Source organism: Ornithodoros turicata, chromosome 3, assembly GCF_037126465.1.
Source record: "Ornithodoros turicata isolate Travis chromosome 3, ASM3712646v1, whole genome shotgun sequence".
Classification (NCBI taxonomy): domain Eukaryota; kingdom Metazoa; phylum Arthropoda; class Arachnida; order Ixodida; family Argasidae; genus Ornithodoros; species Ornithodoros turicata.
In genome coordinates this window covers 76,253,802-76,325,890 of record NC_088203.1, presented here as the reverse complement: position 1 = coordinate 76,325,890, position 72,089 = coordinate 76,253,802, and the positions used below count along the sequence as shown (strand labels likewise).

The following is a 72,089-nucleotide window of genomic DNA, read 5'->3' as shown; positions in this document are numbered from 1 at the left end:
CGTACTGAGAAGAAGGTGGCACCCAAGAGGAAAGAGGCCAGGTTTAAGTGTCGAACCCAACCAGCGCGTGTCACGCATGTTAGATGTGGACTCTATGACGCGAGGTGAGCTAAGAACGGAAATCGGGAACGACGTCCAAAGATCCAGACGACGGCAAGCTGAGGCAAATGTTGCGTCACAGCTTGAGTAACGTGGTTTGAAGTGCCCCCGATTATTTCGGCTTCAACGTTAAAAGGAGGACATTGTGATCGCATATGCAACCATGCGAAGTTTTTCCCAACATGAAGACGTCACTAACTCTTATGTGTAAATCAAACGTTCAGCGTGCTCCATTCATATTTATTCAACTCATACGTACAAGCAATCGATGCTACACAACTGACTTTTACGTGGTGCACGCAGTTGCTTATCAACCGGTCAATAAACTTTTCTTCACACCTACAGAAACAAGGAAGATCGAATGAAAAAAGACGCGATAGCGAACAACAGAGTCCCAAGCAGTCTGCTGAAAGCGCGAGCATGTACGTCTGGATCAAGATTGTAAATCTTCAGAACAACTACGCTGATAAGACAGCACACCTGCTAGAACCCTCTCCACTGACGAAAAGAAAAGCAAGGAGTACGGCTGTCGAAAAGCACGCGGCATTAGGCTGTAGTAGGGATACATTTGAGCCACTACGGGTTTGGCTGTATTAAGTATGGAAAATAAAAGGCAGGAAAGCAGAACGATATATTTTCTTTACTTTGCTATTTTTTTTTCGCTGTCTGAAATTGTGCTTATTTTGGCATACTTTGATAGATAGAACAGAAACTCGCCACAAAATCGCAAATTAAACTCAAACAACAGAAGTCGTGACTTCTTAACGTTTTTTGCAGTTTCGAGGTGAACGACATATCTACAGTATCTAAAAAATGCAGATGACATTCACAAGGCAACGAGCATTATTGTGATCAAAAGAGAGCAGAGTAATGTGTTATAATACAAACGGAACACGTGACCGCCTTTTACAATTGCGCTTTCCTCCCTAGAGAGAGGCTCCTGCGTTCGCGAGGAAGCCTGACATCCTATAGCTGTATCATAAATTGTCTTCAGGTATTAATAAGCCCCCCCCCCTCCCCACACACAAAAAAAAGAAAAGAAAAGGGGAAAAGGAGAGAGCGAGAAAGAAGAAACCAAACCGGCAGTCTATACAAACGGTGTGTTCAGCCACTCGGAGTTTCGGAATATATAGATCGGTTTTATAGTTCAGCGTCATGCGTGTGCGTGCATGGTTGTCCTACTTCCCTCATCTTACATGCGTATCCGTAGGTTCTCTGCACTGCCGAGCCTTCAAGCCTCCAGCATTTTTTTCGTCTAGACGACACCATCTACGTCACCGCGACATATCCACGCCAACATTCACTCAACCTATAGACCTATGTGCCTAAGAATACCTTGTTTCTACAATCAAACTGAATGTTGGTTAGTTAGTCAATTTTAGTCAGATGTTTTATTTGTGTATGTCTCAAATTTTGCAACCATGTCATTTTTTTAGTTTCCTTTTTTTGTGCGCTATATCATAAATACGATTGTACATTCGGTCTACTCGGAGAAGCCTCGAATTCTTCCGGGAGTCAGTATGGAAACACATGAGGATATACAGGTTGTCCTTTGTTAGGTGCCACAGTTGTTATTAAAAATTTATGAGAGCCCCGGACGTGCCGTTTGGGCGCCTAACATGCCTGGCCTCTCGGATACCTTTCCTAGCCCGTCTCATCAGTGTTCGATGGCTAACTAAAATGGTATACAGTCAAACTCCTTTATAGCGAACACCTTTTTAACGAAAATACCACTACAGCAAATTTTTTTCCGGTCCCCCTGGAGCCCTATAGGTCCAATAATGGACATCCTTTTTAACGAAAATACCTTTACTGCGAATTTTTTTGCTGTCCCCTGACTTTCGTTGTAAAGGAGTTTGACTGTACTTAATTAGCTTCACCAATTTTCAAAGATAAGAGATTGACCGAATGACAACATTGAATCCCTTGGAGTCATTGACATTCTCTATGACCGACACATTGGTGTCTATAATTATGAACCTATCCTCGATAAACTTGGTTTGACAACCCTAGCACATTGTAGAACCTCAGATATCACATTTTCCTGTGCAAAGTAGTACATGTCGTCTTAAGCTGTCGTTGGTCCATTTTCTGCTGTCCATTTTAGTTCTTTCTTGTGTTTTCATCCTTCCTTCATCATGTTCACATAATGCTCCACGTGTAGTGGGGTAGGGTGCGCACCTCCGCGGTGAAACACTCCATCTCATTGTCATCATTTATTGTTGTTTTTGTTGTGCCGTTCACTCCGACCACACCTTTATTTTATGTTTTGTTTGATTTCTCACAGTTTAGCAGATACCAACAGACTTCGTAACAGCCATAATGTACACACGTTTGCTCAACGATGTTAGTTCTCCTAACAGCTGTCAAGTTTTTAGCTTTTTATATCCTATACCCTTACGACGTGAAGTAACACACAAATCTTTGCTCCTCCTATTGTTATTTCTTGTTTGTCTTCTTTATCTGTTGTAGTCTCTTCTGCAGCGAGCCATTTCAAAAACCTGTGGTTGCGCGTGGCCCTGAACGTAGGCTTCGCCGCTACGCGTTCTTGCGGCGATTGAAGGCTCCTTTACATGTTCAAAATTTGGAACTCGAATGGAACCTTGAAGATGCCACTATTGATGCCAAAAAAAATTCTCAAAAGTTTCGTCTTGGCAGAGGCAAAATGCCATTAGAGAACGAATGCAAAGCGCTGCCAGCAGAATATGTAGCACGCGCTTTTCGTTCCAGAATACACAGGCTCTATGGGAGCCGTTTTAGGTGAAGCCTGCTTTACGTTTTGTCCCTAATTCTTGGGCATGTACACTTAAAGCTCATGTTGTTGCCTCCATTTCTTGCATCAGTCTCTGGTAAGGTCATTGGTTGTCATGCACTATCGTTCCAAATAATACGTGAAACACATCTGCTTACAGACTGACTAGTTTGGCTTTGTTGAAATCTGAACACTTAATTCGGAGCTATATTGACTTGTTAATGTGTCTCACATCATGTATGTAACTCAACTGACTAGTTTGATTGTATTGAAATCTATGCTAAATACATAAAGTACACATAAGCTATATTCACTTGTACATGTATCTGATCTGACATGTCTATCATGTATCTGACTCAGCTGAGTCAGAAACTAACGGGCTTAGAGCGAACACATTTTAGTGTAGAGAGCCTATGCTCACAGTACAAAAACATTTCTGCTACCTTCGTAATAGAAAAAGCTGGCCCTCAGTGCCCTTTAAAAGAGTACAGAGGGCCATCCAAAAAATTTCAGATTGAGACGTCTGATGAAAATGTGTGTGTCATTTTACCGAATAGCGGCAAAGGTCCTGATGTGTGCAATTTGTTTCCGAGAAAAAAACTCACATAAATATGGCTGATGCCACGTCACCGATGACGTTACAAGGACAACTCATTCTGGTTCGCCAGTCAGTGGGGGTCAGCGCCTTATCCTCTTGCCGCCGCAAACCAGTTTTGCCAGTTCTCCCGGAGAATAGACTTTTTGAGAAAAGCCAGCGCCACCTGTGGCGCCCGAGGTATCATGGGAAGTTGGAGCGCGTGTTTCCTGTTTGCTGCTGCCGGCGCTTGCGCAGACGCTATGCAGATTGCAGACGCTCTGGTTGCATCTCCCTGTGAAAGTGATCGTTCGATTGCGTTATGTTTTAGAATGTGTCGGTTGTAACGGACGCGGAAGAGGTAGTGAGTGCTCTCAAGAGCAAGCCATGCGCGTTTTTGTATGCCTTAAACACTCAAAGGAGGTTAACAGTACGCGACATTCATTGCTCACAAAGTAAAAGCGTCGCTAAACATCCCACGTGGTCTCGCAGGAAAAAGCAGACGACAGAGCAGTGTCTCAAACATCCCAAAACGCCTTGCGCCGCTCACTTGGGGGCGCGGCCGCATTTCTCGAAAGGTCTATTAGGGATAGAAGGAGCGGCCGAATCATGACCGAGCTAGAGGCAGGGCTTTTTCAGATTACCGAACAGCAGAGCAGCAGACGACAGTGGAGAGCAGACAACATTTCTCTGGACCAATCAGCGAGCGTTCTCCTTGTAGCGTCAGCGCGAGGTTCCAGGCAGATCACAGGCTGGTACAGCTTGGGACAAAAGTTTACGGAACACCGGGGTGGCGCATTTCTCCATTGCAGCGACGCCCAAGCAGCAAACAGGAGCGGACAGACATACTGAGTTGGATAGCATAGCCTCTCACTCGTTTCTTATTCGACATCTCCCTGATAGCTAACAGGAGGCCGCTCCGATGAAGAAATTCAGGTTCAGCTCTTGAGTAAAAAAAAAGCCAGTGCCGTGTTCCGTAAACTTTTGTCCCAAGCTGTACTGCTCTCCACCGCCGTCGCTCACGGTCGCTTTTTGCTGCGTACTTTAAATTCAATTTCTGCGATAATTATGACTCGATCTGTGGTGTGAATTACTTCGCATGGTGCATCTTGCTGGCCTACTTAATAAAGGGACGGTCTCGTACAGCCGGGCGATTCCGAAACTTATCCAAAACTAGTTTCACGAGTACTGTACACATACAACCGTCAAAGTTTCATTCGGAATAACCAAGTCGTTTTCGAGGAATTTGTGGAAACGTGCCGCAAGAGCAGACGACGAAAGCTGGGCTTCTCTCACGTATGACGTCGGCCTGCGGGTGCGTCGTCGTTGTCATGGTAATTGTAACTTGCAGAAGCACCTTGGGTTGAGTAACCCCTTTGCTCTCGAAATGGGGACACTCAGGCATATACCTCCGCGAGCGGAGAATGTAGTCCAAGCATTGACTGTGGGGTCTCCCATAATGTGGCGCACAATCGGATACGTGGAAGCTAAGTCACGTCTTTTCTTTCCGCGAGTATTTAATGCGGTTTTTAAATAAACAGGTACTCCTTCTCCATGTACGTCGTCAGCGACACTTCATTTCGAAACATGATCAGTGTACAACGGGGAGTGTAATGGAAGCGCGCGTAATATATTTTCGGTCAGAGCTGTAACGCGACCGCACTCGCCGATGGCCAGCGACTTCAGATTTGTGATTGTGGGTGGGGTTATTCTGCGACTTTTAACTTGTATTTGAGGATTAACATAGTTGTTCTGAACTATCATGCTTGCCACTACTTAGAATGGGCTCTTTTCACCTGAGAACTGAAAGAAAATGTACGAGAGTTGCCGCGGTGCCCAGTAACTTCTGAAAGTCGTCTGCTCACGCCGATGTACTAGCGCGTACAAAAGCAGACGATTTCTGTATCCTATCACGGACTTACCCGCAGGGCGACGTGGCCGTTCTTATTGTTGCCAACACAGATCGCGGCATGCTCTGCAATCTTTATCAATTTAATTCGGTTATTTAATAACTGTGGCGTGTTTTGTCGGGTAAATTAGCAGTATTCCATTTTCAACAAAGGGCAATCGAATGGTACACTTTATGAAAGGGGCAGGGGTACGAGACCGTCCCTTTAACAGTTTTATAGGAAGAAAACAGGGTGTTAAAAATGACTTCTGTGTTACTTGAAAATAGCCGCTCCACATCTCCTCAACCTCCTTCTAAAAAATTTTTGTCACTTCACCTCACCTCAACCTCATTCTCAAAATTTTTTCTCACCTCGCCTCGCCTCACCTCAACCTCCCTCGCAAAACATTTCCCTCACCCACCTCAATCTCTCTTTTGAGAACTTTTCCTCACCTCACCTCAATTTCCCTTTTTGAAATATTTTCTCACCTCAATGTGCGTGAGGTGAGGGTGATGTGAGGGTGGGGGCACCTTCACCCTCATTAGCCCTCGTGAGGATGCCCACCTCTGTGCTTAACTCTTCGTTTCTTCGCTGTTTAGCGTGATTTTTGCTCATTTCTTCTCCACTTTTGGTTTGCGTTACCATTCTGCAACGCGTCAGTAGTATATGATCACCTCAACTTGCCCACAACTCACACAGTGGCCTGGACGCCATTAATGAGCAATTACAGCAATTTGGGACCCCCCACGGTAATTAGGATCGTTCAGTGAGCCATTACACTAATTGGGGAGCATCTAAGACGTGTCCAGACCACTGTGTGAGTTGTGGGCTAGTGGAGCTGATAAAAAATCAAAAAATAGGTAGAAAATAAAATAAAAAGATAGAAATAGAGTGGAGAGAAGAAGTTTAGTTGAAGATCAACAACGCCATCTTGAAGAAAGCGGTCCGGAACGGTCGCTGACCATCGCTGGGTAACGGAGCACAGAGGCAGGCTGCAAAGCATCACAGCTGTGACCACAAGTCCCGGACATCCTGTGACGTCAGTATGGCATGTCTGGGCAAGTTAGGACAGCTCTGGACATGCAAGGAGAAAAACACTCGTAATACAGAGACTGGGAAAGCAAGAGTATGCAAACCATCAACAGCTAACAAGAAAATAGAATTAGTTACACAACAAATGATCCCACCACAACAGGAGCGCAGTACGATGCGACTGCTCTATCCGACAGCCAGGCAGAGAACTGACTCGTAATGTTTTTTTTCTCCTGTATAAAGCCCCGCAGCTGCACCTCCTAGCGGTTACCTTCCCAACTAATTTCACAACAAAATTATTAAGAATCACACCAGCGTTACTCCCGTTCCCAAGGCAGAAGAAGATAGAAAATCGCGGGGATGCCCCGACAACAGCAACCAGCACCCGACGTGCACTGGCACGAAAATCGCAAACAAAGCGGGAAGAAAGTTGGCAAAAGCATTAGTTACACGACAAATCAGCTCACCACAGCAGGAGCGCAGACCGATGCGACTGCTCTCTGTGACAGCCAGCGAGAAACTGACTGGGACGCCGCTCCGCGGCCGCTATGCTTGCGCGCTCCTAGCGCCCTCTGGGGCGACCACCTCCGAGAGGCTAAGAGAGAAGAGCATTCCTGCGCCCCCTGCTGGCCGTTCTCATTGGTCGTGACGTCATCCTATTGTCTCAGGGCTACCCTGTTTTTTTTCACTAATGCTCCTTCGGGACAACACTTCGGGACAACAGCAACCAGCACCCGACGTGCACTGGCACGACAATCGCAAACAAAGCGGGAAGAAAGTTGGCGAAAGCATTAGTTACACAACAAATCAGCTCACCACAGCAGGAGCGCAGCCCGATGCGACTGCTCTCCGCGACAGCCAGCCAGAAACTGACTGGGACGCCGCTGCGCGGCCGCTACGCATGCGCGCTCCTAGCGCCCTCTAGGGCGACCACCTCCGAGAGGCTAAGAGAGAAGAGCATTCCTGCGCCCCCTGCTGGCCGTTCTCATTGGTCGTGACGTCATCCTATTGTCTCAGGGCTACCCTGTTTTTTTCCACTAATGCTCCTCTAGACAAGGTCAATCTGCAATGAAGCCACGGTATGACCTCATCATGCACCTGCGTGGCTCAAGAACGCGTGTGCTCTAGACAGGGGAGCTATTATTTATTGAATCACTATCCCAAGATTATTTCCTTTATTCTTCTATAACGATTGAATAGGAAACTATTGCAGAAGAGCACCATGCATGAAAGCTGATCGTAGGAATTCCAAAGTCTTACTAAATGAGACTTGCAAAAGAACAAAATATCCTAACACGTAACTCCATCAAGGGCAAATAAGAGGACTAGGCACTCAACATATCAACACAGAGTACGGGTAACCAGGAGCGCAGAACTCAGGGCAGCACTATCGTCAAGACAACAATGTTCCTTGTCAAAAAAGAAAAAATACAAAGCGTCAACAAAGGAAAGCATGCATATCGGGACATGTCAGAACACATCAGGACAAATTGCACGACTGCTGGGCAACAGAGGAAAACAAACACTTGAACAGAGTGAAAAGACACTCACCATCATTTTTCACATTCACAGCATTCCCCCATTGGAAATCCGCTCGTCACAAAATCCACCTGCATCGTCGAACACCATTCACCAGTGACGAACCACACATCCGCACCCCATCAGAGGCAGACAGAACCCCAGCGAAACTAAGCTCTTCCACTGACGGCCAACGCAATTGCTAGGATCATAATTAACGTGTCCAGAACCGCCAGTGTCCAAGAGAGAAGTGAATCCTTGCGCCCCCTGCAGGCCGTTCTCACTGGTCGTGACGTCACCCTATTATCTCACGGCTACACTGTTTTTTTCCACTAATGCTCCTCTAGACAAGGTCAACCTGAAACAGTAGTGTTGTGGTATGACGTCATCATGCAGGTGCGTGGCTCAAGGCCGCTTACGCTGTAGACAGGGGACCTGTTATTTATTGAATCACTATCCCTAGATTATTTCCTTTATTCTACTATAATGATTGCATAGGGAACTATTGCAGAAAAACACCATAGACAAGAGGAGATTGTAGCATTTCATTCCCAAAGTCTTACTGTACAGGAAAAAACAAAATAGTGGTTCAGCAAGACATGTCCATCTCAGCCAAGAGCCATGCACCTAACTGAATAATGACGCTTTGTTCCTCCTGAATAAAGTCACACACCTGTCCCCCTCGCGGTTACTCTCTGAACTAAATGAATCGCAAAATTATTAAGAATAGCTCTACTCCCATTCAAGGAAGCACTATCGTCATCGTCAAGAATATTCCTTGTACAAAAAGAAAAAAAAAACTACATGTAGAAGGAAAGCATGTCAGAACAGGTCAGAGCATGTCAGCGCATGTTTGTCAGACAACAAGGGGGAAAAAAGCGAAAAGAAACAAAGAAGAAAACCAGCATCAAACTATTTCTAAGCACACGCACTCCTCTTATTCAAAAACAGTGCTCATCATAAATCCGTCCAGGACAATACACACCATTTTTCTATTGCTACACTTTTTTCCAGTAATGGTCAATGCATTGCTACAGACTGCGTGACATCATCACATCCTGTCTGAAGAACACAGCGGCAAAGACAAAGACTCCTATTATTTATTGAATTGCAAGATTATTTCCTTTGTCCTACTCTTAATGACATTCATTCTCTCATTAAAATTCAACAAGAAAGCACCGTGCATATTAACGATTTTCACCTCAAAGGCTCATCATGGTTATTAGAATTACAGTACACTACTGCTCTTTAAAATAATAAGTGAGTCCACTCAACATCACCTCCAGGCTTATGTAATACATGACCCTTTCTATGCTCATACATTAGTTGTCTGAGGTTACACCTGCGAGCAAAAAGGCGCGAAAGCCGGGGCAAAGTTCCATTTGCGCATTGCGAGCAAAAAGGCGCGAAAGCCGGGAGCAAAGTTCCATTCGCGCACGCCAAAGCACAAGACAGAACGCCTTTACGGGAACACGATGGCATTCCTATACTATATTACTGATTATTGCATTGCAGTTTAGAAAAACTACTACTAAACTATAATTTTAGGAGCCCATTAAAATTCTACTTTCTATGGAAACTATAATTGCCCTATTACTTGGATCGCTATTAATGAAGCGCTCCAATTTTTTCTCTCTTCCCATTTCAGCCTTGTCATGCAGTGAAGCAGACTCACATCCAAAATAATTAATTTACACTGAGGGTGCCGTGCTTCAGGAATTCCTATCCTGCGCTCAGATGCAAGCATTTCTTCACGGATACCTTTAACAGCTGACTTCCTCAACATACTTAGCTCCTAACAACATCTAACAAACAATCAGAGAAACCCTCTTCTCAGCTGTACCATGCGACTTTCTTCTGCGTAAAATCGGTGATTTGAGGAAGAGAGCAGCGAAAAATTGCGCGCACTTGTGCTTGACTTAAAAAACCTGAAGCATATGCTAATAAACTAAGAAAAAGACACTCATACCTGGTATCTGATAGTGCCACATACACAGACACATTGCCCTTGCGTAAAGAAAGCACAGGACAGGGATACACAAATTTCCTTAGGGGAGCAGGGAAAAGGCTTAAGACCTCAGGTCACCACACTTCGCCACGCGGCTAGCACAAAATGACACCAACAAGATACTAGCAGCGGGAAGAACTGCAACACTGTTAAACAAGTCCAGACATGCCATGATGACGTCACAAATCAGGAAAAAAGCACACGCATGCACGCACAGAGGACAACACATTAAACACACGGAGCACTCAGGAATAATCGTAGCGTTACCGCACATCGCTACGAAGCTCGACGTCTAACACAAGACGTCAGCAACAAGATATTAGCGAAGGGTAAAAATTGCAACACTACTGAACAAGTCCAGACATGCGACATCGCATACAAAAACACTGCTCATCTGGGAAAAGGCCTAAGCCTGCGGCGGATCATCATAGAGCATACACAACTTCATTTTTCTATCTCGCGTAAACTAAACGCGGTCTGCTTGGAAAACGACGTACAAATTTTCTTAGGAAGCAGAGAAATATAGAAATTTCTACTCCGTGCTCAGATACCAGCATTTCTGCTCAAAAACCTGCAAAATTAAGCACTGCTTACTTCGTCAAGATATCAACACTCAACAAAATCAAACAAACAACCCCACTTCCACTGATAGAACACTATTCAGCTTTTACGCAGGAGGCTTTCTTCTACATAAAAGTAGAGAAAATAAGAAAAGAGCAGCGAAAAATTACACGCACTTTTGCTCGCATAGCTACAAGAGAAAAAATAAAACAAAATAACGACGCACACGCTAATAAACTGTGACAAAGACACCCATTTCTGCTATCAGATAATTATTGCATAATGCTAAATACTCATTTGCATTGTCCCTGCGTGAAGAAAGCACAGGACAGGGATACACAATTTACCTTAAGCGAGCAGGGAAAGTCACTTCTACTAGAACAGCTTAATACCATAAAGTCTGAATTTTTGCAAAGAAAATAAAGCTTGAACTGCGCTACGAACGTGACAGACACATACTAACAAACAAACAAACACTTCTATTCATTTCTATTGATAAAGGCGTAAACCACACTACAAGAACAAAGCACACTGCTTCAGGAAAGCGTATCAAATGCAACGCAACAGGACCGGCTCTCATAAAATAGCCTGCCCAAAACAAAGACTTCACCAGGTTCGCGAGGCAATTCCATTAAAAACGCTCTCGGTCTATCCTACAGATAGCAATGCGAGCGCTGCTACCCTTAGTTTTTTAAAGCACAGCACACCCTTATTTTTTTATTCCAGCGCCAGCAGAATGCATTCAGAAAAGGCTTCGGGTGTGTAAGGTCAGCCCAAGGCGTGTTGATGGGAGCGCACTGCTCTGTTGGGTCTCCATAGTATTCTTGCAAAATATATGGGTGCAAGAAAATAAAAGGAAAACGAAGAAGACAATTCACTCCTGTATGATGATCGCTGCGTAGAAGCACGGCACGGTTTCGTTTTCTTCGTAGAGGTATAGCAAACGTGCATTCCTGTCTTTCTTTTTTGGTTCACGTTGGAGTGGCGATATATTATTACATCCGGAACGAGGACCTATCGCTTTGCGATCGCATACAAGAGTGAGCCATCTTTTGACGATGGTGGGATAATTATTGACCTGAGGAATAATATGGATTTATGTGGTTGTGAGAATAGACTTTGTGTTTGTGAGTGTGAAAATGTGAGTGTGAGTCTGTGTGTGCGCGCGGGCGCTTTTCTGAACCAGGGATCCCACTTGACAAGTAAGTTCTTTGTGTGTGCCTTTTCATGTGACACGAGTGATACATTTATGTACTATTGCGTGGAATAGTGGTTTAAAACAATAAGGGTAGCAGCGCTTGCATTGCTATCTGTAGGATAGACCGAGAGCGTTTTTAGTGGAATTGCCTCGCGAACCTGGTGAAGTCTTTGTTTTGGGCAGGCTATTTTATGAGAGCCGGTCCTGTTGCTTTTCCTGAAGCAGTGTGCTTTGTTCTTGTAGTGTGGTTTACGCCTTTATCAATAGAAATGAATAGAAGTGTTTGTTTGTTTGTTAGTATGTGTCTGTCACGTTCGTAGCGCTGTTCAAGCTTTATTTTCTTTGCAAAAATTCAGACTTTATGGTATTAAGCTGTTCGAGTGGAAATGACTTTCCCTGCTCGCTTAAGGTAAATTGTGTATCCCTGTCCTGTGCTTTCTTCACGCAGGGACAATGCAAATGAGTATTTAGCATTATGCAATAATTATCTGATAGCAGAAATGGGTGTCTTTGTCACAGTTCATTAGCGTGTGCGTCGTTATTTTATTTTTTATTTTTTTTCTCTTATAGCTATGCGAGCAAAAGTGCGTGTAAGTTTTCGCTGCTCTTTTCTTATTTTCTCTACTTTTATGTAGAAGAAAGCCTCCTGCGTAAAAGCTGAACAGTGTTCTATCAGTGGAAGTGGGGTTGTTTGTTTGATTTTGTTGGGTGTTCGATATCTTGACGAAGTAAGCAGTGCTTAATTTTGCAGGTTTTTGAGTAGAAATGCTGGTATCTGAGCACGGAGTAGAAATTTCTATATTTCTCTGCTCCCTAAGAAAATTTGTACGTCGTTTTCCAAGCAGACCGCGTTTAGTTTACGCGAGATAGAAAAATGAAGTTGTGTATGCTCTATGATGATCCGCCGCAGGCTTAGGCCTTTTCCCCGATGAGCAGTGTTTTTGTATGCGATGTCGCATGTCAGGACTTGTTCAGTAGTGTTGCAATTTTTACCCTTCGCTAATATCTTGTTGCTGTTAGACGTTGAGCTTCGTAGCGATGTGCGGTAACGCTACGATTATTCCTGAGCGCTCCGTGTGTTTAATGCGTTTTCCTCTGTGCGTGCGTGCATGCGTGTGCTTTTTTTCCTGATTTGTGACGTCATCATGGCATGCCTGGACTTGTTTAGCAGTGTTGCAGTTCTTCCCGCCGCTAGTATCTTGTTGGTGTCATGTTGTGCAGGCCGCGTGGCGAAGTGTGGTGACCTGAGGTCTTAAGCCTTTTCCCTGCTCCCCTAAGGAAATTTGTGTATCCCTGTCCTGTGCTTTCTTTACGCAAGGGCAATGTGTCTGTGTATGTGGCACTATCAGATACCAGGTATGAGTGTCTTTTTCTTAGTTTATTAGCATATGCTTCAGGTTTTTTAAGTCAAGCACAAGTGCGCGCAATTTTTCGCTGCTCTCTTCCTCAAATCACCGATTTTACGCAGAAGAAAGTCGCATGGTACAGCTGAGAAGAGGGTTTCTCTGATTGTTTGTTAGATGTTGTTAGGAGCTAAGTATGTTGAGGAAGTCAGCTGTTAAAGGTATCCGTGAAGAAATGCTTGCATCTGAGCGCAGGATAGGAATTCCTGAAGCACGGCACCCTCAGTGTAAATTAATAATTTTGGATGTGAGTCTGCTTCACTGCATGACAAGGCTGAAATGGGAAGAGAGAAAAAATTGGAGCGCTTCATTAATAGCGATCCAAGTAATAGGGCAATTATAGTTTCCATAGAAAGTAGAATTTTAATGGGCTCCTAAAATTATAGTTTAGTAGTAGTTTTTCTAGACTGCAATGCAATAATCATTAATATAGTATAGGAATGCCATCGTGTTCCCGTAAAGGCGTTCTGTCTTGTGCTTTGGCGTGCGCGAATGGAACTTTGCTCCCGGCTTTCGCGCCTTTTTGCTCGCAATGCGCAAATGGAACTTTGCCCCCGGCTTTCGCGCCTTTTTGCTCGCAGGTGTAACCTCAGACAACTAATGTATGAGCATAGAAAGGGTCATGTATTACATAAGCCTGGAGGTGATGTTGAGTGGACTCACTTATTATTTTAAAGAGCAGTGGTAGTTTACTGTAATTCTAATAACCATGATGAGCCTTTGAGGTGAAAATCGTTAATATGCACGGTGCTTTTTTGTTGAATTTTAATGAGAGAATGAATGTCATTAAGAGTAGGACAAAGGAAATAATCTTGCGATTTAATAAATAATAGGAGTCTTTGTCTTTGCCGCTGTGTTCTTCAGACAGGATGTGATGACGTCACGCAGTCTGTAGCAATGCATTGACCATTACTGGAAAAAAGTGTAGCAATAGAAAAATGGTGTGTATTGTCCTGGACGGATTTATGATGAGCACTGTTTTTGAATAAGAGGAGTGCGTGTGCTTAGAAATAGTTTGATGCTGGTTTTCTTCTTTGTTTCTTTTTACTTTTTTCCCCCTTGTTGTCTGACAAACATGCGCTGACATGCTCTGACCTGTTCTGACATGCTTTCCTTCTACATGTAGTTTTTTTTTTTCTTTTTGTACAAGGAATATTCTTGACGATGACGATAGTGCTTCCTTGAATGGGAGTAGAGCTATTCTTAATAATTTTGCGATTCATTTAGTTCAGAGAGTAACCGCGAGGGGGACAGGTGTGTGACTTTATTCAGGAGGAACAAAGCGTCATTATTCAGTTAGGTGCATGGCTCTTGGCTGGGATGGACATGTCTTGCTGAACCATTATTTTGTTTTTTCCTGTACAGTAAGACTTTGGGAATGAAATGCTACAATCTCCTCTTGTCTATGGTGTTTTTCTGCAATAGTTCCCTATGCAATCATTATAGTAGAATAAAGGAAATAATCTAGGGATAGTGATTCAATAAATAACAGGTCCCCTGTCTACAGCGTAAGCGTCCTTGAGCCACGCACCTGCATGATGACGTCATACCGCAACACTATTGTTTCAGGTTGACCTTGTCTAGAGGAGCATTAGTGGACAAAAACAGTGTAGCCGTGAGATAATAGGGTGACGTCACGACCAGTGAGAACGGCCTGCAGGGGGCACAAGGATTCACTTCTCTCTTGGACACTGGCGGGTCTGGAGACGTTAATTATGATCCTAGCAATTGCGTTGGCCGTCAGTGGAAGAGCTTAGTTTCGCTGGGGTTCTGTCTGCCTCTGATGGGGTGCGGATGTGTGGTTCGTCACTGGTGAATGGTGTTCGACGATGCAGGTGGATTTTGTGACGAGCGGATTTCCAATGGGGGAATGCTGTGAACGTGAAAAATTATGGTGAGTGTCTTTTCACTCTGTTCAAGTGTTTGTTTTCCTCTGTTGCCCAGCAGTCGTGCAATTTGTCCTGACGTGTTCTGACATGCCCCGATATGCATGCTTTCCTTTGTTGACGCTTTGTATTTTTTCTTTTTTGACAATGAACATTGTTGTCTTGATGATAGTGCTGCCCTGAGTTCTGCGCTCCTGGTTACCCGTACTCTGTGTTGATTTGTTGAGTGCCTTGTCCTCGTATTAGCCATTGATGGAGTTATGTGTTTGGATATTTTGTTCTTTTGCAAGTTTCATTTAGTAAGACTTTGGAATTCCTACGATCAGCTTTCATGCTCTTCTGCAATAGCTTCCTATGCAATCGTTATAGAAGAATAAAGGAAATAATCTTGGGATAGTGATTCAATAAATAATAGGTCCCCTGTCTAGAGCGAACGCGTCCTTGAGCCACGCAGGTGCATGATGATGTCATACCGTGGCACTATTGTTTCAGGTGGACCTTGTCCAAGGGAGCATTAGTGGAAAAAAACAGGGTAGCCCTGAGACAATAGGATGACGTCACGACCAATGAGAACGGCCAGCAGGGGGCGCAGGAATGCTCTTCCCTCTTAGCCTCTCGCAGGTGGTCGCCCCAGAGGGCGCTAGGAGCGCGCATGCGTAGCTGCCGCGGAGCGTCGTCCCAGTCAGGTTCTCGCTGGCTGTTGTTGCCAGAGCAGACGTGTGCTCCCCGCGCTCGCTCAGTTTCTGGCTGGCTGTCGCGGAGAGCAGACGTACGCTCGGGTGCTTCGCGCTCGCTCAGTTTCTGCCTGGCTGATGAGCAGTCGCCGCGGGGGAAAAGGTGAGTGATTTGCCGCGCCCCTTTTCTCGCATGTTTGCCGTGTTTAGCGGTGACCAACGAGTGATTTGTCGATGTTTGACCGCGCTCGTGTTAAGCCTTTTCTCGCATGTTTAGACTTGTTTAGCGGAGAGCAAGCCTGTTGTTTAGCGGTTCCTGCCTTGTTCAGCAGTGTTGGCATTTTCTACCTGCCGCTAGTGTCTTGTTCTGTCTTTCTCGCCTAGAGCTATGATGGTGGCGCCATCTGGTGTGATGCCTTGCAACTAAGTGGCCACCTGTCGTCGATCTCTGCAACTGCTGGGTGCCAACTACCAACATCACTGCCGCTGGTCACCCTGGAGCAGTTTCTTCACCGCGACATCGTTGATTTTCGAATAAATTGTTTCTCTCCACTCTATTTCTATCTATTTATTTTATTTTCTACCTGTTTTTTTTTAGCAGCTCAACTTGCCCACAACTCACACAGTGGTCTGGACATGTCTTAGATGCTCCCCAATTAGTGTAATGACTCACTGAATGATCCTAATTACTGTGGGGGGTCCCAAATTGCTCTAATTGCTCATTAATGGCGTCCAGGCCACTGTGTGAGTTGTGGGCAAGTTGAGCTGATCATATACTACTGGCGTCTTCACCTCAAACGGATTTGGAGGGGCAAGGGAAGCTGTCGTGGTCACATTAATCTAACTTATCACTGAACTAACCAAATTGATGATGTCTTAGGTTAGTTTAGTGAAGTTAGGTTAGATTAATAGGGCCATGGAAGCTTGCCTTGCCTCCAAATCCGCTTCGATAATGAAGTCGGGAGGACGAGGCAAGCTGCCGCACACATCTAGCCTAACTTATCACTAAACAAAGTCTATGATGTCTTAGGTTAGTTTAGTGATAAGTGAAGTTAGATAAATGGGGCCATGGTAGCTTGCCTTGCCCCACCAAAGCCGTTTCAATAACGAGGTGAAGCCGACTCGTAGAATGGCGACGCCGAAGAACACTGAAACCAGTCTTATGACACTGTGTGGGTTGAACGTTTCTTGAACACGGCACTTTCCGCAGCAGTGGGACTGCACTTGCATTATTTCTCTTCTTTTTTTTCACACTTTTTACAATGGGTTCACAGAGTCCTAGAATTGACTTTCCTGCACACAAATAAATGAATTGAAAAGTTCCGCTAAATTTACAAACGTACAGTTACACTGAGCGATCTTTGAAGTGGGCTTGACCCCTATACACGGAAGCGTTGGGTGAAGCCAACTTTCAAATGGTGACGTCTACCGAAGGAATGCCCAAAATGGCCAACGTACGACGCGAAATACCACACACGGCGGAGACGCATTACGAAGCGGCCATGTTAGTGAAGAAGAGACAGGAAATGGGAAGCGCGAGCGACAAGTGATACGTCATTGGGCGCGTTATGCAGGCTCCCGAGCGCCATATCCCGGGTTCGTAGGGGAATGTACCCTTGGTGTCTCCACACTCCACTGTTTGTGAGGTTTGTGTTTGTTTGTGAGTGTCTCCACTGTTTGTGAGGCTATCCGGAAGCCGAGCACCAGAGCCGCTGAGCGCGCGCCACCTATCCAGCTTCCTTCTGTCGTCTGCTTCTAAGTAAACATAGCAGTAAACCATAGCAGTCCTCTGGAATCGTATCACTATTCACCGCCGACATCCGGTGATTCCGGAAACACAAAAAGGGTCGGTTGCAACGTGCTGGAACGGTTGCGCCATTTCGAAAGACAGTACACCGAAGCATGCGTCACGCTCCGGAACTGGCCCCGACCTTCCCCAGCGTTCTCAGACTACGAAGAAGGGGTGCGCAGGGTGCACATGGAAACGTGCTGTCAGGCATTGAGGCACATCGGCATCAAAAACGGCTAGCGGTGCGATCACCATCGTCATGAACGCTTCTTCGCCTTTCTCGGGTTTTCTGACTTCCTGGTAGCATCTTGTGGAGCTCACACGTGTTTGTACCGATTCCTTAATTAAAACGTTCTAATCACGCTAACATGGCGCAGCTACACCAGGATCTACTTGGGTGAAATATTCAAGGTTTTCGACGAGATTTGGCAGCGACACCCGAGAGGATTGTGCGAGGATTCCGAGGATTGAGCCGGATTAAACTCTGCGAGGTATGGCATCGAGGAACGAAACGGCAGCCATGACGGAGCCCACGACCAACTCAGACGACGCTCAGTATAAGGAATTGGCGTTGGCAGAGCAAGAAATTCTGGCCCAGATGAATGAAATGCGGGAACAACTGCGTCAATTGCGCCTCAACAGTGCACCCAACGAAGCGACGGCGGCAGCAATGGGCGCCACAAACGGAGGCGACACTACGACATATGTTCCGAGCGAGAAGTCGGGACTAGGCGTACGGACAGACGACGTTACCTGGGCGCCTTCGACCTCGACAACGACATACGCCCCTAGACAGACTGATCTCCTGTCGATCATCATCGACACGCAGCGGCGCATCACCGAATGCATGACTGCTACTTCACATTCTCTGGAAGTCCATCCGACGATCGACACATCTTCAGCCGTCCCGGCTTACGACGGTAACGTTCTTACGAGTGTCTCCAGCTGGTACAAGAAGTGGGGAGAGTAGCCTCACTGGCACACTGGACACCTTCATTGACGCTACTCAACGCCATCACCCGTCTTAGCGGACCAGCACGGGATTGGCAGACAGCCTATGGAACTGGCTTGCGCGAGTGGGAGACGTGGAAGGAAGCAATCTGCGAGCGCTTCCGACGAAAGATGTCTATGCAGGAGTTCATAGACTACCAATCGCGACGCTGCCTGCAAGACAATGAGAGTCTGGTGGAGTATATTTACGCCAAAAATGTGATGCTCGAGAAGGCGCCATATACGCTAGCTGTGGATGAGAGGATATCTCTGATCCTGCATGGAATCAGGGACGACAGATGGGCTGTGCCTCTAACAAGTGCAGGTTGCAAGTCCGTTCTGGAGCTTGTCGATAGAGCGCTGCTGCTGGACTCGAGAAGAGCGCTGGGAAGCACGGATTCAGATGGTGACGTGCACACTCATCGTCGTACTTCGTCGCTCCGCTCCTCCGGTCAGCCGTCGGCAGCCCATTTTCGCGTCTTCAGCAGCACCCGACCCGCTGCTTCCTACAACTGTGGAACTCCAGGACACATTTCGAGGGATTGTGCTCAGCCGAAAACCGAAGCAACACGAGCTTAGCACAGACGTCGTGCCGCTATGGAAACGTCGAGGAGACAGACCGTCCCAAAGAACGTGAACTGCTTTCTGCGATCACACAGAGGCAATCTACCCATCGTAGACGCGATCATCAACGATAGCCACGAAATTAAGGCCTGTATCGACACCGGATCAAACGTTTCGATCATCAATACTAAGGCATTACCTTCGGGAATCGAAACCGTGCTGTGGAACAACGACGAAGTTCTTCACGTTTTAAACGGAACCCTTATCCCACATCGCAGCACTGAACTAGTCTTTCAAGTAGGCCACACGAATGTACGGCTACCAAACATCGTCGTGTCAGAACTTCCTCCTGCAGTGGACATGATTTTGGGGTCGGACTGGCGTCGCCTTGCGAACGTTGACGTTCTGTTCCACAGGTCCAACGATGTCACGATCGTCCACGTCTCGAAGGATTGTAGCGGAACCGCAGTTCGAGACCCTCCCGGCACCCCTTCACCTGCCAACAGCAAGACGACAGGCGAAACCTTCATCGCATCGTTCTGTAGCCGAACTCCTTCAGACGGGGATGTGTGCTTCCCAGCGGAACTACGTGAAGCGTCGAGTGTCCCAGAGGAATCTCTTCTGCGAGGAGTCGACGAGGCGATGCGTGCAATGACGAACGACGCCACTCCCAATCAGCGCTCAAAACTTCGGGAGATACTGCTGAAGAATCACGCCGCGTTCACCGATGACCAAAACCGACTTGGGCTTTGTACCCATACGGAACACTCAATCAACCTAAGAGACGACATTCCTGTCGCAAGCAGGCCTTACAGATGCAGCCCAGCACAACCGGGAATTCATGAATGGCAAAGTTAAGGACTACATGAACAAAGGGATAATAAGGCCGAGCAATAGCATGTACGCAGCGCCTTCGATCGTTATCAATCAGCCGCACCACCCTACAACCCCGAGGCGTATGGTGCATGATTACAGGAAGCTGAACGCAAAGACGGTATGCGAGCCGTACCCTATGCCAATGATGGAAGACGTTTTGGACGACGTCATGCGTAATCAGTCGAGATACTTCACAGTCATGGATATCAAATCGGCATTCCTTACTATCCGGATGAAGGAAGACGATATCCACAAAACAGCATTCGTGGCGCCTGACGGGAAGTATGAATATCTACGCATGGCCTTCGGGTTCTGCACCGCGCCTCAAACAATGCGAATGGTAATGAGACGCAGTTTCGAAGGTCTTCCGCGTACTGCGGTCTACATGGACGACGTTGGTCAAGGTGCAACCTCAATCGACGAATCCTTACAACTTCTCGACGAGGGACTTCAGAGAATCACGCACGACCAATGGCTTGCGAATGGATATCCTAAAGTGTCAGTTTATACGAGACAGCGTATCTTTCCTCGGCTACGTGATTACCAAGGAGGGAAGAATACCAGACCCCAAGAGAGTAACGGACGTAGACAAGTTCGAATCGTCACGGAGCCTGAAGTGCCTTTATTAATTCTTACAGTTTGCCAACCACTTCCGGAAATTCATCAAGGGTTTCTCGTCCGTATCACTTCCACTCCGGCAGCTCCTAACGAAAGGAGCCCAATTCAATTGGACAGACGACAGTCGACTCACTGAAGCTGGCCTTGAAGAACCCTCCCATCCTGGCGAACTTTAGAACTGGTTCTCCAACAACAGTGCATATTGACGCAAGTCAGGTCGGGCTTGGAGCCATCTTGACACAACTGCAAGACGACTGCGAGCGAGTAATAGAGTACGCCAGTCGAGTACTTAACAGTCACGACTCAAAACTGCATTTTAACGTGCTCGAATGTATGGCACTGCACTGGGCAGTAACCGAAAAATTTGCCATCTTCCTAAGAGGAGCACCTCGTTTCACGGTCATAACGGACAACGTCAGCCTGACGTACATAGCGCACAAAGGAGCAGAAAACAGAAGGTTCGCCCGTTGGATACTGGACCTAGCCGAATACCAGTTCACCGTAATTCATCGTCCGGGAAAACAAAATCAGGCAGCGGATGCTCTTTCCCGTTTACCGAAACAGCAGAAATCACCGGAGGCTCCCACCGGGGAAACAGCAGCTGGAACCCCAGCTTGCTACGCAGTTATTATGAGCAGAGGATGTCACCTCAGAGGGTTCCAAGAAAGAGACGAAGACTGTCGCAGATTCTTATCAAAGGCTGACGAGGATAACTCCCCATACAAGACGAGCGACGGCGTACTCACCAAGATCGTCGCCACGCATCGTCGTGCCAGCGGCATTACGCGAAACAGTCTTGCGGCTGTGCCACGAACAGACGGGCCACATGGACGTTGAGAAGACGAAAGACTTGGTGCGTCGCAAATACTGGTGGCCTTCGATGGCGAAAGATGTCAGTCGTCTTGTGCGTTCGTGCAGCACATGCCAAAGAATCAACGCTCGAACAGTCCGCCCAGAGGGTTGCTTTGCACCCAGAGACGTGCCAGTGGTTCCGAACACGGCGATTTCCTTGGATCACTTCGGACTACTCGTTGTGAAGGATGGTTACTCCCACGTGCTACATTGCATCGATCACGCAACGAGGTATGTCGACGCAGTACCCGTTCCAAGTACGGCGGCGACCTATTATGTGGAGTTCCTTACGAAGCGATGGATTCCACGCTTTGGAGTACCGGAGACTTTTCGGGAGCGAAAAAATGTGCTACCTTAAACATCATAATCATCATCACTTATTTTCGTTGAAGGCACATGCTGGCGTTATACAGGGTTGCTGCACGAACTGTAAACGTGCACCTAGCAAATGACATGTGCATATTTGTACAGTAGATTTAAAATAACATTGCAGAAGTATTGTAATTAAATAGCGCTTGGTGGTGGGTTAGTTCGTATGAGTTCAGTGCGTCCGGCTTTTTTTACTTATGCGCAGTGCCTAGACCTCTATGGCAAGTAATGTGTAGGGAACTTCGGGAACTTGTCCCTGGGAATCGCCGTCGCGGCATGTATGTGTTCCGGGACTGGAAGCGAATATCGTCTGATCCGCAAGCCTTGTGCGAATAAACCAGACTTTCCTGGGCCGGTCTGGAGCTCACCAAGAATGTGTCCCTTTGACACCCAGCCTTTTGACTGGGTGTCACGCTGTCGTTATAACTCTAGGGCGACTCAATAAGAAAAGCCGGATAAATGAAAACAGCGGGTAATTTTGGACATCGGTACGGTGGAAAGCGAGGAGCCACCAATTAGGTTAACAGTTAGATTATTTTAGTATGACGGGTGAACATATACATAAGACAACAAACAAGCTGCTATACGGCATATATATATATATATATATATATATATATATATATGTATATATATATGAGCATATATATATATGCTCTTTCCAGGGGTGTGGCCTTCTCCGATGTCTATGGCATTTAATAATCCTGTAATGCTGCTGCAGTCGAGGACTTGATGGCGCTCCCTCGACGTTGCCACTGCCGACACATGAACACAACACCGGTGCGACGTTTCGTCTCAGTTCATCGCACTTGTCGTACTACATGTCTTACACGCCAGCTCGAAGTGGGCACTCTGGCCACAACCGACTGAAATCTGTGGCTGCGCCTCGCAGATCGCCATTATAACAACCCTCTGTCTTCAACCGGGCGGTTTCTTTGTATTCGTATTTCCCCCAGGTGTGTGGCGTCTTGCGTGCCTTTCGTGATTCCCGCTTGCGCCTCTGCCTCCCCCCCCCCCCCCACCCCGTGGACTGCGTCTGGTAATGCTCGCGCCCCCCGTTACACACTTTCTGACTGATTTATTGCACTTCGAAACTTCGACAGTCCACGTCGTACCACAAACCTTGCCATGGTCAACTCCAGAACCCTGTGAACCTGACACCATAGGTATGTAGCTCTTCTCAAACGGTGACTTCTGTCTTCTCAAACACAGTGACAGTGGTAGGATCTCTGTTTATTGGTCTCTAAATTTATGGCTGCCGGAAGAACACATGCACGGGCCATTCCGTTAGACCGTAGAAGATTACGACTCTGGGCTGACACTGGGGGAGCCGTCGCTCCCCCTGCTCCCCCTGTTCCGGCGCACCTGGTTCCCGGAGCACGAACCTAACGCGCCCATTGATGTGAGCAAGTTTTGCTGCTCCGCCGAGAGCAAGTCTGTTCGATTGGCAGATTGGGAACAGTTCTGGAGTCTCCCAATAGGAGCTTCGGAGCGGCATCCGAGCCAAGTCGCTCCAGGGAGCAACCCATGTTGAATTCCAATGGTCGATTCAGAGCGCCTCCGGAGCAGTTTTGCTGCTCCGCCGAGAGCAAGTCTGTTCGATTGGCAGATTGGGAACAGTTCTGGAGTCTTCCAATAGGAGCTTCGGAGCGGCATCCGAGCAAAGTCGCTCCAGGGAGCAACCCATGTTGAATTCCAATGATTCAGAGCGCCTCCGGAGCAAGTTTTGCTGCTCCGCCGAGAGCAAGTCTGTTCGATTGGCAGATTGGGAACAGTTCTCGAGTCTTCCAATGGAAGCTTCGGAGCGGCATCCGAGCCAAGGTCGCTCCAGGGAGCAACCCAGACTGCTCCGCCAAAATAGGCAGATTCAACCGGAACTCTACGTGACGTGTCACTTGTCGCTTGTGCTTCCTATTTCCTGTCTCTGCTTCGCCAACATGACGGCATCTTCGCCGTGACTAGTCTTTCGCGTCGTACGTTGGCGATTTTGTTTCATGAAGGAAGCGATAAGTCAGACATCACACACACACACACACACACACACAAATAGAGATACGATGATGAGATGGGGCTGATGCCGGCCAGCAGGCTGGGCGCTGCCCCAGTGCCACAATCACAATGGCAACGTTCATGCCGCAAAACATGGCGTTATAATGGAACATGCGTACCTTCTTCTTCCTCCGTCTCTGGCAGTCATCCATCAAGGGAGATTTTCCAGAGTTAAAATCCAAGTTTGACGCAAGCGTTCTAGTCGCAGATTCGGATCACTTGCTCTAGGCCAGATCAAGCCGCTCCATTGCAGAGTCTGCCCCTTGCTCCGACTCTGCCATTGGAATTCAACATGAGAGTTCCGGGTGAATCTGCCTTTTTTGGCGGAGCAGTCTGGGTTGCTCCACGTGGGTTGCTCCTTCGAGCGACCTTGGTTTGGTGGCCGCTTCAAAGCTTCCATTGGAAGACTCCGGCGCTGTTCCCAATCTGCCAGTAGAACTGACTTGCTCGCGGTGGAGCAGCACAACTTGCTCCGGAAGCGCTTCCAATCTGCCATTGGAATTCAACATTATTCTGGCCAATCGTTCGCCCGTAAAGAACAGAATGAGCAGGTGTCTGTGCAGATATAGCGACCGGTCCCGTCACAGGCGAGAACTTATTGCAAAACCACACTGCGCTGCGAACGGTGAAGTCGAGACCGTCGTCAACAATGGACGAGAGATATTCTTCAGTGTACATATCGCTCGTCAAGTAATGGCGTGCTTCATGCACTCCCTCGAGAACGGAAACCGAACGACGAGACGTGCACATCGACTCTCGGTGAGCGATGCGCAGGTGTAGAATCAGGCATGTCCGAAGTACGGAACACAGAGAAGGATCACAGTGAGCCTACTCGCCAGGCGCCTTTATTCCAGGGCCGTCCTTTCTCCTTGAAATTAAATCCTTTCTTTGGAACGAACATGACAGTTTGTTAGACTGTATGAACGCATCACAGAGCAATACGCATTGTATAGTACATCCGGGTCGCTCACCAAGCTTCTTCGCGGGCGGAAGCCTGTTGAATATTTCGTTGTCTCGCGTCTACGAGGACGACGACGTTCCAGGTCCCTCTCACGCGATCCCCCATTCTCGGCTCATTCCCTTCTTTTCCTTATCTTCGCACTTTCTGATGTAACTAATGGTATCTTTGGCTAGCGGTACCATCGCTCTTCTCCAGAGCGCTCTGAGCTGGACGAAAAAAGGAGATGGAAGAAAGAAACAACTGCCGCAGCTGTTGTCAGAGCGCTCCGATTTGACCAGTGGAAGATATAGTGCGCTCTAGAGCGATCGGTGGCTGCCAGTCGAAGATGCCCTAAAACTCGCTGAAGCGAGCGAGTTTTAGTTACATCAGAAAGCGTTCACAATAACAGTTTCGAAAACACGAGAAGCCAATCACGCTCTTTCTTTGGAAGTGACATCACATTGCTAAGCTTGGGTTTGATAACTTCTCTTATCGTATCGTTTTCGTAGAATTCTTCCGATGCACTAGAACTCCTTAGCTCATCCCCTCTCACTGTCCAGAAGGAAGGCGCGGTAATCAAATCATGGGGCGGGCAACTGTCTGGCCCCTCATCTTCCTTGGCGCACTACAACTGCGCACCTGCAGAGAAACGTAAGAAGTTATGCGGCAGCGGCATTTCAGTTTTGATTTGAGCTTTAAAGTGGCCAGTTCAAGCTAAAAGTGCCATTGATTTTTTCGTATCATAAATCAATGAAGCTTAAAAACTGATAACGCAAACTATAAATACTGTCTGTGAACATGGATTCTCCCGGCACCCCTTCACACACTCCTAATACGATATCTGTCGAAATCGTCTTTGCGAATGAATTTTAGCGGCCGTTATACTTAGCAGGGCGGACACCCCGGCACAGCATGTTGGGTAGTTTATTATCAGATTAGCTGTTGGCATGTTGGCTGTTTGCATTATTTGTCCAGGTTAATCTAAGTTCGCTGTTGGCAATTTTCCTCGCGTGACGACATTTTAGGCGGCTTATTTTCAATTGGAGGAGCACAAAACATTTATTTCCTGCAGTTTATTTTGCAACGGGGATTTCGATCACGTGGTCCGCATGGTTGCTGAGAAGGCAAAGACACTTCGGCGGCACAATTTGGTGCCGGCGAGGCCAGCTCGACACTCCCCCCCTCCCCTCCCCCAAGAAAAAGAAAGCTGTTCTGGCCTAACCTGGACTAACCTCACCAAGCTGCGCTGACGCAACGCTTCCTACCTTTTACAAGATGGAAGAGTTCAAATCCGTTAGTCTTGCCAAGGCCACGGTTCTCCTGCAGGAGTGTTTCAGGTTGTATTGTATAAACGTATATGAAAAACGTTCTACACCACACAGTGTTATGATTCTTATATTTTTAGTGTCCGTATATGGCCATCTTTCACTCGTACTCGCATATGCGGTATTTACCTTTCAAGTGCTTTCACTAATTTTTAGAACCCAGTGTTCCGAATAACGAAGTGCACCCTCGATGAATTCTCGAGGAATGCAGGCTTGACCACCAGGTACACGCATCTTTCACCGAGGACTGCTGCACTGTAAGTAACAAACAAACGACTCACCCATAACAAACGAAATCACCTAAGCGCTAATAGCATCCGATTTCATCCCGAATTCTAGAGAAAACATAACCATATCGTTGTCCCCATTCCTCTTCCTGAATACCTATCACAATCTGGCGCAAATCGAAACTTCAACGTCGGCCATCTTAAGCGCAGAATGACTCCGACCGTTCGAAAATTCCCGGCGAAGGGTGACTACTCCAGGGTCACGTGATGCTACGTCATACCAAACTCCCAGGTTACTCGGGTTGAATAAAAAAAAAAACGCGCCCACGTACACACGAGTCTAGACGATAAAAGCTGGTGATCGCAGACAACGCCGCCGCCAGACGGATCTCACACCGACGTGGTGATCATGACTAGCCGCGGTTGCATGAATGTGAACAGAAGCACATCGTATCGGGTTATGGCCGTATTCCGAATATTGAATCTATCCGGATCTATGGTTCCGAATCTTGATAAACACATTTTTATTCAGTGTTAGCGCCGCGAAGCAACTGTGGCTATGAGCGGCGTACAGATGTGGACAGATGGGGGCTTAGGGGGGCCTTACCGAGAGCCACAAAAAGCGCGTAGCATGTGTGGGACGGGTTCTTTTTCTGTTGTATGCTAGTCAGAGGCAGTTGATGCCGACACCGAGCATGCCACAGCAGCCGTTATGTTCCTGTGTGCAATAAAGACGTTTATCGCTGTTACTCGGCCTGGTTCAAGATATAATACTGGCGACGAAGGCAAAATTGGACTTCCACGACGGACTGTGGCAACGGGTACAGCACTGACAGAACCGAAGGCATCAGATGAGTATGGTGAGTAAGTTGGCAGCGTCACATTCGCACGTCTGGATAGAACCGTTCCCTGTTGATACGCCAACAGCATGGACAGCGTACGCAGAACGACTGTCGTTTTACTTCGTTGCAAATAACATAAAGGAGCAGGAAGCGAAGCGCGCTATTTTGTGTAGCGTGTGCGGAGCGGACACTTATGGGGGTTAATCCGTGCTCTCAGTTCACCGGCATCTACGCTGGATACTACGTTCGAGGCAGGACATCTTGGTAAAGCTTCAGAATCATTTCATAGGGAAGCCTGCAGTTCCGTTCGAACGTTTCAAGTTTTACAACAGAGATCAACTATCGGGTGAGAACATTCCGGACTATGTGGCAGCCTTGCGCAAATTATCAGCGCATTGCGAATTTTCAACTTTCTTGGACGATATGCTGCGATACCGTTTCGTGTGCGGTATCAAGAATGTTTCGCTTCAAGAGAAACTATTAGCAACAAGTGATCTCACGTTTGACAAAGCCGTATCGTTGGCCCGCGCAGCTGAAGAATCGCACGTGAAGACTGAAGAACTTCAAAGGTCAAGAAACGTAACCCAGGCAGCACAATATACTGAAAGTCGAGTGCACTAGGACTGCATCCAGGGTAGCATAGGGTAGGTGGAAGGCCTTGAACATACTCGTGAAACTAAAGAACATTGATAAGACACATACCGTCCACTCCTATTGCACTTGACTTTCAGTACATTGTGCTGCCTGCCCAAGCAGCACAATGTACTGAAAGTCGAGTGCAATAGGGGTGGACGGTATGTAGCTTATCAATGTTCTTCAGCTTCACGAGCCTGTTCAAGGCCTTCCAGCACTCGTCCACCCCTATTGCACTCGACTTCCAGTACATTGTGCTGCTTGGGTGGGAACCAATGTTGTGAATCTAGGAAACACTCGTTAAACTTGTTCGCACCTGACCTACGCTGCTCGGTATAAACTCAACTGCATCGCCTTGTAACGTTAGAAAAAGCAAAGACGTCCGTTCTCGTTGGAGTTAAGACAAAACACTAACTTGATTCTATACAACAAGTGAAACAACTCACATATTTACAGTCACACAGAGAGGGAAAAGTCCTCATTCCCAGAAAGACCGGGAGCTCTCTCTCCCTCGGGGTCCCCCACACGGGTGTCAGTCTTGCCGCTGTAAATGTCCTCGGGGCGCGTATACTAACACCAGCGGGTGAAAGACTTCGTGGAACAGTTCCACAACAATCAGCACCTAAGGCGATAACATGCTGGCGTTGTAGCGGTAAACACGATTTTCGTACGTGTCGTTTCGCCAACGCAATCTGCTTGTTTTGTAACAACAAGGGACACAGTGCCAGAGCCTGCAAGAAGAAGGCAGCCACAAGAACAAGTAGGGAAGTTAAAGACAGGGCGCCATCGTCAACCGAGGCGAGCAGCAACAGGATTATTAACGTTCCCTCTACAATATTCGACATAAGTTCTGTCACACCACCTCCAAGTGACAAGTCCCACTCCTTGAGTACTACGCCACAAAATGTCATTCAACCCTTGCTCAACGGACACGCTGTAATGATGGAGGTAGATACAGGATCTGCTTATACTGTTATCACCAAAGCTACGCTGCAACAGCTGCACATCTCTCAGCAACAGCTAAGTCCATCTTCTTTGAAGCTCAAGTCTTATACTCAAGACTACATTAATGTAATCGGAACTGTGACAGTGGGCGTTGAATTCAAGTGCAAGAAAGCTCGTCTTCCTGTAATAGTGGTTGGAGGCAACAGAACGAATCTTCTAGGTCATAATTGGTCTGCGACACTCGGCATCACGTTAGAAGGCATTCACCAATTGACAGTACAAGCGGCGAGTGCGGAATTTCTTTCTGTGGTTCAAGACTTCCCCGAGGTGTTCCAGAAGGGTTTAGGCAAGAGCAACAGTAAGCCTGTGCACATTGAGACTTCGGCATCTGCAACTGCTCGATTCTTCAAGGCTCGGCAGATTCCACTGGCGTTGCGTTCTATGGTAGGCACAGCCATCAACATACTGGTAGAGCAAGGAGTTTCCCAGCCTGTTCGGAGCTCTCGCTGGGCTACTCCAGTCGTTCCAGTTGTCAAGGATAACGGGAAAATACGTCTCTGTGGCGACTACAGGCCTACCGTAAATCAATCTTTGGTACAAGAACAGTATCAATTGCCGACCATGGAACAACTCTTTTCCAGTTTGCAGGTTGTACAGTTTTCTCACAACTTGATTTGGAGCAAGCGTATCAACAGCTGCAGTGGACAGCGAGACAGCCGACGTGCTCACTGTCAATACACATCGAGGATTGTTCCGGGTAACTCGTTTGCCTTTTGCAGTCTCCACAGCAGTTGCTATTTTCCAGCGCATATGGAAATGTTGTTGGCTGGCTTGGATGGTGTACACGTCTACTTGGATGATACTGTGGTGGGAGGACACAACGAACAAGATCGTCTACGGAAACTTCACGCAGAGAAAACGGGCTTCGTTTAAATAAGGACAAGTGCACTTTTGGAGTCCACGAGATAGAGTACTTGGGCTATCGTATCGATAAGGATGGTATTCACCCAACAAAAGCAAAGGTCAGCGCCATCTGTAACGCTCCACAGCCACAGGACAGACAGCAGTTGCAGTCTTTATTAGGACTACTGAACTTTTATCACCGCTTCCTTCCGGGGGCAGCCCACATCCTCGAGCCTCTACATCGTTTACTGGATGAAGGTGTTCAGTGGACGTGGGGACCGAGGGAAGTGACAGCATTCAAAAAGGCTAAGGACCTTCTTAAGTCTTCTCAGTTCTTGACGCACTACGACGTAAACAAGCCGCTGGTACTTGCGTGCGATCTTATGATCTGGGTGTCGTCTTAAGTCACGTGGATGAAGCGGGACAGGAGGTTCCAGTGTTTTTTGGGTCGAGAACGTTGTCTTCGGCTGAACGTAACTACGCCCAGACAGACAGAGAAGTACTGTCTGTCATTGCAAGAGTGAAGAAATTTCACAAATACCTATATGGCCGTCCCTTCAAGATTTACACGGACCACAAACCACTTCTGGGGCTACTGCATCACAGCAACCCAATGCCTGCTGTATTGTCGCCGCTACTTTTGCGGTAGAGTCTGCTACTGGGCCAGTACACCTACGAGCTGGTTTATAGAACCGGAAAACAGAGGGGTAACGTCGACGTGTTCAGTCGACTGCCGCTTCAAGCACCAGAAAATGCAGACGTGACACTATCCGATGTCTTGCTGATTGAATCAGCACCAGAGGTCAATGTGGACGTTTACCAAGTAGCGAAGTTAACGAGGACGGATCCTTTACTTTCGCGTGTTATGCGCTGGATACAGCGCGGGTGGCCTGACGCAAAGCAGTCACCCGAATTTGTGCCTTTTCATTCCCGAAGGACTGAACTTTCAGTGTATCGGGGCTGCATACTATGGGGTAACAGGGTGATCATCCCTCCCAAGCTAAGATCCGGAGTGGAACTGTTGCATTCACCACACCCTGTTATAGTGCTCATGAAGGGTCTAGCACGTAGCTCCGTGTGGTGGCGCGCTCTGGTCAGTGACATTGAACGGGTGACGTTGACCTGCTCAACGTGTCAGCAAACAAGAAACAACCCACCTTGAGCTCGAGTCCATGCTTGGGAGTATGCTACTAAGCCCTGGTCACGTCTCCATGTAGATTTTGCAGGTCCATTCAAGGGGAAGTTATTCCTACTGGTCGTCGACTCTCTTTCAAAGTGGCTAGAAGTACGGATTGTTCACTCCACGTCAGCATCTATAGTGGTGAGGGAGCTCCGCCGTCTGTTCGCTACGCATGGTCTACCTGACGTCGTAGTCTCTGACAATGGGCCTGGATTTGCCTCTGAGGAGTTCAGGACTTTTCTACAGAAAAACAATATTCGGCAAGTGTTGTTCGCTCCCTCCCACCCAGCTTCAAACAGACAAGCAGAGCGTATGGTCCAGGAAACGAAGAGCGCTCTGGAACGTCTGTCGGACCAGGATATAGATGTGAGCCTCACAAGGTTTTTATTTAAACAACATATTCTTCCCTGTTACTCTACCGGAAGAAGCCCGGCCGAACTTCTGTTTTCGCGGCAGCTGAGAACTGCACTAGATTGTGTGCATCCTGATAATTTGGACCTTGAGCGGCAGCACAAACAAGAGCAGTTGGCTCAAGATAATCGTTCGGCCCGAACCTTCAGTCTAGGAGATACTGTTTTTGCTAGGAATTTTTCAAATGCAGGACAACGTTGGAGGCTGGGCATCGTCAGGTCATGCACCGGGCCAGTATCCTATGAGGTACTGTTGGATGATGGGTCTCTGTGGAAGCGTCATGTTGACCACATCCGGAAGCGCTCTCCTGATCTTCCGGATGCACCAGTTTCTACTTAATCTCCAGGCATGGGAACCTTTGATCCTTGTGTTCTCGACTGGGATGACCTCGGTTCCGAGCAGCCTGCAGTTACAGTGCCGTCCAACCCCCAGCCCATGGATGGAGGACCTGCACTGACAGTGCCTCCACCAGATCAACAACCTGCACAAGGAACCAGTGAGTCCTGTCTGAGGAGGTCTACTCGACAGACTCGAACACTCGACTATCTGAGAGAGTGTATTTGAGGGGGGAAGAGTGTTGTGTATTGTGGTATTTTGGATTATCTGTTGTATAATCTTTCGAGATAACGAGTGCTTCATGAGAAGCTCCGGGGGGCGTTACCGACAGCCACAAAAAGCGCGTAGCATGTGTGGGACGGGTTCTTTTTCTGTTGTGTGCTAGTCAGAGGCAGTTGATGCCGGCACCGAGCATGCCACAGCAGCCGTTATGTTCCTGTGTGCAATAAAGACGTTTATCGCTGTTACTCGGCCTGATTCAAGATATAATAGGGTAGTGGGCCGCACCTCGTGTGGCGAATTTTCCCATTCATTACCTGTTGTTAAAACGTGCCTTCCCAGTTCGCCGCCTACAGTCCTGTTGCCGTCTCTGGGATAAAGAACAGTAAGGACATTCTGCTCATCATCTCAATTTGCTATCATCCGCTCATGACACGCATCACAATTTTATTTGGCAATTGGCCATCTTGAAAATATTGGCAGAGTAAAAAGGCACGATCAAATGCTACTGATATTTTGTGATAATGGAATGAGAGACAGAGCATAGCAATAAATAGCAGTCCATGAGTAGCGCACTAAAATAAATATCGATGGGAAACCACTGTCGCTCGAGAAAACGGTTGATCAGCCTTCGTAATACTTTCTCAAAAACGCGTATTTCCGCAAGAAGTAGTCTTTGCACTGTGGTACATCTACCGGCCACGTGCATAGTCGGTTGTTGGGGTTGAACACAGTGCCATCTGGGCAACTTTTCTCGTAGGCAGTGATTTCTTGCCCGCCTTGGTAGACGCAGTCGTAGAACTTTTGACAGTCATTGGGGTGACTGAATGTACCATGAGTCGTACATTTGAAGCCTGACTCTGGGGGAACATTCGGAGGCTCCTCAGGGAATGGCTTAGAAGTCGTCGTCGTTGTAGTTGTGCTGGATGGTTTTGTCCACCATGGCTTTTGCGTAGATGGAACCGTTGATGACATAGTACTGGACGGTCTTGTCCACCATGTCTTTTGCGTAGATGGAACCGTTGATGACACAGTACTGGACGGTCTTGGCCACCATGTCTTTTGTGTAGATGGAGTTGTCGATGACTCAGTGCTCGGCCTTGGCCACCACGTCTTCTGCGTTGATGGCGTTGGGGTAGTCGCCTTTGTGCTTGGTCGTGGCCACCAGGTCTTTTCTGTAGACGGTGTCTGAGATGGAGGTGCCATCGTCGTTGAACTTGGTTGCGGCCAAGTTTTCTGGGTTGATGTCGTCGCTTGGGTGGTGGTGGATGAAGGCTGCCAAGTAGGTTTCTTAGGCGTAGATGGCGGTGGTGGGTACATAGTCGATGATGGTGTTTGACTAGAGGATGGTTGCTGAGAAGATGGAGTCGTTGGACGTGGCCACCAAGTTTTTTCAGTGCTGGGTGTTGGAGGGGGCGGTGCTGATGTGGGTGGTGGCACAGGAATAGAGCCCGTTCCTCCAGAGGCGAAAACCTTATTGATGGTGCTCAGAAGTGGATATCGCAAGCCGTGGCACTTTCCATGGAAGTCGTCAGTCTCAATGGACCACACCATTCCACCTCCTAATCCCATTGCTTTTGCGAAGTTTACTTTGACGGCTATACTGTCCATGTCGTCGTAGCCAACCCATTGCCGTTCGCGGAATGCGTACGGAGCCATATAGAAAGGATCTCGAACCACGGTCCACTTTTCCCGCTCGAGGTTTTCACAGATCTATGGAAGAATATGAAATGAGACAGCGAACCTAAAGTGCTTCTTTGTAACTTTTGGTAATAATAAGCAAACATGCAAGAGCAAACCTAGACAACATGGGTAATTCTAGTGTTCCTCTTGTCAAAAGGCAAAGAGCTTCCTAATAGCTACATACAGCGCTCTTGAGACATCAGTCCCGGACGATTCCGAAACTATAGCGCCGTGATGCCCTTCGTTCATCACCGACGATAACACAGAAAATCCGAATTAATTAATGGAGTAGTTTCTGTGCAATTTGATGCACTGCATGGCAACAGCAGACTGAAGCGGTGCCAAACGTTTGGGTTTCATACACACCTTTCCGGATGCGATAGTCCCTTTAATTGGACCGTTTTAAGAATTTCTTTTGATACAGTCACCCTCAATTGTTGTTGCACGATGGGATACACTTGTAAAGTGAAATAAGATCAAATATGACAAGAGGTACCAACTGTGTCTGCAATTTTTATGGGCCCTTTCTGACATGTGAAGTGCCTATTAGAGCCCCCATGAGGTATCTATGTTTGCTTTTCTCTACCGTCTGCTATCTACATGGTGTCTGAAGTATGGCAGATATGCACTCAATTGAAGAACCAACAGTTGACGCTTACCTCGTTGTACCCCAGAGAGCCCTTCTCCCTTGTGTAGGGGCCCGCTCGTCCTTTTTGCGGGGCACTATCCCTCGGGTTGTGGTTCTCCGACCTTGCCAGCGTGAAGGATCTTCCGTATAGACCTAGGCCTAATATTATCTTGTTCCTTGGAGCTCCTTTGTCGATCCAGTAATTAACGGAGAAATTCTACAAGGAAATATTCTTTAAGCTGCATTTCCAAGAAACGAGAGTGCGGGTTGTGTTCGCTCGAATGGAACTTACAAGATTTAGAATCCTTTCGTCAAGAGGCTCCTCTGGCCGCGAGAACATGGGTGCATGATGTCCGGTTATGGTCTCCCAGCCGCCGTGGAAGTCATAAGCCATGACGTGTATCAAGTCCAGGTATCTGAACAACACAATTGTCAAGAACAATCAGGGGTGGGTCTACGGGGAGAGGTCCTGACATCCGGACATTTCTGGAGCGGTCTGGACAAAGCATTTCTGTCTGTATTGGGCTTCAACTGAGACTTAGGCATTGAACGTAGAATGCTTTCTAATGGACCGGACCCCCGCCTGGCCCCTTAGAAATATCTTGGATCTTCCCCAGAAAACACCCCTTATTTCAGAGACGATTGGGAAAACCATTTAACCATGATCTGTAACCATTAAGCTTTCCGCAAATTAATTTTGTGAAATAAACTCTCGTGCTTTATCTTTCCCTTTGTCTTTGTCTTTCGTTTTTTGCGAGTTTCTGGCGCAGTTCTGGTATATGGGTTCGAGAGCGGAACAGCCTGTCGACCGTTATAGCACGGTCCATTACTCTCTCCTTAGGCGATGGGCCGTGATTATAGCCTCTAGAGTCTAGAAGATGGAAACAGAAAAAGAGGACCCCGGTCTCATATTGCTCCGTGAGATAGCGATGCCTTAGCTGCCTTTCGACGTGGTTGCTGTTACCCTAACTGTGTATTTGATGTGCCGTGACAGGTTCTAGTGACACACTTTCGAAACGGGCTGATACTATGGTCAGACGTAAAACGACAGCGAGAATGCCAATAAAATGAACAGCGTGACGAAGAAGTCTGATAAGGGGAAGGGGAACAGTGATGCGGCTTATCCACCGAGGATCAAGCACAAACGGCTGGAGAAACCCTGTCCCAGGGTTTCTCCCCACGAAACATCAGCCAGTCCAAATCCGCTAATGGCATACTCGATCAGGAAGGTTATGCTCACTTGGAGACTTGAGGAATGTCATAGGCAGGATCCATAAAATGTTTCCCAGCAGATACAGCTGCAGTGAGCAAGAGACCATGGGGTCGGAAGGCCTCACTGAGTTCCTGCACAATTGAAACTCTTATCGAATGTGTCGGTAATATTACCTGAAATCCAATGCTGACTCGAAGTATACAAACCCTCAGTAAAGCGACAAAGTTCTGCTTGTCCTCCGGCTTGCCTCCCCTTGATCCTGGATACTCCCAGTCCATGTCCAATCCATCGAAGTCGTATTTCTTGCAGAACTCGACGACACTGTCTACGAAGGTCTTTCGACTGGCAGGGTTTTCAGCCATGTTGGAGTATTTGATGGACCCTTCATTCCAACCGCCGATAGCGATGATGGTTTTGAGCTTCGGATTCTGCTTTTTGAGACCCGTGAACCTCTTGAACGCACCTGTACAGTGTTACGTCAAGTGACTATTAACGGTCGGTTGCGTGGCATCTGTATAAGATCAAGTAGGGTGCAGTAGCATCATTAAGCAGCAATATCATGGGAAGGCGCCTTCCGTGCTGACTTTGGCGTTCGTAACTTCACTAGCTGTACAATGTCAACATTGTAAAACTCTTGGTATACGAGATGTCAAAGGCAAGTACCTGCGCCTCGTATAACTGTAGACACTGTCACTACAGTAAAACCATCAGAAGAAGGAGGACCCCCCTCACGTTCCCCCCTCATTTTGTGGTTTTCAGTAAAATCCACGATAAACGGGATAAAGCTGCGGGTAGAAGAGGACTGAAGTATTTGCATTTTATCGCGCCTAAACCCTGCTAGCGGATATTTTATAAACCGTTTTCGAAATTTCAACCCGAACAGAAAAGACAGGAAGGAACCACCCCTGGGCTTCGATAGCTTTACAGGATCCACCAACATCGACAGCCGTGTAGGTCCCCAAGCAGCACTGAATCTTGGACCAATATTGGTTGGTCATTTGAAGGATTGGTCTAATTTTGGACCAGCTTTGCCAATAGCCAGCCAATAATGGCTGCAGCATAAAAATATTTGTCCAACACTGCCAATTACCAGCATATGTTGGCTATAAACGGGCAATGTTGGGCCAACATGTACTGCCAACAACGATATTGTTTGGAAGCTGGGAACGTCGGACTCATCATTGGCGTTATCACGAGAGAATTGGCACAATATGGGCAATATGGGAAGTGGACTGGTAATATGAGAATCCAATATTGGACCGGGTTGCATTTAAAAAATTGGGCCAATATTGGCATCAATAATTGTCAATATTGGTTCAATCTGGGACCAATAATGGCGTGCTGCCTGGGTCAGCCCGTAACACACTTGGAGAGAAGGAGGAACAAGAAATTACACTGGTACCGAAACGAGCGCAGGTCGGAAGACAGCCCTAGAAAACTACGTCATTTAAACACGTTTGGCAGAATACCCAAAGACGCAGCCATATTTTAAATATTGTTAATTCTTTCTTTCCGGGTGCACTGCAACATGGTACGATCCCCGTTCCGACTACCTCTCTTGAAAGAGGACTTCGTTTTCCCGTCACTTTTGGCGCACATAATGTTTGTTGTTACCTTTGCCATAGTTATCCGCCAGGTCGTTCCAGGAGTCCAAGCTCCTGATTCGGTTGTCGTGGCCCAAACCGGCGAAGCCGTACACAAGATGTGAGCAGAGGTGTGGGTCAATGGCCTCTACGGGAAACTTTCCTCCGCCCGGTCTGTAGACGGCCCAGGAACCGTAGTAGCAGACGACCTTGTAGTCATGGGAGTCTGTGAATGCAAAACACGGTTATTTGACTTAGCTACAGCTGCGGAGAGCTATCGGATCCTTTCGCTGCTCAAATGCTTCGTTTCTAATACCAGTCTTTAAATTCCGTTTTCATTACAGTTAAGTTTACAGGTATCCTGGGATGGATCCGAGGCAGGGTTGCACTAATAATAGCGCGCAGTGCCTCGGTGCAGTAGCGTAGCCAGAAAAATATTTTGTGAGTTCCGTGGAAACTTTACATGGGAAGGAGGACTGCCAGCATCGCTTGCTGAAATGGATAGCCCCATGAACTCCAGCTCAAATTACAAACTTCGCGTGCGACCACACCACGTATACTGCTACGCGAAAGCTATCCATACCCGACGGTTAACCTCTACCGCCAAAATAATAAAGTGACGCCTGTCACGAAGTGGGACGGAGTGCAGGAGCAGGAACTGGATGGTACAGGCCATTGAATATGCGAAACACCGTACAGCACCTCAACATAATACTATGTCACAGCGCGTCCTGCGGAAAGCATTAATGAATGCGTGTTGTGCGGTCTCGCGACCATGACATAACGGGCGGGAATGTGTTGTGATGCGGCAGTGTGTATTGTCATCGAGTGAACTTCAGTTGAAAACTGGAGGGCGGCCAATGCGCAATGTTCGACCTTCCCAAAACCTCAAAAATCTTGGTGAGTCACTGCTGGTGGGTTGATGGAATGTTGTCACCGAGTGATCTGCATTTTTCTTCAACTGCCATCAATCCATTGAAGATTTGCCTGCCAATTTGGCGGTATGTTGCTCGGGTGTGTGTATTGTCATGAAGTAGGAGAACAGTCTTTGGAGATAGTACCATGGAGTATATTGTCTTGATTGAAAACTGGAGGATACGGGACAATGCACAATGCTTAACTACACCAGTGAGTGTATTACCATCAAGTAGATAACAAAGAGGAGACTTGAGGAAATGCTGAATCCGCAAGTGAAGTAGTGATTGTCGTCAGTGTGTATTGTCATCGAGTAGAGAACCTACCTATGGAAGTATTCCAAGTCTTGTATTGCTACCTGGAGGATGGGACAAGTCAAAATACTGGAGAACAACTCCACCCGAAGGGCGATTGCTGTGCGTACCAGCGAGATCATGCGAGAAAAATGCGTGAGTGTGTATATTGTCATCAAATAGGAGAACTACTTATGGAGGTACACCCCTGTTAGTATTTGTATTGCCAACTGTAGGATAGGACAAGACGTATTGCTTGCCCACTCACATTTCAAAAATACTGCTGTGACGGTGGTTATGATGGAACCGCTTGCCGTAGTCGGCCACACTTAGGCAGGCAACGTCACGACTATCGCAGTGGGCTGGGCGTGCGTCCTGGGCCGACTTCACAGGGAACTGTGCAGACATTTGTCTTAAAGCGAACATGCTGCCCTCGCCCTAAGAACGAAGAGCAGGTCAATGGACGGCCATTTGTATTGTCAGCTGTTGGATGGGACAAGACGTAATGCTTGCCATCACATCACATTTCAAAAATACCGTGCCACTTGTATTGCCAAGTGTAGGTGAAGATTACATCTTTCTAGGAGCAATACTGCCCCGCGACCGTCAGGCCATATTCCAACTGTAGGTAGGATGCGTTATAGTAATATCCGGTATGCTGTAATACGGTTCAGGAGTGTTTTCCCGGCTGGTTGACACCACCATTTCGCCGTCATTTCCTTTTGATGCTATACAAAGTTGATGCTATAGATTAGTATACGACGTGATACGACCCGTGCACGTGCGACCTCTAGAGGCTGTGAGAGCCGCTTCTTCTGTGACTCTAGCGCTCCTTACATGCGAACGACAGAGATCTGGCGAACAAATGCGTCACCGGCGCGCAATGACTTACTAAAGATATATAAAGTACAGACAATTGTCTTCTTCTTGATCTTATGTGTTTCTGAGAATTCAATCATAATCTTAGCCATAGACAGTAGTCACGAGCTTACCTGCATGTTGCGGTGCGCTCTGGTAGCTCATGATTGGTGTGCAATCCACAAGGGTTATGCTGGCGACCAGTAAGACCAGCACTGCCGTGCACAGCACTCGGAACATGCTGCAAATATCCACACTTCTATAATTAACGTGTAACGGCGATCCATTGCAGACGGCAGTGGGCACATCTACTCTTGCACTTTCGTAATTAAAAACCAGATTGTTTGCGTGGATGCATTGTCTTAATTCTTTCATATGTACGAGGGTATTACCACCACACCTGGTTCGTGTGGACGATATTCGCAAATGTCGCTTATTTCTGCATAACTGCCATAGAAGCATGTCCGAGTAGTTCAATAACCGAAAAACGCCGTACCGAACCGAAAAAAAAAACGATAGAAAAGTACCGAAAACAAAAGAGCTCCACCACCCACATGTGTACCCAACCAAAATACACCAGTTCTCTTGTAAGGTCTAATTGATATGCTGCGGAACGGCGGGCAATAGAGCAGTAGGTCGTCATGTTTACCTGAAAGGCTTCGGATCCATAAGTACCTGCACGATATGTGTTGCCATCTTTATATTTATAGGTGGGTCCACCTGAAAGAGTTATACTTTGGGGGAAGGGGGAGTGTTCCAGTTCGCCCTGAATGACCCCTCCGGAACAACCCTTTCCGGTTCAGAGAGAGATATCGCTGCCGTGTCCTACACCTTGCCCGACAGGCTCTTGACAGTGTTGTGCCCTTTATCACCGTGGAATCCCCTCATTGACACCTGTCACGGCCAGCCCTATAAGATTTCCACGCTCGATAGTGGGTAATGGACGTTTAAGATAAAAGTGGTTCGTCTCGTTAGCTGGTGTCAATACGGGAAACCGGTATGCTGTGTCAGATTCGATGCGCGTTAATTAGTAAACTGTTATTTCTTGACTTGGTGCTGGACTTGGAAAATGTCAGTCGCGTGAATCTGTTGGAGGGACAAGACTTTGTTTTCTATCGTTTTATAGTATACCGAGAATATATGTGTGTATACAGGGTGTTTGCTCTAACGTGTTACAGCGAGCGATAAAAGAAAAGCAAGTGGTACTTTTCTGCTATTTGAGTAAAGAAGAGCACCTGTTTCTTAGTGAAGTAGCTGAAAAGTAGCGCTCGTTTCTCTTTTATCGCTCGCTTTAAATAAAATTTCTGGACACGTTAATATCTCTTTGCGTTCTGTTATAATAATTCACACGCTGTGATTCAAACTTCTTTTGGACAGGGCCGTCGGGAAGGGAGAGAAGCCCTCCACCCCCACCCCACCACGCCCTTTTCATGCATGGAGATCGGGTAGGGTGTCATGTACCTCGTCTTACAGAATTTGCATGTTCATTATGGTGTCGGTTTTGCTTACTGCATGCAATATTTTTTTAAGAATGTGATGAAAATGTGTTTATTCCCGAATTATCACTATTGAATGGAATGCTTCTCATAATCACATTGAAGCACGGTTCTAACCGTGCGTTATGGGGGAGCGTTCCATCGCTCTAGTGTCAGCATGCCATTCTTTAGTTGTTGTTTTTTTCAGCTTCTTGTTTTATATCTGTGTGTGTTTTAAAGCTTGATGCTCAGAAGCCATGGAAGCTCATAAAGCCCACGGATCTTCCATCTTGTACAAAGTCTTGGGTCTTGGGCAGTAACTTAGTTCGAAGTAACTAGTTACTGTTAAAGTAACTAGGAATTGTAACGAATTACTTACTCTTCCTAGAAATGTAATTGTCAGCTGGAACTAGTTACTTTTTTCAGTGACGAGCTACTGTAACTATTTACTTTCGGAATCGTAATTTTTTCACAATAATTTCGGAAGGTTTTCGCATTTTCTTTCTCCACTCGTTGTTGCCTGTTACTCGTGGCTCACACGACTGCCCGTAGCTCCAAAAGAAATGGTATTTAAAAACGGAGCAGCTATCATTTCATTCAAAGGAGGTCCTCAACTTGATTCTACCCGTAGTGACACGCATCTCACTATGCTAGGATATGCTCCAAGTACCCTCGCACAGACGTACAACGCTTACACTCTAGCCAAAGGCCTCAAATTAAAGTTGATTTTGGTATTATACAATGTAAAACGGAACCATTACTCTGATGATAAAAAAAAAAAAAAAACAGTTCCGTGGTCAGTGCTCCCAAGTGCAATATGGAAGAAGCGTTGGTCCCGTCTAGTGCCCCAGATGAGCGGCTGTTCGGCATTGGTAGGTATACTTTGTAATAAACGGGGCAGATTTACAGAGACAACCTTCGTGTAGTAGCTATCGTACGAGTGTAACCTGCACAAGTAGTTGACATTGCAGTAGTGAAGAATCTGATAATAAAGGTTTTTGGAGTTCTTTTTGCCACTTTGGAAAGTAACTGTAAAGTTCCTTATTCCTTGTCTACTTCATTCGCGTACTAACTGTAACTCTAACTCGGTTATTTTTTCGAGTAACTTTTTCAAAGAGTGCTCGTACGTAGCATGCGATAACTAAGTAGCATACCTTCTGGGGAACGTAGAACCCCCCCCCCCCCCGCCGCATTGCACCGCTGTTGTTGTAGGTATGAGAAAAACATATTCCATCGAAGCAACAGAGAGATAACTGTACCAAAATTCGGGGTCCACAACATCCTGCACCAAAACGCCGGAATTCAATAAAATAAACCGAACTTAAAAGCTGATTGCTAAAAATAGCTACGAAATGCTAAATTTGCAGATATGACGAACTCCGCCCTCATACAGGCTTTCCTGCCGCAACTATCCGGCTGAATAAACGTCACAAAGTTCTCAGACGAGATTTTTATCCGGGGCGCCGGCATCACCTGCTGGCAACCCATTTAATGACAAACGACGTTAGATCGTACATACCCTGCAATTGCAGCACAGCGCAGGTTCGGTCGTCCTTCACCTTGCACTCTGCGTGAGAAAAAAGAAGACCCGCTCGCAGCATTCCCTGGGCGTACTAGGAAAGAGGTCATCGGAACGTATCATCGCCAGAATAAGATACACAGGGGTCTCCTGCTGTCAGAACGTCGTCATATGTGAAGGATTTTCACCTTCTCTTTCACGGAATGTTTGCTTTGTGGAATAGACAGGATGTAATTAAGTCTGGGTTCGATCCCTTTTACGGAGAAATATTCCTCGCGATGAGCTGTGGAAAGAGGGTGGATTTTGTGTGACTGGCACGAGAGGTTTGTGACCTGATGAATGTACCTGTGAGTCATATTTTCTATGGAAGCCGAACCTTTACGAGCAAAACAATGTCGAGGCAGCAATGATCTGTCCAGAACACCACCCCTGTACAACCTCTCAAATGTTTGGCAACCCCCCCTTTCCCACCCTTTCTTTCCTTGCAGGGGGCCCTTCGTTATTTCACCTTTGGACATATTTCACCAACATATACATAGAGATTGATCTCAGTTGTCTGGCGACGTAAACACCCAATTATTATTATATACATAGAGATCCTGGATAAACTACTGCAAGACAGGTGTCTGTGCAAATCAGTGGCTGATCACGTGGTCGTAATCAGCTCGGTAAATAACAACACATGTATAATACGCGTGTTGTTATGACATCGCTGGTGGTCCTGTTGTTATTTATCTTGGGGGCTCAGAGATAATCGCGGCTTTAATAGTGGTGGTAGTGTTGTTATTTATTAATACAATTTATATTGATAAATGATACATAACAACGGTGCCACCACTAGTCCTTGAATCTGCGAAGTCCCCCGGCATGTCCACCAAACGGCATGACCGGAGACAGCAATGAGTATGCTATACGTGCAAAAATCTGAGTACATTATACTGATGGTAATGAACAAGCTGTCGTAGGTGAACATTTAGCATGTTTTTCTAGTATACCACAGCACATCATTGTTGGTGCAGCTGTCGGTGACTTTCTTCATTTTCAGTTTATTTGTCAAAAATATGTACATACTTTGTAAACGATGTGAGGAAGATGGGGGAAAAGCTTGTGAGCCCCTTACGAACCCATATTGATCTTGACATGAGATTTTACACACAACTGCAACTGTTCAAGACCATCCAGTCGGTTCAGAATTCGAGCTCATTTTAAATCACTCATATCATAGGCGCCGACTGCGGGGGGGCTTGGGGGCCTGAGCCCCCCGGAACTTTCCCGGCGGGGGGGGGGGGGGCAAGGCCCCCTCCAGAAAATCTACCCAGCTGACACTCAAGATGAAAGTTTCGAGGGATATTCTAAGAATCGCGTGTTTCATGCGAGTGATCATGAAAATCCTGTAAAAATTTGCCTTACAACGTCGCAACACGGAATTTACAACACCCTGCCCGACCTCCGTGCATGCCTGCTGCGCATGGCCAACCTCCTTCACCTCATATACAAATAAACAAACAAACAAACAAACAAACAAACAAACAAACAAGGGGGGGACGTTGTGCCCCGGCCCCCACTGGCAGATTGGAAACTCTCCGCCTATGACTCATATACAAAGCAGCTATAGTTAAACAGTTATATTTCCGTCGCTATATTATGGAAGTTCAATAGCTCCCACCACGTGGATGACCTGCAGCATGATAGATAAGGTCGGTTCTAAACTTGATCTACACTCCACAGGGGCAGTGTTGCTTTACTTCTAGCTATTTTTTTTCTTGGCACCAGTCCTTTTCCTGTTTCTATCTCCAAATGGAGGTTGAATCATTTGCTTCCACGCCGGTATTTGTGTGAACAGGATGAACGGCCTGATATTCAAACAGAAGCCTGTCCGAGGTCACCGGGTCCCGACGTACCTCTACATGACTCTCTTTGCGTCTGTTCGCTCTTGCAGTATTAGCTGTACGAAGTTGTTGCAAGTATTCATTCGTTTTCCTAACTATATTTTGCAATGCCGCACATTTGCAAGATGAGAGAGAGAGAGAAAAAAACGGCAAACCAGACAAGCGGCAGTTTATTAATTACACCTTTAGGTATAAATTACGAAGAAAGGAATTGACTCCGAATATGCGTGTTGCGAGGGCGATGATTCTGGTTTCGTTTTCAGCTCGGCGCGCATACGTCAGTCCACCGTTTGCGTGGAGCTGTGTCGTTACGATTTAGTAAAGAACCACAACGAAAGCCCTTTGCACACATTTATAGGGGATTGGTGGAGTGCCTCTATATTAAAATCACAGCACAAGAAATAGACCACGACTGGAGGGAGGCGATAACATGCATCATCGTTTAGCAGACGACGTACATCGATTTTCTTCATCGGGAACGAGGCTTACGCTTTTATGGACCGGTGCAAACAGAGGAACGTGATCGAGAGTTACAAACATGGACGCATCTGCGTCCGACGTTTCGGGACGGATGTCAAAAAGAACTTCAGTTGCATCAAGCCGAGTGCCTGAAAATGACCTGGTGCCGTTGAATTTTAGTCATTCCTGCAGAGGCAAGTGTTCCTACAACAATATGCGTCGTCCGCTTTGTGAACTTTTGGAAGGCTCACAACTTGGATGATGACCGACCGTATGATGCTGATTTTAGCATAGTACGGGTTTTGCTTTCACATCCCGAAAGTGTTACCGCGCTATTGCTGCATACGTACTGTTTCATTTACGGTTTTAAAAATGGAAAGCTAAAAATGCCGGTATTTAGTGTTTCTTGTGCAACAGAGACAGATGCACTTGCGTGTGCATGTTTGGCTTCACCTGTTGGTGCTTTGCCTTGAGCCTTGCAAGTGCATGCTACGTTGAATGCAAAGCCAAGTAAATGAAATTTTGCTGCGTACAGTTTGTAATACTTACATATGCAGATCAGTACATGATGTTCCCAAGCTTTTATGAAACTGCGCGCGACAGTTTCTTGCCGAAATCTCATTTTTCTTCTACGCTGTTGAACAGGTATCAAAAACGAGCTCTTACTACACGAAGCTGCCATTAAAAACGATGTTTCAACGCTCAAACACCTTATCGAAGCAAAAGTTGACGTCAATGCAAGGACACACGTAAGTTTGCGTTTCCTGTGATCTGTAAAATTGTGCTTATCTCCTCATCATTCCAACCTGTTGTCCAGATGGAACGTGTCCCTCTGCACTGGGCTGCTGCTCATGGGCATTTGGAAGCAATGGCTGCACTTATTCATGCAAAATGCGACATTGAGGTGACAGATAAGGTGTGTGACAGAGTACAGTGCCGCCCAATCTCTGGCCAGACGTTGTATGTGTACGTCTTTAAACTACGCCACCTTCTGTTGCAGTACGGCATGCGTCCCCTACTGATGGCTGCGTGGTTTGGTCACAAAGGTGCCGTGCAAATGCTGGTTGAAAATGGGGCCAATTGCAGAGCTGTGAACAGGGTAAGCTGGGTCAGAAAGACTTTAAAAGTATTAGAAACATTGGAGATGTACTTCTGGTTTCCTAAAGAATTTCAACCCTGGTTGGGCAATGTGTATAGACGTTCTTCAAAGTGGTTGCTAAGTACAGCACACTTCATTTCATGAAGGGAAAAAAAAGATAAAGAGGCATACGCGTATCAGCTGCAAGAACATTAATCTATATTCTTCTCATGCGTAGAATAGCATGAGATTTAACTTATTCACTAGTGATGCAAATATCGAAATCAAATCAAAAATCAAAGAAACATCAACATTGTAAAAAATAAGTGATAACATCAGTTAAAATATAGATATTTATATAGATATTTTAACGATATATAGCGATATTTTATCAATATATCAGAATTTTGAAACAAAATATCGATATTTGAAAAGCTGTTACGCCATTACTTGAACAACTGAAAAAAGTTGCCCTTGTTTTACCATTCCCCATGCGTATCACTGCAGATGCACGTAATGAAGACCCTATCAGGTAAAATATGTCTGTGTGGTTTCTCTTAATGCAGAACTGTTACATTTTCATTTCAAATAATTCATCTGTACTAACTTACCTCAAAATTGTCGGTCGTGATACCAGTTGGCTCGAAGGAATGCCAAAGGGCTGGATTCGTGAGAGACGTCTTACGAATAAGCAATCGGTTTCTCAACTTTGTTTCTAAAAAGTGGCATCAAAAGTATTTCCCTCAAGTAAATAGACAGAGTCATTGAAAAATGACTGAAAGCAATATACACACAAAAAAAGTGCACACGTCTAATATAGCAGAGCTAGGCGATTGCTGCCCTCAACTCAAACTCGATGCGGTTGACAAATTCTGCAACATTAACCCTGATACACCCCTAATGTGCATCACATCTTCACATGGAATATCGGCATCCTGTTGTTTAACCATCTCCACATCCCCAACACTTCCTCACCACCAAAGCAAAACCAAATCAAGAGGGAGAGAGGAAAAAAATTTGTCGTTTGGTTGATAGACTCGTTGACTTGCTCCTTTTTTCAAATCCGCCATTTCAGAAGCCACCAAATTACTGATATTTTGGAAAGCTCTAAAAACAGACATAGACATACAGATATCTGTGTGTCCGTGTCTTCATTGGTTTTTAGCGCTTTTAATATCGCCATGTCATGCCAACAGGCCCAGTTTGACGCTTTACGTGCTGATATTTCAGCATGCGTATTGATATCTATATTGATGTGAATATCGATAAAAGTATTGGTAATATCGCTAAGAATACCAATATTGTTGCATCCCTAGTATTCACTAAAGGTATATCATAGCACTGTCATGGAACAGAATGTAGTTATTGTTTGTGTTGCCCCTTTGCACTATGTCTATGCATTGATTACATACTCTAATGTTTGTTGGATACAGAAGTGCGTAGTGTACGCTGTTTTGCATGCGTGGATGACTGGAATGTCTCAGCACTTTATAGTAAGCTTTTGTTGGCTGAAATTTTTACCTGTAAGTCTCACCACAGGATAGTAAACCACATTAATGCTGTTTAATGGTTATGGTTGGATTGAAATGCTCCACAATTGCTTTTGAGAGGCGATTTTATTAGGATCCGTAATCTGGCAGAAATTACAGCCTAATGTTCATCCATTGCAGTGTAAGCCCATTATACAAAGCACCCAAACTTGGCAACGTGTTTACTCCAATTAATATTGTGCGAAATGATGCTATGTAACTGACAAAGCCAAACTGCAATCAACAATCCTTTTGTGGTTCTGATGATCAAGCAGTTTTCTGTTCCTTTTATTCTCTTTCCCCGCAGCAAAGCCAGACATCGCTGCATTGCTCTGCACAAAATAACCACTTCGAGGTGCTAGCGTTCCTGCTTGACTCAGCTGAGACTATCAAAGTTAATGCCATTGACAAGGTAAGCCCACGTCTGAAATAGGTAACATTGGCCTTTTGAAGCTGGAGTTGTGTTCCCTTTCAGAATGGCCAGACTGCCCTGCACATAGCAGCCATCAACAATAACATGGAGATGGTTGAAAAGCTTCTGCAGTACAAGGCCGATGTCACTGTCAAGGACAAGGTTCAGCACTCTCCCACACTTTTTCATTTCATTTTCTCTCATGAGTTCTTCACACCAACACCTCCCGTTTTGTTTTAGCCCATTGATTCCGTGAAGCTGTTTTGTTTGCATGAAGGTAAATATGATTTACAAGTTTTTATTTTACTAGATGTGTCTGGGTGGGTGACAAAGCCTTTTTGTTTTAATGTGAATATTCGTGACTTTGGTTACCATCCACAGTAGTTCTGTTTCTATTTAACTCCTTCCTTACCGCCGCAAAAATGGGCATTTTTGGGTGGTTTGACAAATATATTTTTTGTGGCTGACAGTATCACTTCAAAATATGTTGTTATATGGGAAAACATAGCCAACTGAATTCCCTATCAAATGATGTAAGTTCCAGAAGCAAAGCTGTCCATGTATTTCCAAAATTAATTTTGGAACACAAAAAAATCGGCGGAAACCGCAGAAACCTCATGAAGATACGCCTGTATCTTGAACAAAAATATCAATCTACAAGTTCCAAAATATACAAAATGTGGCCGATTTTGTCAGATATAACCTGCAAATATCAACACTCTGGATCAACAAGTTCATGAGTTGTGGAAAGTAACGTCAACACTGATGTTGTTAATGTATCCGAGAGACGGAGTTCATTGGAGGGCTAAAACAGAAATGAGCATCATAATTTCTGCAGAAAACATAGTTTCATGTTCAACTTTTTTGTTCTTGTACCACACTTTACTTTTTCCCCCACTTCCTATTCCTCCCGCTTAGTTTTGAGACAGGGTGAACAGCAATAGTGCAAATTATACATATCCACTCATTCAGGACGAAAATCTGATTATCTAACACCATCTGAGTCATTACGTATTTGCGTTCTAATAAACAAAATCAAACCCAAATATGCTTCAAATGCGAGTATTGCGCATTTGCGAAAAAGGTCCCCCGCGGGAACGCAGCGCCGCGACCAAGATAAAATCTCCACACTGCCTCCTTGGCGCAGAACCAGCTTCATAAATCACCACCACAAGGTAAAGATAAAAGGGCGCAGTAAGGAAAGAGTTAATGGTTTTCTTCTTTTCGTGGTTGTCGCTACATATTTGTTTTTCCTGCTATTTTACTTATATGGTTTAACCCTTCTGAGGGAAATGCTGAATGTATCATGTAAATATAATGTAAATGTTAAATTATTATAAAATCTTAAGTTGTGAGAGTTATTTTGTTGTGATATGCATATTCTGTGTCATTGCAAGCTTATCACAGTTACTTTTTGTGTAGCTTTAGCTTGTTGTTTTTGTATGCAACAACATAGCACACACAACACAACAAAAGAAAAACAGGGTTAAGTGATATGAGCACTAGACAGAGACTTGCAGAAAAAAAGGTGCAATTGAGGAACAAACACTTCAAAATCAGGTATGAAAAAAACACTGTTACCTTGCAGAATGAAAGACGCCACATCTAGAACAGAGTACCCCTACATGGCGACACGGTGTGTGCCCTGTTGTAACGCTAGCATCCCATACACTGCTCTTTCTCTCTCCTTTTTTGTCCTTTTTTCGAGAGTACCATGTGAGCAACATGTAGGAGCACCCATCTCGAATAAAGAGTTGTTAATGGTCTTGCCTATACCGATGGTATAAATACCACAGGCAGTTACTGTGAGAAAGATGCGTGACAGCAGTGCAAAAGGAACTGGAATCATCTGTTGCATTGTTTGTAATTTATGAGTGAAAGAACCTGCAATGTATGCATAATGTAAAACCCCGAGACTAGGGAAGACGAAGGGACAGACACAACACAAAGACTTGAGTCTTTGTGTTGTGTCTGTTCCATCGTGTCCCCTAGTCTCGGGGGTTTTACATTATGCATCAACTTCACCAGCTCACTTGCTTCTTAGCCATCTTTTCACTGCAACGTATGTTTCCCGTTTCCTCAAGAAGCGGAGATAGCTCAAATTGGTCTTCTCAAACGATATCTTGTGATGATTGGACAGATCGTTTGAAGATAACAATCCACATTATCTGCTTTCTTAAGAGGAAGAGCTTACATTGCAGTTTCTTTCACTCATAAATCACTAACAACGCAACTTATGACTCCCATTCCTTTCATGTTGGTGACAAAGCAGCAACATCTTTGGTTCAGCGAGGATAAATTTTTGCTCTTTAGCGTGCCCTTTATGGTGTTAGATTTCTCGAAGGATGTCAAGTAGAACTTGAAGTATACATTTTCCGAAAAAAAGCAGCCCCTTAACAGATTGACAGTATACATGTACATGAAAGAAATGTGCTAGAGGGATGGTTGATTTTCATCTTTGTAGACTGGCTGTACAGCACTGCATCATGCATCCCAAAGGGGCCACCATCTTGTTATGGTGCGACTTCTGCGTGCTGGCATAGAAGCTGATGGCTTAAATCAAGTAAGACCCTGTTATTGCACTTGACGAGTTTGAACCAAATAAATAGTTGTTGTAACGTCTTGCAGAGTGACTGTATTCGTGTCAACTGCATTTCTATTGAATATGCTGCTTTTCATTTTTTCCTTAGGAAGGTAGCACGTCTCTGCACCTAGCTGCTCAAAACGGCCATCAAGCTGCGGTTGAGATTTTACTCGAGCACAACTGCGCCATAGCCATGAGAGATGCAGTGCGTAATGCCTATCTTACTAACAGGTGCCATAAAAAGAGAAAGACGTCTGATCTTATTTTATGTCACACATACAGAAAGCTAGGACGGCACTGCATATTGCTGCCTCGCTGGGCCACTTGGCAGTGGTCGAGACGCTGCTGCAGTTTGGTGCCTCGCTCGATGTTAAGGACAAGGTAAGACGCATGGATGTTGGTCAGTATTCTTGCTGCGAGGCTCTGAGGGTGGAAAGGCATTTGATTTACGTGATGTTGCTGCCCAATGTGTGCGTGATTTACGTACAGGTCCAGACAAAAGTTTCGGGAACAACAGAGCGCCATATTTCTTGATCGGAGTGACACCCTAGTAGCGAATGGGAGTGGGCACACTTACTGCGGGGTGCATGGAATATGCAGTCACCTGTCTGTTAGTCTATGTCGCTCCGATGAAGATATACCCCACCCCAGTGTTCCGTAAACTTCAATGTTGATCACATTTTTCTTTCTTCTTGTTGATATGTGCCAGCAGTCTTTCTCTTGTTAGTATTGTCTTCCTCCTCCCGTATTTACTTACGTAACTGAGGCATATCTGAGGCATCTAAAAATGGAATGCATATAAAGGGGAGCATTAATTATGCTAGAAAACAATTGGATATGAACACTCAAGGCATGCTGAACAATACTACACTTTCCATCCTGAAATTCCTGACTCTGTGCCCAGCAACCAACAGGTACTTTCTTTCTCTCTTTCTCGAATCACAATCATTTTACGCTGATGGATGCCTTCCTTTCTCTGCTTTCTTGAGATTGCGTTCCGTGGTCGCCATCTTCTTTGTACAGTCAAACTCCTTTATAGCGAACACCTTTTTAACGAAAATACCACTACAGCAAATTTTTTTGCAGTCCCGCTGGAGCCCTATAGGTCCAATAATGGGCATCCTTTTTAACGAAAATACCTTTACTGCGATTTTTTTTTTGCTGTCCCCTGAGTTTCGTTGTAAAGGAGTTTGACTGTATACAGTCGTCGACTGTTTCCTCTGAAGGGCTCCTTCACAAAAAACATCCAGCTGTTGCACTATACACTGATATCAGTTCTCCCATTACTGCCACAAATTCGATCTGGCATGTCAACTGTCATAATTGAAACAAATGACGTAAAGCATTACAGCCATTAAATACTGGATTCATTTTTATCTTCTTGCACTCTAGCATGGGAACTACCCTTTGCACTTGGCAGTCCTCGGTTGTCATCCGAATATGGTTGACCTCCTTGTAAAGAAAGGAGCTTCAGTGAATGCAACAAACACAGTAAGCTGTAAACCACACTATTGCCCGGTGTCGTATAATGTGAATGCAATTCCTGTGCATATGAAGAGACATTTAATTTGCATACTTTGCATTAACAGAGACTGCAAACACCATTGCATATAGCTGCAGAGCTGGGTTTCACTGAAGTGGTTCAAGTTTTAGTGAACCATGGAGCAGACCTGTTCTTACCCGAAAAGGTTGGTCTCACATGGAACTGTAATCTGTCTACTGTGGTGCAGTCGAGCCTGTTTATATTGACGTGGGTGGATATATGGAATTCCCTTTCAGTTTATCATTGTGTACAGTTGATAAAATTGAAAGTGACAAAAGTTTGTTAGCGTAAGCACAAGCCGAAGGCCAATTTTATATGTATACATATTAAGAAAATGGTTAAAAAGCAAGTGAGCTGGTGGCATCAATAGATAGATTTTGTGCATTTTCCTTCTCGTCCCTAATCTGTGTCTTTTTGCATTACATCGTAACATATGATTAGGGCCTGACTTTTTCGGGTTTTATTTTTGGCCAAATTCGGGGGGTAAATATCGGGTGATATTTTTCATTTGAAAATTCGGGTATATTCGGGTTAAATCCCGTTACGGCATATTCTGTCGTCAGACATTCGGGTGTATTCGGATGATTTTTTTTTTGTTTAATAAAAATTTGTCTTACCATGGAACTAATGTTTAGCAATGCTATCAAACTTTATTTTAATGCACGCTTACGAGTGTGCCACACGACCCGGATGTTTTCGGGTAGATTCGGGTTAAACCCGAATTTTACAGATTTCGTTCGGGGGGTAAATATCGGGCGGATACGGGTTTAACCCTAAAAGTCAGGCATATGATTAGTGAAAGACTGCCAGTAGCTGGGCTTGTGTGGTGCTAGGTAGATTTCCATCACACTTCTTTAATGCTTGTTCAATGACAAAACCAAAGTGAAACACCACACACACAAACAGACCACAGAGATCCGCCTGTAAAAACAAAGTGTGCTGTGGCCACCCATGATGATGATATATCAACCCCATATAGACCATAGCCACACAATAATGTTGAAATTTGTTATACTATCCCTTCATTTGTTGCACACATTTTGCCTTCCAGGGTGGTCGTACGGCATTGTACATTGCTGCACGAGGGAGCTACACGGCGATCGTAGATATGCTTATTACGGCTGAACGTGAACTCAAGCACAAGCCCCATGCCAATGACATTTCAACTACGTTACAGGTTAGAAGGCACGTTAGAATAATAATGGAATATAACGAGGAATCAAACTCCCTCAGGGTTCTCGACAGTTTTGTAACAGCTTGGTTGACATAAAAGAAGAGCCAAGCATAGCAGCAGTAGAGCAAGATGAGGCACAGAGGCTGCAGAAGCTTCAGCAGATGCAACGTCTTGCATGGACTTTGGCAAAGGATCTCCTCGGACCTCCTGACTGGAAATTGCTGGCAAGGCATTGGGGCTTCACGGCGGAACATATCAAAGCGATAGAGCATCAGTACACAGGTTGGTGGCTTTGTGTATGCTTGACAGTTGTGTTTCTGCAATTGTTGTTGTTTGATGTTGCAATATGTATGTTTGTTTGTTTATTTGTTTGTTCAGGAAAATACAGCTATAAGGAGCATGGCTATCGGATGATGTTGATCTGGTTACATGGGCTTCCTACAACAGCAAACCCTCTGAAAGAACTCTTTGAAGCACTGGTGGCTATTGACAAGCGTGATGTGGCAGGTAAGGTGGTATGCTTTGAGGTTTTCTTTACGCTAATTACCTTTGAAGACCACGTTTCCCCCATGGGATTACACAAAATTGTACTGATATGTACTGGCATGTACTGCTCGCAACACGGTTGCCTGAAATCGCCGCTCTGTGTGTCTGCAGCCCACGCTTCCGTGGTGGCCCTCTGAACTGTTGTGTCAATATTGTATTTAAGGGTAGACCACATGCTGCACATGTTTATTACTCGAAACGAATGGTCTTACAACACCTGGAGATTTAGGATGGCATAAACAGTGGAACGCTAATTTCAGATAACCGTGTCGCGAGCAGTACATTATTCAAAATAAGACAAGGCTTAGCAGGAGGAAATACATGCAGTCTTCAGCTTGGCCTTGGGCACAGTGTTCCGTATGTCTTTTTATTTCTTTGTATAAATGGTAACAAGTATGACATGGCAATAATGAGCAGATGTAGCCTTACATGGCATGTAAAATGCACACAGTTCAGTGCATTTAAAGTACTAAAAGCTGTACTATTTGGACACTACTTAAAAGAGATGCAATTAAGTAAAGCGCATAGGGTTAATCGATTCGATGGACTTCCTGTCCACACCACCTTGCCAGGCAACAGTAGCAAGTTGTGGTCCTACTTCTGTGACCATATTATCTCTCGTATTGTGCACACAGTTTGTAGTACAATGCTATGCATGTTGTTCAAGCAAAAGTATTTTTTTTTTACAAGAAAAGTTACGCCTATCAAACTTGATGAACATTTTCCTACCGTATAAAGTAAATGCTCTCCAGCACGTAAGGAGGTTATGCTAGACCTCCTGAATACAATTTAACGTACCTGAACTGAGTAAGGTAATTTACCAGACCATTTGCTAGAGCCCTTGCGACAAGCTCACATCGAGTTCAAGTACGTACATGCATGGATTAGCCGAAACTGACCTCTTGAATGGTGACGCAGTCCAAAGCACAGCAGGCGCTGCTGCCATGTTATTTTCAATATTAATATATTATTTTGGTGTAGCACATGCGCATGTTTGGCAGTTTTATATGTATCGCGAGTATATATCGCATAAGTAGGTTGAGGTGGTTGAGTAGCTTTTGGTGCTTGTGAAAGTCTCGTATTCGTATAGTTGCACTAAGCAGGTGCTTTGGAGTGCAAAAGTATGAGCCACTTGGCATGAAACAGAAAGAGTACAAGTTTCTCCTCCATACACTATTGATACGGTCAAAGCTTGTGCTTTTGACAAGCATGACATTACCAGTGTTCCACCAAGAATTATCACTATGCTCTCGGAAGAGTGCACACGTAGTAGACAAGGCAGATAATCTTCCCACTGTGAGCAGTGGTGTTGCTAATATAATAAACTGGTAGATATAACCACCTTTGCTGTGACTCAAGTGCATCCTACTAAAAACTGAACCATAATAGTGTAACATTGCACTTCATTGGATTGCACTTTCCACTAGGAACACCACGAGTGTATATAATTATCGATTTCACTTGGCTGTGTAAGTGCATGTTTGCTGTCCTCAGCACCCTACAATCCAGCGGTACCACTATTCTCTTGTAGAAAAAATTAGAAAAAAAGCTGAGGAGCAGCAATACTCCAGCCGACGTTTTAGTCCTGGCAAGCTGTGCCACATGTGCTGCATCTTGTGACCACTGGTAGCTGTCTCCGTCCACCCAAGTGCCTCTAGGACTTTTCTCACCCATGTGCTCTGCGAGCGCCAATGGATTTCACCTGTATCACTGTTGGACATCATTCGGCGCTGTGCCTGCTGGTGTCGTGTTTTTTATGCAGTGTTTTGGACTCTTTACCCATTTTTCTTCCACTTCCTTTCCACGTATCAATGTCTTCCTGTTTCTTCGATTCAACGTGAATATTCTCCTTTTTTTCTACGAATGACGTCTTTACTCGTGCCTGTGAGTGCTGGAGTGTGCAGATATTCGACAAAGTATTTTTACCTTCGATCACAGTTTTATCTTCTGGGTACGATCAATCTTGGGATTACATTTGCAGAAAAATCCACGCGCATAATTTTGATCGCCATTACTTGTTCGCCTCCTTGGTTCCGTGCATGACTAGTATGTGGAGATGTTTGGAAGATTGTTAATCACAGCTTACTTTCTGTACTATAATAGTATAGCTTTTGCTGAACTTTGTAGCATCTGCCCGTGTATCAACAACACAGATGATATGACATATCACAGGATTAGATGTGCACAGTTATAGGACTAATATTAAAAAGATGTTTCACTCAACAGATATATAAAATTGGCAGGCCTTGGCATAAGACAAGAGATAAACTTGCTGTGTAAGCTCTGTCATATCTTGGGAAAACTTTCTATCTTTACTTGGCAAAACACGGCATACTCTAAGTCCTGCGCTCTTTGTTTCCATCCGGAAGACAGTTGCACTACGCCCTGCACACCAAGTCATTCTATTTCAAATGGGCTCGGCTGCACATAGCTTGGAAATCACCTGTACAAATTCTCTAGCACAACGTATGACATCAAAGTAATGAGAAAACCAAAAGACAATTAATGTTCAGCCAGTATAAGGCGGTTTGCAGCTTGCATGGTGTGGCAGCATCGTCTGTGCAGACTTTTCAATGCTGTGAAAGTTTTGTTATTACGCATTCATGGTTTTGAACGAAATTTGATTATACAAAGTTCTGGGGAAAGTATGTTGAACGTAGAGCTCACGAAAAGCTCATTCCAGTTTGCGTACTCTATTGAGTCACTTCCCCGTAAAAGATAGTGAAACTTTTTGCAATGCTGCGTAGTATGCAATGGCACATTACGTTCACATTGTGCAAAATGGAGATACACACGACTCGAATACTTGCACAACTCTTCTGCACAGGTTTGTCTACTTGAAGTTGTTGTTTGGCTGTTGAATGGTGGATAACCTCCTCTTAAGGAGCATTGTCTTTGTTCCTTTTTACATGTGTTCAGATGCACGTAGATGTGCAATACAGAGGGTGCAGTTTTGCATACCAAACATACAGCGAAATTTAGTAACGCCTAGTTTGTAGTGAATGTGTTGTGAGTCAGTTTTTGTAAATGTGGGTGCACAAAAAGATCAAGGACCACGGACACATTTTGTCACTCCATCCTGTTTTCTTTCTGTGGATGGTTGATGTTTCACCCTGTCACATAGTCCAGGTAGTCCTGTGGGCCATCCTTGGTTCGTTGAACACCATCACATATCGCGAGTGATACTTGGGAGTACTTTCTGAACCATCTGTCTGTGAACTGGCAAAGGCATGTGTGATATTGGAAGAAGGCCTTGTGCAAGGATAGCAAAGGGCAGATCTTGAGGGATCCCACCCCTTCAGAAAAATTATTGGTATGCCCCCGACCACAGGTGTGCATTTACTTGGGAGTCTACTGGTATTTTGACTTGTGGTACGATACAGTACCACTGCTGAGAACGAGGGTAGGCTGTGATGCTTATCGCGCTGCACACATTCGGGAGTTGCGCGAATTGTGCACACTTTGTATGGATCTGAAACAGTGATGAACGTGGATGAAAGTACAACGGTTCCTGTGCTGCTGACTGCTAAAAAAAAATTGCGCTCGTTAGGACAAAGTCATTTGAACAGGTGAATGTCTTTTGATTGTTTGGACAAAATCCGCATGTTCTGAATGCCTTCTATACTGTGCGCACATGCGAATGGGTTCGCGAACTGTCGCGAAAGACAAAGCCAGTGTGCATGGAATTAAATTCGGCATCAAAATGAATTTCTCGTACGCTCGTGGTAGCCTTCCTCAGGGTGATTCGTATTTAGTCGCCGTTTCCTCGCTAGCTCTGCCTCCGCCTTCTTCATTTTTAATTGCAATGTATTACTGTCTTCCCGTGGTGCGGATCTAGTGGAATCTGAGGACACGTTTGCCCATCATCATGCCCCATTGCAACGGCGCCCTGCACACCTTACGTCTGCTCGGGAAGCGACTGAAGCTGCTGACGCTAGCATATCGTGCGGACACATCCAACGCCACCTAGACAAACATAACCCGGGCCCCGATCTGGAACTTTCACATAGCGATCGTTATCGTTATATTTAAAGTTCGCGCACTCCAAAGCCGCTTTGATAGGCTCGCGCATGAGGTCGTGGCGAATCACGGGCCGAAGTGATGCATTTAACGACAAGTTGAAGATCGGGTCCCTGATCGCTAAAGGAGTACAAAGGGTCATCCAAAAAAGTATTCAGATTAAGACGTCTGATGAATGGGTGTGAAAAAAAAAAAAGAAGAAAACTCACATAAACATCGCTCCGCGCGTTCTCCCTTAACTCACCACTCCGGGTATAACGAGGAGGAGAAGTATGATGCCACGCCTCCGATGACGTTACAGGGGCAACTCGTTCTGGTCAGTGGGGGTCAGCGCCCTGTCCCTTTGCCGCCGTAAACCAGTTTTGCCAGTTCCCCCGGTGAATTGGGGATAGAAGGAGCGACCGAATCATGGAGGAGGAGGAGGAGGAGGAGTGTCGTTTGGGAGGAACCGAGAGGTCTGCCTGCCTGATTAGGCGGCATGTTTCTCGGGAAGGGAAAGGTGGTGGAGAGGAGGAGAGGAAAGGAAGAAGGAGAGGAAAAAGTGGAAGACCGAGCGGAATCCGCTCAGGGGGAGGATAGCTGCGTCCATGGGCCGATTTCAGGGGAACTGTGCCGGCATACGCCTATTACACATCTGAGGGAAACCCAGGAAAAGCCCCAGACGGCACAGCCGGCCCGCGGATTCGAACCGCGGACCTCCCAGTCTCCAGGCGCACGCGTTACCGCTGCGCCACCGGAGCTGGTGACCGAATCATGACCGCGCCAGGAGCAATGCTTTTTCAGAACCCCGAACAGCCAAGTAGCAGACGACGGCTGAGTAGCAGACAACGTTCCTCTGGACCAATCACCGCCGTTGCGCACGGTCGTACTTTGGGGCGAAGTAATTCTAATGGTGCATCTTACTGGCCTGCTTAGCAGTTTTATACAACGAAAACAGGGTGTTAAAAATGACTTTTGTGCTACTTTATAAAGGGAGACTTTGGAAAGATCGGACAAAAAATTGCTGCACATCGTAGTTGGTGCATAACATCCACTCTATACCTGCCATCGACTTTGTTTCTTCCTCGTGTGAGGAGTTATGCCTCAAATTAGAAAGGAATCAAACCGAAACTGGAACGTGGCGTGGAGAGGAGGTCACAGAATTTTTTCCCTCTCAAGGCCACCGCGTTGATATCACTCTGCATGGAGCGGACAAGTAGTATTCCACGCTGGTCGCAGTCGCTATGTTACATTCCCGAAACGAAGCAATAGTCGAAGATTCGGGATCAGAATACTCTGACGCAGATGGAAGGAAACAACATTTATTCACCTTCCACGAGTCAGGAAACAGCGCAAGAATGGTATGACTCATGCACGGTGACGTTCGCCAACCAGAGAAAGAAAGAACGAAAGTGCTTCCATCGACACTCGGTGGTCGAAGCCAGGCTTTTTCAAATTTCAAAGGTAGTTTATGTGATTCCCCCTCCGTTTTCAAGTGAGATATTTCACAACTGTGTTCTGTTCGTGTAAATGATTGTGGGAATACCACAAGCTTGAAATCCATTTGGTTGCGAAGTTTCCTTTTAAAAGATGTGACGTAGTTTAAGTGGTTGAAGAGTCCGCCAATCCGACCGTGCTTTCGTTGGCCGTAGCAGTGGAGACGAGCTTCCATGAGCCGCATGGACACCCACAGCTAGCCACAGAAAGCCCATATTTGAAATCGTCTGTGGCAGTTGGCTGTAGCAGACGACACACTGACTTTGTGTCCACGTGGTGAAGGTCTGAGAGGTGGCATTAAGTAGCACAGAAGTCATTTTTAACGCCCTGTTTTCTTCGTATAAAACGGTTAAGTAGGCCAGTAAGGTGCACCATGCGGAGTAATTCATACCACAGAGCCATAATTATCGCAGAAATTCATTTTGAAGTACGCCGCAAAAAGCGACCGTGCGCAACGGCGGTGGAGAGCAGTACCAGCCTGGAACCTGCCTGGAACCTCGCGCTGAAGCTACAAGGATAACGCTCGCTGATTGGTCCAGAGAAATGTTGTCTGCTACTCCGCTGTCGTCTGCTACTCGGCTGTTTGGGGTTCTGATACAGCCTTGCTCCTGGCTCGGTCATGATTATGCCGCTCCTTCTATCCCTAGTTCTCCGGGAGAACTGGCAAAACTGGTCTACGGCGGCAAAGGGACAAGGCGCTGACCCCCACTGACTGGCGAACCAGAACGAGTTCTCCTTCTCCTTCTAACGTCATCGGTGACGTGGCACCATACCTTGTCCTCCTCGTTATACCCGGAGTGGCGAGTTAAGGGTGAACGCGCGGAGCCATGTTTATGTGAGGTTATTTTTTTTATTTATTTTTTTCTGGGAAACAAATTGCACACATCAGTACCCAGGGCCGGCGACAGGGGGGGGGGGGGGGCGACACTGTCGTCTGCGACCGAATATCTTGTGGCCGAGCCGCAGGATATTCCCCATGATTAGAACACGAAAAGATGTGACGTTGAGCGCGAGCGCTCACGCGGCAGCGGAAAGCTATGCGACGTTTTGCGCATCCTCCGCTTGCTCTGGGGAATATCGCTCTTGTGAATACAGGGATAGGCTCCTACAACGTTTTCAGTAACGCTAAACATCACTTTGAGGTATAGCGCACGTAGAGAAAAAGACAGATCTCCTCCCGACATCGCAATTTGTGCGAGTTCCTCAGAACTTCCAGAACGGGAGCAGGCGACTGTGTTCCCAGGGAGCCGGGTGAGGGGACAACTCTCAGTTTGCAAACGCAATTTTCTGCCACGCATTGGTGCCGATGACGTTTATTCACATGGGAGCGGAATTTCAGATTCATACATCATATGGAGACTACTTGCCCCACTTGGGGCTTTTTGTGCCTGTCTCTAGACATCTATTTCGGAATTCGTCATCGCACCACCAATACCAGCTCTTTCTAGCTTTTAGTTGCCTAAAATTCCGTGCCCCAAGCATCACATCCCAACGCGGTCCCAACAAATCGAACTGCCAAACTCCGTTTGCACATCGCTTTGAGCGGCAACAAGGAAATCACATGTTCCTGGCATAAACATTAATTATTCGTGTGACGTGCTTTGCAAACACCAGCTCCTTCCTCTTAGATCAAAAGTGTATTTGCGACAATCACGTCATCAGCTGTAGAGTTCCACGTCAGAAATCCTGAGTGCAGTGAACTTGGACAAAGGGCACGCTCAGTTGGTCTGTGACAGCACAAATCCTGTGTTCAATCGGCTTGCACAACGACACATGAAGTAAACAGATCGCCATGACGTAATCATTATGAGTCCACCACGTTCCGCCAATCACGACCGTGCTCGGCTATGGAGACGAGCCACATGGGTAGGCACAGAAAGCCTGTGTTTGAAATCAATTGCGGCGATTGGCTGAAGCAGACGAAGCAGACTAGGGATAGCGCTGTAAGGCAAATGCTGGCACACTTCCCTGTGAAATCGTCCCCGGACGTACCTTCTGCCCCGAGCAACATGTGGTTACACCGGCAGGGATAGCGAGAGCCCCCAGAACACCCAGACCTACTCCTCGTTTGTACCCACCCTCAATGGATTTTTTTTTTTTTTTTCGTTCAAATATAATCAAGCTGTGTGGTCTGCAAGCTATACGAGGAGCGTGTGCGCCTACGCTGCGATCGTTCGCAGACGACAGACGCTGTGCGGGGCGGTGCAGCGATTTGTACACTAAGAAGAAGAAGAAAAGAGAGAAGGCATTGACAGAAGCTTTAAAGCGCGAAATTGATGCGAGAACACTATTTCGGCATTCCTCCACGCGCATTCTCACCTGTTATGCGTGTTTTTACTTTCCGCCTTTTGTCGTACAGCTCAACGCTGACAAGGTGATCCATCATCCGTATTGTGCCACCTGCTGTGGAAGAATGGAAGTGAATAGACAATGGCCGTGATTTTGATTGACACTCTAGTTGTCTGCACTTTTTTGAGCTGCGTATGTGAAGAGTGATGTGCGAAAACGGACGTTTGTTTTTCTCACTTTTACTTATTAAAAGAGACTACTTCATACTTGTATGTGGTGTCTTTCTTCGTTATATTTCTTTCGTGACAGAGAGCGAATTTGAGTATGCAAAGAGGCACTCGGTCGTACCCAATGATTTACTCATTAGCGCAAAGTGTCCCACAATATAGAATATCGTATTTGGCTTATTGGACAGAAAATAGTGTGACCATCGTTGCGCTACATACCAGTATACTCGGGTATATCGAACCGCAAAAACTGTGACCTGGCAGTTCCGTATACGACGAAGCCTGAGTTGGGTGATACTGCAACGGAGGGATGTAAAAGAAGAAAAGTCGTTTTACCTGTGGCGATCGTTGTCTCGCCTGACCTTGATGTTACGTTGCCAGTATAGCGAGATGTGACCCTGTTGATTGTCAAGTGAGACATATGTCCCGAATGTGCGCCACTGTACGTTTTAGAGAAGGACGGTGTTTTAGGAAACACACAGGGGGGAGTGTCAGGAAAGGGGCGACGGCAAAAAACTCCTCTAGAGAGATAAGCCTCACGAATCGTCACATATCTCGTGTCATACCGGTAATGAAAGCATGGAAATTTACTAAACGTTATGGCGCAGAAAAATATCGGTGTGCAAAATGCACTATAAGAGTATAGGAGCAATTTTAGTCATTTTATGGACTAGATGCGTGACTGCAACCATTAGTCCGTTTCGTGACTAAACGCACAGAGGTGTGTACTTGCAGTTGTGGGGGGGGGGGGGGCTGTACAAATTTCAGGGTCAGCGGACTACAATAAAGAGTAATTGCAACTTAGGGGTGTAGAGGGTGCATTGGAAATAGAATTGAAGTGGTGTGCACTGATCGAATATTGCGGCATAGTGTGGAGGGTGAAAAAAGGAAAGAGGCAAACCCGCCAGTCGTGTGAATTGTTTGATACTTGCGCTAGTGCCCCTTAATAACGAACTCGCGCGATAACGAACGCTGGGCGAATGAATGTGAAAACTGAATGCACACGTGACGATCGTGAAAGTAATCCACGGTTACACTTCAAGTAGGTAAGTATTTGCAATTCTGTAACATTTGAAAGCGTAACATTCTTCGCACAACATATGTAATTAACATTCCTTTTTGATTTTATCGCACCACACTCCGTGCTCTTGTCTCCTTCTATGATTTGATCTCGTAGGGCTCTCCGAGCTCTGCATCCCTGCGACCCATGAATAAGACATAACACATCGTGTCACGCCCCCCCCCCCCTCCTCCCGACTGTTCGCGATGACACAAGCATTTCAGTTTCAGTGCATAAACAGCAGAAGAAAAAAGTACCCTGGAATTTAATTTGACAGTCCATAGTCAGTGTGATTCAGCCAAGCTAGAAACCATCACAAAAACAAGAAAGAGAAGAACGCATGCGCGGCAAGAATGGCTGTGGCTGTTCCTACTATTCACAAAAGTGAGCTTGTTTGCTATTTTTCGGGATCCGCTACCACGAGCTTTTCTTGTAACGCGGAATAGTGGGCAGAGCATGGTCTAAGAACACCAGTTGCTGTCCCTTTTTTCAACTTCTCGAGGCGTTTCACGACCCCCCATAGAATCTGTTACACCCCCACCCCCCTGGGGGTCGCGACCCACAATTTAGGAAACACTGTGACGTAGGGCATCGTGCAGTACAGTCGGAAAAATAGAGGGATGGCTTACAGGCTCCACTAGGTGAGTTTCGCAAACTAACAGGAGGTATTGCGTTCTACGTGACTTTCTGACACTGTTTTCAGTGCCGTGCACTTGGCGCTTTTCTTTCCTTTCTGAGGGCCACCGGCCTCCTTCAAGAACTGTAGGGATTTCCTTCCCTCGTCATCCTTTCATGTGAACCTTTTTGGAATGGGGTAGGGTCCTGCACTCAACGCAGGGAAACATCATCATCATCATCATCCATTCATCTATGTTGTTTCCCTACGCACTTGTGATGAGGTCATAGGGCTCTCCGGTGCTCCTGTCGCTATATATCTGGCTAAACACAACAGAGTGTTGGCAGTCATAATATAGTACTGTCTCCCTATCTGTACTATCTATTCCGACGCTCAGGCGGTAGCCGCTTGTTTTTGCCAAAGTACAGTTACAGGAGCTAACGGAGAAAGGGAAATTATTTTGCTCGTCGTGGGTGTGGAAGAGAAATAGGAGTTTCCTCGACCTTCAATATCGGAGCTGACGTCACTGTAATAATTGCGAGGGATGCCGTATGCTGCGCACGTGCGCCTGTGTGTACAACAACGAGATTACTCCGTGACTTCCTGCTGCGTCGCTCGCGTGCTGATTTCGATTCCGTCACGCTGCAGTATAGTCACGCTTCGCGAAGACGTGCTTTTTCGTGGAACGAGTGGCACAGTTCAATTACGTCACGTTGTTGCACTTACCAGGAACGACTGAAGCAATGGGTGAACATGGGACGCGATCTTTCCTGGCGTGCACCGTCCATCCTCGTTTCTTCGACCACGTACGACAGGGGGATTCTCGTTTTATGTCTTATGTCATTATGCTACATCGTCTTCTTAGTGAGCCTTTTCCGCTAACTGACAAAAAATGCTGTCGGGGGTCTATGGCTGAACGCACGAACGTAATATCTTTCGCTCGCTGATTTTAGATAAGGGACGGCCGCATCCGGAAACCCATATATGCAACCGATACCACTATGTTCAGCATCGGCCGACAATCTACTTGGCTAACTATTTCGTCCGACAGGAGATCAGCGCTGTTTCCGGCAGAGGCGTGACGTCACTCCCTAAGCGGAGGAGTGAGAGGGCGGCGCTCAGATGAAAAAGGCACTCTGTGAGACGTTCCCAACATTCCTTTTCTCAAGGTCGCGCCCATCATTGGTCCTTAGGGAGTGACGTTTTCTCGTTTTTCCCGAGAAGGTTCTCGTCTCAAACAACAGCGTGCTCCCATACGAATTGTCAAAGAGCTGCTCTCTTGCGATCCCTGTCTTGCTCTTCCTATATACATTTTCAATGCTGACTTCCCCTTCATGTGTTTCTGCCATCTTCTCGTCTCAGCCTCCCTCACTCTGGTTTTTGTACTCCTCTTTCCTTCCTCTTTGGTACGTGCGAGGTATCTGGCTGTAAGCATTCTGGTTCTCTTCCTTCACCGAATGTCAATATTTTGAAGGTATATAGGGACTGTGCGGCAAACTGGTGGCGCCTCGTTGCGGCCGCCGGAGAAAGTGCCTTGCGTGAATAGAAAGTGCCTTGCGCACCGGGTAGCCAGCTTTGTTTACATGTGAAGTGCGAGCGTCTTTTTCTTGAAACAGTGGGACTGCTGCATCGCTGACCGTGCAAGCACCCAGAAGAGCTCTTCACTAGGGGCAGGATGTTTTATTTGTCGTGATTTCTATGCTTCCAGTACCACCGAGGGCACTAGACTCGCAGCGAATAGCGTTCGTGACGCGCTTTCGGCCCTTGCATGAGGTGTGCGTAACATGAGTGAATATATTCTATTTCCTTTGTTCTAGTTTCGATGAGAGTGATTGAGGACCTGCAAAATGATAAATGCTGATTTACAGTTGCCACTTTCGTGACGGTGAAACGCCGCTGGATACTGTATCACCGTCAAATGCACCGACCAAACGGCTACTTACTTCCAGATAATGATTGAGGTGTTTCATCGCCAGTGCCCAGAGCCGATATTGCTCCCGATGATTGGATTGAGGAGTCTCACAGTGAGATAGGAAGTTCCACGTTGTACAAAACGTTTAGTATTTATGCACCGACCATTTCACAACCGTCGTGCCGAAAGCCCATATGCCGGCAGCCATTGCAAAAACTCGTATATATAATTTCTTCTTTGAGGATTTCTTTAGCGTTATTGTATCTGAAGATAATGGAAAAACTGCAGTACAACTTCAGACAATATCTTGTGACCACACGTGTTTATTTGTAAGTATAAAACGGACGCACGGATTTCCGTGACAAAGCTATGTGCACAGTGATGTGCCAAAAGGACGAAAGGAATACGAGGTTCAGTCGAAATCATGATGTTGGCTGGAGTCAGAGATATGCACCTCTTCGCTAGCAAGCCAGGATTTTGTGAGACATTAAATGACTATCCTCTCGACGTATCACTTTTTGACACAGGCAGACGCGAGTGGCTGTATCTCCTTCCGCACTGTTAGATGCATTATAAATACCGTGGTAGCTTCTGTGCGGTTTGTCTCCATTCTCTTCGTTCGCGCCCCAGAAATGTTCCACGTTATTTGCACTTCGAAAATTAGCACTTCTAATTATGGCGGTCGCCACGCAAGCCACGGTTCCACTTGAGAACGCATAGAACGGGCGGCGTGGGATCACATCGGATACTTCCAAGGCCGCCACTGGCGGCGCTGTCGCGACGGAGCAGCGCGCCGCCTTTGGGTGTCGCACGGTGCCTATATATGACAATGTCTTCCTTGCCCAGCTATTTTCCCCTAATGTTCTAACTCTTTCTTCATGTTGTATTTTACGTACTCATTTTCTGCTTTCAAACGTCGACCGCCCCGTCATTGGCCGGGTGTTGTCCCATGCTCTCCAAGCGCTGGTCGCGCTACTCCATGGGCACCGTCATGGCTTCAGCAAGTAAACATTGCCGTTGCAACACAATCGCAGATTACGATTCCTTTGTTCCCTCAACGCTCCCGAAACGTGGGGTTTCGGAGCCCAGACAATGTAGTTGCGGGCGCAGTCCACGCACAGAATTAGATGCAGATCTCGTACTGTGAAAACCACTACCCCAAACATTCTGCATTGCCCCCCCTCCTGAAAAAACAAAACATCCTGGTGGCGCCACTGCCCTACTCCCTTTTGTCAAGTCTCCATGACAAGTAATATGCCGGCGTTGCCAAAGATCATGCTCGGTACCATTACCACCTTCCATACCATTCGTATTACCTCATATCGACTGTATATACCCAAAGCGCTCTGCTTTTCATAACCGACGCATTCCTGCTTACTTTCCTCATAACCTCCTCCTCGTGTTCTCTCAGGTAGTTTTGTCCGCGTTCGCAAACTATTCCCCCAGATATCTGTATTTCTGAACAGTGGCGCCACTAGGGGGGTTCCGTCCGCACGGGATTACGCGACGGAAGGGGGAGAACGCCAAAAACACTGGCCAAAAACGTCGTGAGGAGCCCTCTGTGAGCACTTGATTTTCTTTTCTTTTTTTTTTTCTGCGTGTAGTGTACTATTATTTATCGTGTACCGCCTGGAACGAAAAGGGTTCCGTCGATTGGGGGGTTGACGCAAAGAGCACCCGCACCGGGTGACGCGCACCCTGGTTACGCCTCTGTTTCTGAACGTCCTTACCTTCCCTGCCCTCTGTGTAGAGGGGTGTATTATAAGCCATGACACCCGACTTTTCACTACTGAACTTTAAGCCTATAGGGCTTCTCTCTACTTTCCGCATATTTCCATGAGGCTCTGTAATGTCCGCCATATGGACTATATCGTCTGCATATATCAACCCGGGAATCTTGTCTTGTTCCTTGTACCCCATTTCCGTAGCTCATGTCAAAGCGGCCGAATCGGCTGCATTCTCAGTACCATTCAGTATCATTCTCTCGCTCAGTCAGCTCTCATCATCTCGCTCAGTACCATTGATATAGAGCGTAGAAAAAATTGGTGACACCCCTGTTTCAAGCGCAGTTTTGCGCTGATGTTTCCGTCCTTCCTATTCCACTTCTACGGAGCTATCCTTATAAATATGCCTCGAAACGTTCACTATACCCCTTTCCATTCTTCTGTCGCCCCCATACTGCGCCATCTAGTAAAGACGGAGATAACCCTGTCTGTCAACTCAAGGTCGTGCGCATTCGCATAGGCCGTTGTGAAAAAGGTCCAAATTGATGTATCTTGAGCGAGACAGTGCGAGATTTCGAATACAGCAAGGTGATAATCCGTAAAAAAAGAAAGAAAGAAGAAAAGAAAAAGATGTTGATTGTTATACAGATGGGGTTAAGCGTGAACCGCATGGCCAGAAAAGCGTCCGAATTCTTTCCGAACCGAATTCGGAACCGAACTTGGCCCGACCTGGCCAAGCCAGATTTCTCCTTCGAAATGGGAAGTGACGCCAACCGAAAAAGTAGAAGCATCCAATGGCTATTCAGCCGGAAGGAGAACCATATAGCAACGATGATGTAGCAATCGGGTCGACTGTTGCCGTGTGTGCGACTTCTAGGGATTATCTCATTGAGTTGGATGGTTGAAAGTCGATGTCCCCCAAGGTCAGAAATCTTCGGCCGAAATTCAGGGTGCATTTCGGTAGCATGCGGTGATGCACAGAAAAAAAGTTCGGTCCCGATTTCGGTTCGGCCAGTTTTCGGCCAGTTTTTCGTGCCATGTGGTTCAGCCTTTACGGTACATTTTTGCTAAAGCTTTATTTCGTGACTACAAAGGTGAACGATCCACGAAATGCTACTTTTCGTCGTCTTCTGAGCACTGTTGGTAAAGTTTCTAAGGCTGACCTGAGTCAACAGGAATGTCGCTGAAATCTACCAGCGAAGACTTGCACGCCAATTAAATAATAAAAATATAATAATTGGGAGTATATTTACACGTAAGGTGAGTCAGCCTATTTGTGTGGCGATACATTAATACATATATACGTACATACATTAATACATATTCCTTACTAGTACTTCGGGCATTTTTGTGTCACAACTGTGACCAAGCTTGCTTTCGCGGCTTAATTTATTTATTTATTTATTTATTGTCAATACCTCAAATGCCCTCCTGGTGCGATACATGAGGGGGGAAAGCATCCTTACAACACTTGAAACAAATTGACAATATTGCACTATTTAACAAAAAAGGTAAGTAGCCAATGTGTCTCGAAATGATGAATGCTCAGAGATGGATACGAGTGACTGAGGCAGGTCGTTCCAGTCGGAGATAGTTTGGGGAAAAAATGAGTACATAAAGTAGGAGTTGTTACAAGAAAAAGGCTCTATTTTACAAGAATGGTCTAATCTAGATGAGATGTAACTGGCTGGACATATGAACGAAGGTATCGATGATACGTAATATAGTGTATGGAAGAGGCACAGGCGAGAAAGTTTCCTACGCTGCTGGAGTGTAGGCAGATCAAGAGACGGTTTAAGTAAGGTGATACTAGATGGATAAGTGTAATTAGAAAGTATAAATCTGGTGGCGCGATTCTGAACAGATTCAAGGAGATCGACATGATTAACGTGGTATGGGTCCCAGATGCCGGAAGCATACTCAAGTTTGGGTCGGACCAAAGCCTGGTATGCATGAAGTCTAACAGAGGACGGTGCTAGTCTAAGAGTCCGACGAAGAAAACCCATGACACGATTTGCTTCACTGATGATGCTATGAATGTGGTCGGACCAAGAAAGGTTAGTGGATAGAGTAAGACCCAAGTATCTATAGGAGGTAGAAGAAGTGACAGGGGAGGGACCAATGTGATACTGATGGGTTATAGTCGACTTGGACCGAGAAAATGGCAGGTAGCAACATTTAGAAGCGTTTAGTGGCAGCAGCCAGACAGAACACCAGTCGTAGATTGAGTTAAAATCCTGCTGAAGAGCCATCCGGTCAGAAGAAGAACGTATGGGACGATAAAGGACACAGTCATCAGCAAAGAGCCTAATAGAGGCTGTTAATGTATTTGGTAGATCATTGATAGAGACGAGAAACAATAGAGGTCCAAGAACTGAACCTTGCGGGACCCCGGAAGAAACCGGGATGAATAGAGAGAGGGTGTGGTTAACAAATGTAGCCTGGGACCGGTTGGATAGGTAACTCTGGATCCAGCGAAAGACATTAGGGTAGATATTAAGGAGAGAAAGCTTATGAATGAGACACGTGTGAGACACAGAGCCGAAAGCTTTTCGGAAATCAAGAAAGATGGAGTCCGTCTGCGTACAGTTATCCATCTGAGATGTGATATCAAAGATAAATGAGGCTAATTGCGTTTCACAGGAAAAACCTTTACGAAACCCGTGTTGGAATGGGAAGAAGTAGTTGTTAGATTCCAAATGATGTGAGAGTGCAGAATAAATAATATGTTCGAGTATCCTGCAACATATGCTTGTTAATCAAATGGGTCGGTAATTCAGGGGTGATGATCTGTCTCCGCACTTAAAAACCGGAATGACCTTCGCCTGCCGCCAGTCACTCGGGACTTCCCCAAGCTCGAGGGATTGCGAAAAAATGGCACACGACGCATCTTTCGTGTTTTTAAGAACTTTAGAATTGATGAGATCGAGCCCGCATGAGGATGGTTGTTTGAGGAGGAATTGTTACTCTTAGAAACTTTAATCCTGTGACGTGATATTCGATATTCGAAGGCGATTCGTATTCGAAAATTTCAATATTCGCGCACCTCTAGTTTTAGTGCATGGTACGCTATCGCATTTGCGTATGTAAGGGATAGTGTGATGGTGCACAATGCGTGAAGCTCTGTTTTGGGCCTGCGCAGAACCACCAACGCTATCCCTTCCGTACGCAAAGGCGACAGCGTACGATATTCTAAAATTCACTAATGTGTGAGGAATCCGATGCTGAGGGGTGTCGTGTCAAATTCCACGCGCTTATTACTCGTCGATTAGTTAAATTTGCGTTATGACTCTTATGCTTTATGTCGTGGGTTCGAATTACCGTGGTCGGAGGCCTCCAAAAGGACTTGCATTGTCATTCGACAGCCGGAACTTGAATTTTGAAATGGCAGATGACAGTATGCGCTGTACAGCTACTTTCAAAACGCGTACGGTGACGATTATAATTTATAATTGAACGGAAACATCTCCTTGAATCTGAGGAGCAACGTGGGAACGAAAAAAGGACGCAAATGGATTTGCTGGTTTTGAGTCGTCGTCGTCGGTTCTTGTCCCGTCCTGTGTTTGTCCTGTTTTCGTCCTCACGTTGCTCCTCAGACTCAAGGAGATGTTTCTGTTCAATCGTATACACCAGCTTGCTTGCCTCCTCTTCTTATGCTCATCATTTATAAATTTTGCAAGAGCATATAGACATCCTGTCAAACAATAGACTGCTTGTATACAGAAGTTCTAATGTAAGCTGGAGCACGGGGTAATATAGCGAGTGAAGAAGCAATAAATAGGACAATGACCAGTGCCTCTCCTAACCTCAAAAGTGCGCTGCTGTGGGGAGTGGTTTATAAATGACGTTATAGTCCAGTAGGTCGTGGCCGCGTCATATCAACAGTAAGCAGACGCGTTCCCGTGGCCGGTCGCGCGATTTCGAACCTGGGCCATCAGGGTTCGTCTCGTTTGCTAAAGAAAAAGTAATAACGCAAGATGGTCCTTGTATTGCTTTGTATGAGATATTATAGTGGTTCCTTGTTTTAACCAGGTTTAACAATGGGGAAATGGTTACAGTTGAGGAGTAATGTGGAGATTAAGCTTCTATATTACCCTGGACAGCAATTATTCCCCTATTTTAGTCCCCTTGCCTCGAAATTTGCTTCCCAGCTCTGTAAATAGTTTCTACACTTCGCAAATGATTCCTCGAATGCGACGGTCTACGTGTGTATGTGCTCCGCGAGAATGTGATGGAACGAAGAAATATAAGTTTGTACTCGCTGAGTAAGAAATTGTCAGTGTTTCTTTCTTGATGAATTGCAACCGGTGCATGCCACTAGATTTCATAAAACGACGCATTAGTAAATTTCAATTAACTAATCTCCCCCGACTTACTAGCATAGGGCAAGTCGGGGGGAGAACGTGGGATTGTGGCCGTCAGCTATATATCGTAACAGTAATTTCCTACAATGTAAACCGAAACATGCGACCGCAGCGTGTTGTATTGCCTGCTGTATAGGATGGGACAAGTGCTATGCTTGCCCATATCACGCTTCAAAAGTAAATCCCCTCCCCCCAGAAAAAAAATAAAGAAAAACGAAGAACAGCGTGTTGCAGCGCGTGAGGACTGCGCAAAGGACACGTGTTAGGTGAGTACGGCTCGTTGCTAAGGTACGCATTTTGCGCGACATCGGCGTCATCTTGGGAGATATTTTTTCGGGTGTTTCACTCATTACGGATGTAGAGTAAGGAACAGCCTTTGTACATCCGTATGGCGTTCCCGAAATGTGGATGCAAACATTTGTGCGGAACTGCATGTATAGGGGCAAAAGTGCCGGAACCAGATTCGGGGTAAAGGGGCCGCAAGACGTTGGGGAAATGAGCCCCTGGTGTTGTTCACCTTCCAGATAGATATCGGAAAGATATTTTCTGATTTCAGGTAAAAGTATGACTCGCACGTATTGGAAGGGATCAATTTGCAGCTGGAGTGTCGGACAGCTGGCAGCAGCCGTCAGATTTGTTCGGGATGGCGGCTCCATTCACGCTGTCGATATAGGCAGTTCAGTATCCCGTCACAAACCCTTCGTAGGAGTCGGAACACAGACAATATCGATGCAGCGGGGGCTGGCAGGCAAGGATGAAAGGTCTCCACATTTACTTACTCCACCTCTGCTCTACCTAGTTAGAATCAAAGTACACGTCGCCCTGACCAGTGAGTGAAGGACTAAAGCTAGTCACTGGTCTGAGCGGAAAGACCACAGCAGTTACTTATCATATACCCGAGGACCATTTGTTATTCCGAAATAATGTAATACTGAAAGACAGGCATTTACGGGTGACCTTGGACCCGAGAGCGAGAGCACATCCTTGTTCGACTCATTCGGTCACTATAGAAAATGCCGGCTTTCACCAACAAGGGACTCTGCGCATACCGTATGGCTATGAGGTTGCAGAACGTTTGGGCCTGTGTCCTGCAAGAATCCTGCACAATGTACGGGGATATGTGCGCACAGTGGCAGCAGGAAGCGAAAGTGCGAATTCGTATTTGGAAACATTGTCCGATACGAAACGGGCGTATTACCCCTACACCTGGGCGCTTTCCCCCAAGGATCGGGGTGAAGCGGCACTTTGGGAGGGTTTCCTTTCTGTGTGCTTACTATAATAAAGTGTTACTATTTCATCGTCCAAATAATTCAGAGGGCTACTAGAAGACCTAAAGTCTCAAACCTAAGTGTTTTATC

General features: G+C 46.1%; 2 protein-coding genes across 2 annotated transcripts; one reads left to right on the top strand and one right to left on the bottom strand.

Annotated features, from left to right (window-relative positions):
* Nucleotides 1–32,086: 32,086 nt before the first annotated feature.
* Nucleotides 32,087–39,670, bottom strand: LOC135388637 (chitotriosidase-1-like). The gene is made up of 8 exons (XM_064618302.1): nt 39,485–39,670; nt 38,970–39,076; nt 36,801–36,995; nt 35,393–35,649; nt 35,214–35,317; nt 34,266–34,389; nt 34,005–34,190; nt 32,087–33,375 (listed from the first exon to the last, which is right to left on the bottom strand). The coding sequence occupies exons 1-8, from the start codon at nt 39,529–39,531 to the stop codon at nt 32,287–32,289; spliced, it is 2,109 nt and encodes a 702-aa protein (XP_064474372.1). The 5' UTR covers nt 39,532–39,670; the 3' UTR covers nt 32,087–32,286.
* A 4,577-nt stretch (nt 39,671–44,247) lies between these two features.
* Nucleotides 44,248–54,980, top strand: LOC135388641 (ankyrin repeat and death domain-containing protein 1A-like). The gene is made up of 15 exons (XM_064618310.1): nt 44,248–44,371; nt 44,823–44,926; nt 44,995–45,093; nt 45,178–45,276; nt 47,092–47,196; nt 47,260–47,358; nt 49,661–49,759; nt 49,887–49,985; nt 50,063–50,161; nt 51,173–51,271; nt 51,370–51,468; nt 52,375–52,500; nt 52,557–52,779; nt 52,876–53,004; nt 54,575–54,980. The coding sequence occupies exons 1-15, from the start codon at nt 44,257–44,259 to the stop codon at nt 54,661–54,663; spliced, it is 1,683 nt and encodes a 560-aa protein (XP_064474380.1). The 5' UTR covers nt 44,248–44,256; the 3' UTR covers nt 54,664–54,980.
* Nucleotides 54,981–72,089: the final 17,109 nt, after the last annotated feature.

Excerpts from the sequence above, each read along its gene's own strand:
- LOC135388641 (XM_064618310.1), top strand. The coding sequence starts at position 44,257 with ATGGACGCATCTGCGTCCGACGTTTCGGGACGGATGTCAAAAAGAACT. Across the intron at positions 47,359-49,660 it reads ATGTCACTGTCAAGGACAAG|ACTGGCTGTACAGCACTGCA; the intron begins GTTCAGCACTCT and ends TCATCTTTGTAG. Across the intron at positions 51,469-52,374 it reads ACCTGTTCTTACCCGAAAAG|GGTGGTCGTACGGCATTGTA; the intron begins GTTGGTCTCACA and ends TTTGCCTTCCAG.
- LOC135388637 (XM_064618302.1), bottom strand. The coding sequence starts at position 39,531 with ATGGCAACACATATCGTGCAGGTACTTATGGATCCGAAGCCTTTCAG. Across the intron at positions 35,318-35,392 it reads ACTTTGTCGCTTTACTGAGG|GAACTCAGTGAGGCCTTCCG; the intron begins GTTTGTATACTT and ends TCAATTGTGCAG. Across the intron at positions 34,191-34,265 it reads ACGAAAGGATTCTAAATCTT|AATTTCTCCGTTAATTACTG; the intron begins GTAAGTTCCATT and ends ATTTCCTTGTAG.